The 72089-nt window shown below is 29.5% G+C and overlaps 6 protein-coding genes across 6 annotated transcripts; all 6 read right to left on the bottom strand.

The window, feature by feature from the left end:
* Window positions 1-6645: 6645 nt before the first annotated feature.
* On the bottom strand, window positions 6646-7218 carry LOC124943726 (agamous-like MADS-box protein AGL62). Its single transcript, XM_047484201.1, has one exon. The coding sequence runs from the start codon at window positions 7216-7218 to the stop codon at window positions 6646-6648; it is 573 nt and encodes a 190-aa protein (XP_047340157.1).
* Window positions 7219-16838: 9620 nt separating this feature from the next.
* LOC124943725 (putative UPF0481 protein At3g02645) lies at window positions 16839-18420 on the bottom strand. The gene is made up of 2 exons (XM_047484200.1): window positions 16984-18420; window positions 16839-16871 (listed from the first exon to the last, which is right to left on the bottom strand). The coding sequence occupies exons 1-2, from the start codon at window positions 18418-18420 to the stop codon at window positions 16839-16841; spliced, it is 1470 nt and encodes a 489-aa protein (XP_047340156.1).
* Window positions 18421-21396: 2976 nt separating this feature from the next.
* LOC124943724 (agamous-like MADS-box protein AGL62) lies at window positions 21397-21969 on the bottom strand. Its single transcript, XM_047484199.1, has one exon. The coding sequence runs from the start codon at window positions 21967-21969 to the stop codon at window positions 21397-21399; it is 573 nt and encodes a 190-aa protein (XP_047340155.1).
* Window positions 21970-32926: 10957 nt separating this feature from the next.
* LOC124943723 (putative UPF0481 protein At3g02645) lies at window positions 32927-43887 on the bottom strand. Its single transcript, XM_047484198.1, has 3 exons — window positions 42451-43887; window positions 42310-42338; window positions 32927-33143 (listed from the first exon to the last, which is right to left on the bottom strand). The coding sequence occupies exons 1-3, from the start codon at window positions 43885-43887 to the stop codon at window positions 32927-32929; spliced, it is 1683 nt and encodes a 560-aa protein (XP_047340154.1).
* A 7905-nt stretch (window positions 43888-51792) lies between these two features.
* LOC124942612 lies at window positions 51793-55613 on the bottom strand. Its single transcript, XM_047483144.1, has 5 exons — window positions 55265-55613; window positions 53468-53524; window positions 52980-53042; window positions 52379-52447; window positions 51793-52291 (listed from the first exon to the last, which is right to left on the bottom strand). The coding sequence occupies exons 1-5, from the start codon at window positions 55568-55570 to the stop codon at window positions 52043-52045; spliced, it is 744 nt and encodes a 247-aa protein (XP_047339100.1). The 5' UTR covers window positions 55571-55613; the 3' UTR covers window positions 51793-52042.
* Window positions 55614-58462: 2849 nt separating this feature from the next.
* LOC124941490 lies at window positions 58463-61625 on the bottom strand. Its single transcript, XM_047481827.1, has 6 exons — window positions 60868-61625; window positions 60332-60434; window positions 59457-59512; window positions 59059-59223; window positions 58819-58932; window positions 58463-58752 (listed from the first exon to the last, which is right to left on the bottom strand). Exons 1-6 carry the CDS (start codon window positions 61483-61485, stop codon window positions 58660-58662), a joined length of 1149 nt encoding a protein of 382 aa, XP_047337783.1. The 5' UTR covers window positions 61486-61625; the 3' UTR covers window positions 58463-58659.
* Between the last annotated feature and the right edge of the window lie 10464 nt (window positions 61626-72089).

Below are 72089 nucleotides of genomic sequence, written 5' to 3'. Positions count from 1 at the left end.
TCAATATAAAACAACATCAACCATGAGTAAAACATCATCGTCGATCGACTTAGTGTCGAACAATGCATCTAGGCCCAAAGACGCAATAGGTTGTTTGGATAGTGAAGATTCAACCCTATGTGGTTGCTCAAATTGTTTTTTCAACTCACCACTAAAATACAACCTTAAAATCTTGCAAGTCAAAAGAGGAAAGAAGTTTATTTTAAATGGTGTAGCAAAGAAACTAAAAAAAGTCCACAAGGGATTTGCACATTGCCCGCAAATACACTTAATCATTTAACAAGGCGTAGAACTTACCGCCTAACGGGCTTGAACCTAGGACCTCTCAAAGATACTATGGATATCCACCTCTTGTTGGCGTTAGGCTAGAAGAGGGGATAAAAGTGTTTTGAAACTAATGGTGATCATGGGTGAATAACTAGTAAATTTATCATCGTCCACCTCCGGAGGATCTTGGTGTTCGACACCTAAATTTTTTAAGCCGAGCGCGATGCTGCCTTCCAGAAATAGATAAACTACTAGATGAACACACCTTTGTCACAACGATTCGCCTTCTCAATCGTTCTCATTCTCTCCTATTCATTTTCAACTCCGATGACCATGGTGGTAAGAATTAAGAGAAGTGTTGAGAAAAGAAATAAATTTGTCGTTTCTAAGAAGGAAACAATGTCTAAAGGTGGAAGGATGAATTAAGATTTGGAGATTGAAAATCTCTTCAGATATCAGCCCTTTCATCTTGCGTCGATAGATCAGTTGTCGTAACGACAACACAATCGGAATAAGTGATTGGAAATATTATTTTAGGGTTGGAAACATGTCAAAATACCATATTTGACTACCAAATATATTTATATATAATTATGGTTCTGTGTTAGGGCTTAGGTGGGTTAAGCCCACTCCAAAAAAAATAATTTTTTTTTTTACAATAAAAATGTGATATTAACTATAAGCACTAAAATCACATTTACCCAATTTATAAATTATTTTGATTAAATAAAATCAAAATAATAATTAAAATCAAGTTCAAAAGCATGATTAAATAATTAAGTGAGATTAATTATGGTAATAATTAAATCCCAGATAATTAAAACAATGGACAATAAAAAAAATTAGATAGATGTTGTACCTATTTTACCTCAAATTAATTTTAGAAAAATTAAAAGGATTAAAATAAATAATTTAGAATAAATGGTGTATCCATTTTATCTCAAATAAATTATTTATTAAACTCAATATTAAACAAACATAAAATAAATTGATAAAATAAATGTCATATTTATTTTAAATATTTTTTATATTTTAAAAGATTTAAAAACAAAACCAAAATGGTGAAAGAATAAATAATTTGAAATAACCAACAAGGTTAAAATAAAATAAAAAAATTTGTAATCGAGTGTAGCCAAAACTCGGGAGCAATCATTTAGATTAATATTTCTTTAGTCAATTGTTTTGGGTATTGATATTATTGAGTATAATGAGTTATAAAATTTAGACTATTTTAAAATATTAAAAAAAATAATTAATTAAAAAGGAGAACAAAATTTAAAATTAAGGTCTACCTACAAATGATATATTTTAGTTTAATAATTATTATTATTATTGAAAATTATTATTTTAATTTTATAATCAATAGGAGAGAACAAATTGTTAAGGAGTTATAAAAAATAATTATAATTTCTATTTTTTTCACCTGCTTTATATATTTTTTAAATTAATATATATATATATATATATATATATATATATATATATATATATAACACTTAATATATAAAATAATAATAATAATAAATATATAAGGTGACAAAATAAATAAAATAAAAAAACAAAAAATTTATTTTCTTCTTTATCCTATATTTTTTTTAGCATATTATACGATGACATTCACTCTATTTCCACTGCAACCTCTCTCTATTATTCCTCAAAATATTAAACATAATAAAAAATATAAATTATTAATTATTTTTTCCTCGAACTAATTGTTTCACTTTCTTACATTTTTTCCCTTTTAAAATTTTTATTCTTTTTCATATTTTTTATTTTATTTGAATGTATTACTCATGAAATATTAAGAGTTTTATCTAGACCTATATCTTTTAAAAAAAGAAATTGGTTCATTCAACTTATAATTATTAATAATTTTCATGGTATTAATTTATTTTTTTCTATCACCTCACTATTATATTTTGTTAAAATATATTTATAATATATATATATATATATATATTAATATTAACAAACTTTTATCTTTTAATTAAAAATATATGTAATTATATGTTTTATCAATATTTAAATTTAAATCAATTTAAATTTAAAATATCATTTAATTTAATATTATATAATATTTTAATAACTTATTATCACTTATTTCTTATTTAAATAAAATCAAAAAATTGTTACATTAATTATTAGATTTAAATTTATTTTATTAGTTATTTTGTAATTATTATTTTATTAATTTACTTTTTAACTTATTTTTATTACTAAAATATATAAATAATTTAAAATTATTATTATTATTATTATATATATATATATATATATATATATATATATATATATTTGTGCATAATTTATATAATTTTAAAATATATTTCATTAATAATTTATAAAATTTAATAATTAATAAAAATTAATATATGTAAATTATACAATTTTAAAATAAATTTTTTATTTATATAATTTTTTATTTCAAATATATATATATATAAAGATAATACATTAATAAATGTGTATAATTTTTAATAGTTTGGACTACTTTGATATGATTTTAGTTTATTTATTCTTTAATATTGAGTAAGTTTGATTTAACTTATAAATCCAGTTTATTTATTTTTTATGTTTATAATATTATATATATATATTTTAAATATTAATAAATATTAATAAATAATTTATATTTAAAAATAGTATATTTGAAAATAAATTATATTAATATATTAATTTTTATAAATTTTTGTTAATATATAATTTTAGATATTAATAAATTATTTAAAATAAAAAATAATATATTTAAAAAAATGATATGAATATATTAATTTTATAAATATATAATTTTAAATACATCTAATATAAATATGATATAAAAAATATATATATATATATTTAATAATATTAAGATCAACTAAAAATTAATTTATTTTAAAATAAATATATTATTTTATAAGTTTTTATTAATATATATTTTTTAAATTTAATTAAACGTGGAGATTTCTAACTAAGTGTTCATAAACCCATTACATAAATTTAAATTTTTTCTCTATTTCTATTTCTAATTTTTTTTTAAAATATTTCAATGATTCATTTATGTACATGTTATTTGACCATATAAGTTGATAATAGTTAATTAAAAAAAGTAATTTATTATTATTAAATATTTTTTCATATTTCCAAACCCTTTTCTCTAACATAATCTTTTAATCGTGAATTCATTTGAAGATACTCTTACCTTATTTCTATCATCATTCATTTCTTTCCTGATTCATCTTAATTGTAATAATTATTTTAGATAATTAAATAAGTCTAGTTTAATTTTTAAAATTAAAATTATAAATTATAGAGTATATTTATATTTTAATTATTTTATATATTAGAATATATATTATAAATAATAAATAAATATATATTTAAATGTATGTTTTTGTTTATAATTTTATAAAAATATATAAAAGTTTTAGGAATAGATAGAATATATGAGAGATAATAAATAAAATAATTAAAAAAGATATTAAATAGATAAAAAAGAATAAATAAAATAAATAAAAAATTAATGAAATAGATGAGAGAGAATGAATAAAAAAATATTTAAAAGTGATGAGAAAGAAAAACACTGAGATTATAAGCTTAAACGACGAGTAGGGAGGTAGAGAGAAAATTGAGATTTAAATGTAAAAATGTGTTTGATTATAATTTTTGTGTGAGTTTATTACGCAGAGTTACTGTAGCAGTTTATTACGCAAATGTCCAAATGCGACTTATAAACGCCGAATCAAACTAGGCCTTTATATATATTTTTTATATAGTGGTACATTTAAATGAAACAGTTAATACAAGTATACAGGTCTAATATTTATTCCTTAAAAATATGTCTTATAATGGTTCAATTTCAAACAAGGTGAATGATAACAAAATAAAAAAAAATGATTAATATTATAGTTTTTAATTAAACTAGCATGTATTTCGCACGACAAATAATAAAAAAATTGTGAAAAAATTATTACGGTAAAAATGTGATAGTATTTTTAATTTTATTTTTTACCATTTTATGTTTATGGGCGGGTCAACCCAAAATCCGATCCAAGTATCCATTACTCTCACATATATATTCAAATTAACCACAGCTCTCGACCATATATATTAATTAGTTAAAAAGTTGAACCTATATGGTTAAAATTTTCCGCGTTCATCAAATTTGGTGTCGAATTTAAAATATAAAGTGTTATTAGTTTAGTTGCTTAAAGAGTTGTACTTGTTTTTGTTAGGTCACAAGTTCGAACCTTATTTATAGATTTTTTAAGCTCTCGACCCCCCGACAATTTCGAATATTTTAAAAATTAATCATCATTTTATATATATATATATATATATATATATTATATATTATAAATTATATATTATATATTATATATTATATCAAACTCATTTTCATAGGATTCAAAAGATTATTATAGTTTTTAATTAAATACAATACAACTAACAATTATATATTTTATTTGAATAATTATTATTATTGATAGTCATATTTTTTTTAATTTTATAATAAATTGTGAAGGAGAGTTAAAGAAAAATAATTTAAAAAATTATAATTTTATTTATTTTTTCATTTTCTTTATATATATTATATTAAATTATATATATATATATATATATATATATATATATATATATATATATATATATATAATAGGAATACTACATTTATTAATGAAGGTGTTAATTTCTCAAATTTGTCTGGACATAATTGTCGTTTCCATCCACGTTTTTGTAAATTGTGTCGTATTTATCCAAACGGAATAAAAACATTAACGATGTTAAATTTTACCATCTAATCTAGACACGTAGGTTAATTTAATTTTTATTAACATAAATCATTTAATAGGTAGAGTCTACTTGTTGAACTAACTTAAATAATAACAAAATCATTATTAATGTTAAATTAATGACTATTAAAATATATTAAAATATTTTGATTAGCTAAATCCTACTAAATTATTTCCTCTCAGGCATCATTTTTCATTTCGCCACATCAAACGAAGATATCAAGCCAACGTCAACTCATATCTTATAATTAATCATAACTAAAGCCCATCATTCTTCATTCCATGTTGTTTAAGGGAGTAAATCTTTTATCTTACTCTCAACATTTATTGTGTAATTTTTCTTTATTACCTTCAAAACCAAAAGTCATCGCGTGCCGACGCGATGAAGGGAGAAAGAAATCATCGGAAATCAAGCAATAATCAATTAGCTTATATATGCATCTATTCAAACGAGGAATTACACGCCCAATATTAGTGTATTTCATTCATGAGCTATCTCCAAATTATTTCTATCTAAAGACCGACATTATAAACTTCAATCTAACCGAACTCGTTTGATTTCCTTAAAAGTTTTACTCTCTCTCCTCTATAAAAATAGTTTCAAACACAGTTCGTCTCATTTTTAAATCCTTATTTGAAATCTCTCCTCAAGCAATTCTCGAATCATTAGAAGAAATCTCCAACTCGATTTCGATATAGGCTTGACAATTAATGTTCTTCCTTAATAACTTGTTTTGAAAAACAATGACAGTCTCTTTAAAAATTATCCACGAAATAAACTATATTTTAAATTAAAGATGATGTTTGTAAAGGTTATTTGATGTTTTTTAATATATTTTAAATTGTGTTTATTTGTTTTTATATTTAAATAATATTTTATAATGAATAATTAACTAGTTAAATTAGTTATTTATTATTTAGTGTAAAAATATTTTTAAATCACACTTTGTTCGATTCTTGTCAGCTACCTATTATTTTATTTATTTATTCTTTCAAGTCAAATTAACTTTAATTATTGGATCCTTAAATGAATGTTTGCTCCTCAGATTTTCACAACCAAAGGTAAAGAGATTTCTTAGTTCAAAATATTCTTCTGAATAAAATAGGTTTCTATTCAGATTGGGCTATATGAGACTTTGTTTGAACGCAACAAGATGCATAAATACATCCATGTTTTGTAGTTATTATTATTTGCATTATTTAATTAAAAATTGTGTATGATATTTTTGAGGGGATATATTCCTTTGTTACAGAATTCATGTTCCCTCACATACAGGGACAAAACAAATCATTTAAATATATATATATATATATATATATATATTATTTCTATAACAATCATTTAATTAATTTAGTTTCTCTTCTTAAAAAAAAATTGTGTTGGCTATACAAAATAATATATACTATTAAAAGTGAGTGAGAACATCTAATAATAACTAGATATATTATTAAAAAGTTTAATTAAATATAAATAAAACAAGCCATTCAAACTAATATTATAATATAAGGCATGTGCCACCAACATTCAAAGATAGAAATGCAATCTAGAAAAACATGTTGTAATGAAATTCCTAGAGCATATTGATAAAAACAAATTCAAGAAAATTTAAAAATAAATTGGGTTTTGACTAGTCATAGCCAACAAAAACAAAGGATTTTCTGTCGCCATCTTCAACTCCTTCTCTTGTTCAAAGACCATCTTTAGTTCCTCCATCTTATCCTTCCTCCTTTTTAACTGCAATGAGTTCATCTCCTTAACTGGTTGCTCCCACCACTTTCCCTTAGCATGTTCGGTCATCTCTAGTGACAATGTTTTTCCCACATGTTGCTCTTGAGCGAGTGTCTTTTCAGCCTCCATTATTTGAGCTTCCATATATGGAACATGCGGAGCCTTTTGAGCCTCGAGGAGTTCATGGAATGTTGAATCAAACACCCTTTCGGGAACAACACCCATAAATCGATCAAATATCACATTTGTATTAGGATTACCAAAAGAGTATGCTCTTCCGCTTTCACTAAACAAGATTAGTGCCATGTTTGATCCGCATAAAGTAGAAAGCTCACTTGATTTCTTTAAAATTCCATATTTACGTTTCGAAAAAGTTACAGAACGCTTACCATTATCCTCGATCTTGTAAAGAGGAATCCTCTGACGACCTCTGCTTGTTTTTGACACCATTGCTCTATTTCTATTTTCTACATCTATTACTATTCTTGATATGCTCCATTATATAGGGTTTTAAAACATAAAAAAATTTATAATATGATCTTACTTCCCAAAAACAAAATTAATCATTAATTATATTTATTAAATAGATATTTTTCTTAAATTGTATGGTAAAATTAGTTTTTAATATTAGATTGCTAAATTGAGATAATATCATATTTAATTAGGACGATTATGGTAATATGATGGAGAAAATTTTTGGTAAAAAAGTTATTATATATTTAGTGTGGATTTGTTTAAAGTAAATTCTTTACCTTTCAAATCTTTTTTATTTCTATTTTGAAAAAGTAAAACAACTGTCATTGTTTCACAAAAAATACAACCAAATTGAAAATCCTGTCCAAAAACTATGTACAGTACAAGATATAATATGAGTAATCATAAGTTCTTAAAATAAATAAAAACTCAAAATAACATACATTTACATCTTTGACCAAAAAAAATGAAATATCACATCTAAAAAAATAAAAATAAAATGAAACATCACATCTTAGGATAATATTTGGCCATTGTCTCAAGTTTTACTGTTAACCAAACGGATTCCTATTACGGATTCAAAATGGTTAAATATTTTTTATTTTTTATTATTTTTTAAATTTGATCATTTTATTTTTCACTATGAAAGGAAACATAAAGAATCTCGTAACATGAATCCTTTCTATCATGTTAGAGGTGCGCGACTCATAACTCTTTGGGCCTCATCAACAATGAGATCTATTGTTTTAGATACATCAATGTACCTTACCATGTGTTTAAATTGTCTAAAACATCTTTTGAGGTCAAATTATCACTTATGAGCAAAGATGTGCAATAAATGAGGAAGTGAGAATTAAGATTCTACAAATCGCGTACGTGGATGCGGACGTGTGGCTCTTTTTTGATTGATAGCATGGAAGGGATGAGCTGAAGGCGGCGATGAGATTAAGTGTGATGATCGAAAGAGATTGACTCATGGAGTATGATTTTAAAAAAGTGGTTATAGACAAAGATGGCGAAAGACATTAGAGTTTTGGAATTATTTTAAAATGTGATTGATTTTTCTAGTGATATCATTATTATTATGGCATTATGGTTATGGCATGATTTATTTTAAGTTTAGGTTTTTAATTTTGACATTAAAATTATTATAAATAAATAAAAATAATATATTATATATTGTATGGATCGGAATAATTTATCAAAACATCGAGCTAGAATTATATGAGCTCGACTAACAGGAATATTAAATGAGTCGACTTAAGTTCGTCTTTATATCGATCAAAATCAAGCTCAAGTTGAGTTTTGACTAGGCGGCTCGCGAACGGTTTACTTCATTTGCAGCCCTAAAATCGATAACTTATGTGTATCTCGTTTTCCATGTTTATGTCATCCTGACTCCGTTTTCTCAATATAAAACAACCTCAACCATGAGTAAAACATCATCGTCGATCGACTTAGTATCGAACAATGCATCTAGGCTCAAAGACGCAATAAGTTGTTTGGATAGTGGAGATTCAACCCCATGTGGTTGCTCAAATTGTTTTTTTAACCAATAAAATACGACCTTAAAATCTTGCAAGTCAAAAGAGGAAGGAGGTTTATCATTTAAGTGTAGCATTTAAAACTAAAATAAGGCCACAAGGGGTTTGCATATCGCCCGCAAATACACTTAATTATTTGACAAGGCGTAGAACTTACCGCCTAACGGGCTTGAACCTAGGACCTCTTAAAGATAATGTGGATATCCATCTCTTGTTGGCGTTAGGCTAGAAGAGGGGATAAAAGTGTTTTGAAACTAATGGTGACCATGGGTGAGTAACTAGTAATTTTATCATTGTCCACCTCCGGGAGGATCTTGGTGTTCGACGCCTAAATTTTTTAAGTCGGGCGCAATGCTGCCTTCCAGAAATAGATAAACTACTAGATGAACACACCTTTGTCACAACGATTTGCCTTCTCAATCGTTCTCATTCTCTCCTATTTATCTTCAACTCTGATGACCATTGTGGTAAGAATTAAGAGAAGTGTTGAGAAGAGAAATAAATTTGTCGTTTCTAAGAAGGAAATAATGTCTAGAGGTGGAAGGATGAATTAAGATTTGGAGACTGAAAATCTCTTCGGATATCAGCCCTTTCATCTTGCGTCGATAGATCTGTTGTCGTAACGGCAGCACAATCGGAATAAGTGATTGAAAATATTTTTTTAGGGTTGGAAACATGTCAAAATACCATATTTGACTACTAACTTATTAAGTTGGCCAAATATATTTATATACAATTATGGTTCTGTGTTAGGGATTAGGTGGGTTCAGTCCACTCCAAAAAAACAATTTTTTTTTTACCATAAAAATGTGATATTAACTGTAAGCACTAAAATCTCATTTACCCAATTTATAAATTATTTTGATTAAATAAAATCAAAATAATAATTAAAATCAAGTTCAAAAACATGATTAAATAATTAAGTGGGATTAATTATGGTAATAATTAAATCCCAGATAATTAAAACAATGGACAATAAAAAAAAATTGGATAAATGTTGTACCCATTTTATCTTAAATTAATTTTAGAAAAATCAAAAAGATTAAAATAAATAATTTAAAATAAATGGAATATCCATTTTATCTCAAATAAATTATTTATTAAACAAAAATAAAATAAATTGATAAAATAAATGTCATATTTATTTTAAATATTTTGTATATTTTAAAAGATTTAAAAACAAAACTAAAATGGTAAAAGAATAAATAATTTCAAATAACCATCAAGGTTAAAATAAAATAAAAAAATTGTAATCGAGTGTAGCCAAAACTCGGGAGCAGGCCTTCGGATTGATGCTGGATTCTCATCTAACGCCCAGGAATCGCCTACGTCTCCCGCTGAAACATAGCGAGAGTGCATCTGCAAAGCAAAGGATCAGCTAACGCACGCTCCAACGCCATAAGTTGAAACACGATAGAACACTCAGCCACAAGCGAAACACCATATCGGCTGATTTAAAAGCTGAAATGATCATTTCGCCTCTAATCATAAGCCTCATCATGGTCTGATTGGGTAAGTTGGATCAAGAACAACCAAAACACCATTGATGACTTTTGACTAAATCCGATCAACTTGTTTCCTGAACCGACTTTGTAAGACTATAAATAGCGCCTCTTGATGAATCTGAAGACAAGTAACATCTTTAGCCACAATAAAAAAAATCACAGAAATCTTTCATTGAAGCTCCAAGCTTCTAGATTTTTTGATATTTTGCATCAAGCCTTAAAGCTCGGATCCAGACATCCTAAAAGTATTCATGAGGTCTAAGGAGTGTTCTCCAATCCTTGATAAACTTCCAATTACCCTCTAATTCAATCTTTCAATTTGAAATTGAAAATTTTATATTTTAGTTTCCCTAAGTTTGTATATTACCTAGTTCTTGAATTTTGTTATTGGAAAACGATCGTAGGATTATTTGCAAGCTTTCGGTTGAAGCTAAAACAGATCAACCGATCTAAAACAGAAACCCCCAATTTGAATTTAGAAAAATTCAAAATCGGGTTTTCTATTCTTGAGTTAATCCTCAAGAAAAGCAATCCAGAAATCTTCCCAACATGTTTCTAATGATGTTGGGAACTTATTTGGATGATGTTTGATTCATCCCGATCAGGTTTCATTAGAATCAAAATTTCCAACATAAATAAAAATTTTAAGTTCTTAATTGGTAAAAATAAACAGGTAGTGTTCATATTTTGATACCAATCAATCATATGAATTATAAGGAATCTATTTTCAAGCTCCTTACACTTCATTAATAACTAAAACCAAAAACCCGACTTTTTATCTCAAAACTGTTTTGATGAAATCGAACATCATCCAAGTTGAATGATACTTTGGGATGATGTTCATAATATTACTAGGAGCTTTGTGAAGGTAATAAAACCATGTGATCAAAGGACCCATGCCTTAATCAAAACTGTAAAACATACAATTTTGATGTTCTTGAGGACTAGGAGGTTCGAATAGTACCGAGAGATCCGACCGAGGATCTTCAGTTAAGACCGAGAGGTCTGACCGAAAAATTTTAGTCAGAACCGAGAGGTGCAACCGAGAAAATTTCAGTTAGGACCGAGAGGTCCGACCGTAAAATTTCGACCGGGACCGAGGGTCCGACCGAAAATTTTGACATCCAACCGAGAATTCAAACATGGGACTGTAGAGTCTTACATCCGATAGAGAACTCACAAACCTAGGACCAATGAAGTTAACCCTAGGCTAACCCAAGAACGGTGATCTGCACACTTGACCAAGGGTTTCAACACTCCGACCGAGGATCTCCAAACCCCCTCGTTCCTTAAGAATTCATTATAAAAAAAATAATGTTAAAATTAATAAAAGGAATTTAATTTAGTTGTTTTTAGTTATCTTCTATATAAATTTAATTCATATAAGTGAAATGTTCAAAGTTTTGAAAAAACTTAATTTTACATTATTATTTTTTACTATAGTAGATAATAGATTGTGAAAAGTTCTATGTTCAAGAATAAATCGATAGATTCATCATTTGTGTCAAAAGAATTGTTTTTATACATTGTGTTTCCAATGATTTTATCCAACAATTTTGAAATATGTTAATCCAAATTAATGCATCACGTGTCTTTCTCTTCTTTGATGTTTTAAATTGTCTTATCATTAACACTCAAACCCACATGTCCTCAAATATATTTAGATAGAAAAATTAATTACTCAATATCGTTTTATAATTCTAGAATTAAGAATGAATGATTGAGACCATGTATTTCTTTAACAATGATTTTATTTATTTAGCTTTCCATCTAAAAATTTAGCCGTACCACAGAATTTTTTGTACAAAATTAGATTAGAATTATTTAATCCCTTTTCATATAAAAAGAGAATCTTTTATTACAATAAAATGGGAAGTGATAAGAATTATTCAATATTCGAAATGCTTTGTAAAATAGAATATTTCAATTAACTTCTACGAAGTGATTTCACGCGATTCAGCAAATTGTCTTGATCATGGAATATCATTAAGATATAAGTATGTGTTATCAAAAGGACTTTCGACAATTATTTTTAGTATGAAATGAGTCAATTATCTACTTTATATCTTATTGAAAAAAATTGATGATATTGTTCCCTATTGATCCAGAATGATTTTTAGGAAGTATCATGATCATTCAATAAGAAGAAGAACTATTGATTCTAACAACTTATTGCACTTTTTTTAATGTTAAATTAAAAGTTTTAATAAATCATCTTTAAAATTAATCAGATACTACTCTTACACAAATTTGGATCATTGTTCTTTCTATAATTTTAGTTTGGTTTAGTAACACTAAAAAAACGTTTAATTAGCGACGACTAATTATCGACACTTAAATAACATCGGACATATGCGACAGTTTAATCCACGAAAAATATAAATCGTCGCAAATATAAGTGAACGAATAAAACTTGGTTGCAAAAAAGTAAGATATTTACCTATAGTCCGTGGTAAAATAAAGGTAAATTTCCGTGATAAAATCTGTAAATTAATTCATACAATATTTTGTATGAAATTTCCGATGAAAAAATATATAGCGTTAAAGTTTTAGTCAGTCGGAAAAATCGTAAAAAAATATTTAACATGGAATATACGTCACAAATTTTCGACGTTTCCTTTATCATAACTTCTATCGCAAATATTAAAAATAGAAAATTATAACCATAGTAAATTTCGTAGAAAATTATATATATATATATATATATATATATATATATATATATATATATATCACATTAGTGTATTTATTAGTTACTTAACTTATTTATATCATAGGATATCACTAGTGCTTTCATAATTTTATTTTATCGATCTTCTAGAATAGACTAATAATAATTGGGTTATCAATTTCTCACTACTTTAAATTGATTTAGCAAACTGAAATGTGCGGGAGGAGATGACTTCAATTTCACATTTTTATGAGATTCTTCAACTAGAATTTCATGCTTTTATCAATTCATTTCTTAGGGTTCTGTAGTCTTCTAATTCATGTGGTAAGCATTGATATATAAATTTGAGATAGAATTTGTAATGTTTGATGAATAGTGAGACAATACTTTTATGCAATTAACCTTGATAAACTCTTAATGTTGACATATTGTGTATGATTGCTCGTTACACTCTTAACTTTACTTGTTTATAATTACATTCTATGTATTTTTTTAATGATTACATTGTCTTTTGTTTTTATCATTCAGGAAATTGTTAACCAACTTTGCGTGGACAATATAATTAATATTCACAAAAATAGTCTATAACATATATAATGTAGTTTCATCCCGTAATAATCATTATTTTAACCCTAGTTTATTATTTTTGCAGGCATGATTTGATGAAAACTCGTAGTTCATGATAGCCATGTTAAGGTGAATCCTTGTACCGTTTGTATAGTCATGTTCAAAATTCCATCTGAAATCAACTTTGTCTTGTTTTTCTCTTTGTTTGCATATTCTTATCTATATATCGGTAATAGGGAATAGTCATTTTTATACTAGATAAGTTTGACTTGTTTGCACAAGTATAATACTCTTATATTATTATTTCTAATATTTCACATGTTAATATTCCTTACTTCTTTAAGGTGAACAAAATTTGATTTATAGCTGGTTAGACGTGTTGCAATATATATCTTCACAAGATGTAATTATCGGTCTAAGTTGTCTTATTGGTATATGATGCTATAATGTTTCTTTTTTCAGTTTCAAATGATTTCTTGTGCCAATTTGGTTAAGTAATTTTATTGAAATTTCTCTTTAAATGAATTGTTTTTACTGGCAACAACATAAACTTTTATATAGTATAGTTGATCAATCTGAAATTTATTTGTATAATATTGATTAGCTCTTTGAGAAGATGGTAAGATCTTGGTTTTCACATCATAAGTTGTTATTCGTTCCCCTTGAAAGAAGACTCTTTAAGGTAGACTTTATCATTGCATTTGCATGTTCAATTCTAGTTAGGCAAACTCTATCTCGTGTTGTTCTTCTTGCTTCATGTTGGTGATAGTGGTTGTGCAAATTAGTGGACGATGTTCTTCTACTTTCCAATGACTCAATTTTGCCTTTCCGCGATGTGGAAATAATTAATCTCAAGCTTCAAGTTCTGATGACTGTGCTTAGAGTGGAGGTGCATCATTTTGAAATATGTTCATCTAATTGTTGAATAAATGAAGTGATGCTCATTACCAAATTTTGTCTTGTCTTGTTTTATTATGTTTTGGAGGTAGAGTGGGACAACAGAGAAATATTGTAGCTTCGAGTTTTATGAATAATTAAGTTTTGTTGAGTCGCGTTGATATATTTGATGCTAAAAGAATTAATGCGTTTATTGATTGTGTTAGTATTATAATTAATAATTTTAAAATTATGTTTTGATATATAAAATTACTTATTATAAAATATGTTTTAGTTTTAATGACTTTGGGTTTAAAGTTTAATTTGAATGTATTTTGTGATAATGGATGACTAATTATGTTATGTTATTTTGTTTTATATTTAATTTTACTCTAATTTATTTGCGAATAATATAAAAATCTTTTGATAAAAAAAAAGTAAAATTATAAATATTTAAAAAATTACAATTTTGCTAAAAAATAATAAAAATTAATTATTCGGTATAAAGTTCGGTTAAATTATTTTTCAGAAATACCGTCATAAAGACTGTCGTCAATATTTACTGACTAAACAAAATTAAATGGAAAAATGTTGAAAAATGTAATCGGAAATAGTGTCGCAAAAATATATATTGAAAAAATCATCACAAAAACTTTTCGATTAAATTCTTATCCATTGGAGTATTAGAGACACATATTTGCGAAATAATTATTTAGAGGGAAAAAACGTCGCAAATTATATATTCATTAGAAATTACGTTGATAAATTACGTCGCAAATACACTATTTCCTTGTAGGGTAAGGAATCCATAAATTTAATTGGACTAAAATTTTTCTTAAAAGAATAAAATTCATTTCATTGATTCGTATAGTTAAAAAAAATCTTAATCGAATAGTTAAAAAAATATAATAATGTTGTTGAAGTTATTACATAAAATGTCATACATTATCCATAAACATTAATAAAAAAAAATATCACCAACTTGTATGATCACATATAAAAAAAATACCACCCACAACTACAAAAAAAGACTTGTGAACCTTAAGAGTCGAAGTTCTAACATCTGTCAGAGAATGGATATTTCCTCTATTAGGACTACTCCTCCAAGCTAAGTTAACATCATACACTCTATGTTTCATTGTTGTGATTGTTATTTTTAAATTTAGCAAAATTTATGAAAACACTTGTATGTTTCACTTTTCCTATATTATTAGTAGATTGACGAGTTACAATAACTATGTCATTTGAATCTCAACAACTATGTCATAATAACTATGCCATCATTAATATCATGACTATATTAATAATGTACTATCTGTGATTGGGAAATTTGATGAAATATCACTAAAGATGTCCCTAATTGCTAAAAGTGTCCGCGCATAAAAAAAAAAGCATTGGTGACACATTTAATTTTTTCCGGACAATTTTGCCTATGTCGCGAGACGTCCACAATCGCGAGACGATACCAGCATTCGCGAGACGAAATTTTTAAAAAAAAATCGTCACGCGAATGTCGGTTGCGTCTCGCAATGGGGGCATTTTCTTCCAAAAAAATAAAAGTGTCACCAACGTTTTTTTATGCGCTGACACTTTTAGCAATTATAGGCATCTTTATATCATTTCATCAAATTTCCCCTGTGATTACTATTTATGATGACCTATTTAATCTTTAGCTTTGACATTTATTTTTCTCATGAGTCTATTTTTACTTTTATTCTTTTTAAATAATAATCTAAAAGTCAAAGGATTTATTAGGTTGCAAGACGCAAATGAAAAAAGTAATTGCAACGGTAATATTAACTTATTTATTATAATAATAAGCCTATTGGACTAGACAGGTCTCCCGGAGTTCCAACATACAAGTCTTGTTCAAGGATGTAGTTTAGTGAATCAATTGTTACTACTTTCAATTCGCTTTTTATTCTTTTCAAAAAAAATATAAAATCCAAATAAAGTATCTGGTTGTAGCTTCCACCGACATTACATACGACAAGTTGTAATGTTCTCAAATATCTCCTTAATGCGAAAAAACAATCTTATTTCTACAAGCAAAAATATATTAATTGATAGGAAAACATTATCAAAGAATGAATAACATCTTTATCCACCACACAATTTCATCTGCCACTAACATTTGTTTCAATGAAAACGGAACAACATTGATACAAAGTTTTGGGCCAGAAATTTTTGGAGCGCTTTCTAAATTATAATTTGTTAGAATTTTCAAACAAGTGTTTTTTATGCAAAGAGTTTCCAAATTCTAAGGTTAATCTTATTCTTGAATTTCTTTCAATCAAAGTAACCAACATCATTTTATTAATTATTTTTAGAGTAAACTATTATTATTTGTTACATTAATAGTCATGCAAAAAATTGAATTATTTTATTAATTAATATCATTAAATATTAACAAAACAAAAAAAAATTATTTTATTACATCTTGTGACTTGTGAGACATATTGATACCTATAAATATTGCAATAGCTTGTAAACTCATTATAAACAATAACAAGATAATCGCAAGTAATACGAAGACATGCCAAGACTCCAAGATATAAAAATTGACAAATTTTCTCACCTTAACCTTCCAACTACGTTGATAATACTTGTTCACATCTTCAATCGTTTTATCAAGAAACAACACTTTCGTCAATTTGATGGATTTGCTCATCCCATTCCATAAATCAGCCGCCTCCTCATCGCTCTTCAAATGGTTCATTATGATCCCTTTTTCCCTCAACAATCGAGCGTCCTCTTCTGTGTCGATGATCCCATTCATCATCTCGGTATAACGTGTGAAAATCAACGGTCCGGATGATGTGCAAGTCTCGTATGCCACTAAATTCCTCAAAACCGATCTCGTGTTTACCTCTAGGACGACAGTTGGAAGGTAAAATGTTGACGTGGATTCATCGAAGTTGATTGTCATTATATTGTTTTGTGGAGTAGGCACGAATTTCACTCCCGCTAAAATGAGTTCCGAAACTGATGGAATTGAAATTTCTTCCATTAAAGGAGGTTTGTTTACGTTGTTACTATTTTCATCGTCTTTTTTTTCAAGCCCTTTGTTAAATAACATATCTTCTAAAGGTTGTTTAAAAAGATTAATAATGGGTAAGTTAAGGATAATCGATAGAGGTAATTTAATCGCTAATGTAACCAGTTTAGACGAAATTATGGTTTTGAATAAACCTCTTTCCGTGTTAAATTTCATCCGCATTTTGTCGAACACTTGGCGGGCATAACTCAAATGTCCAGCAAATTCAGTTGAAATCTGATCATCAACAAATGTCGCATCTTCATCAGGATAATGTATAGATTTAGGCACGAGTAAATTATAAAGGAAATCAACAAAGTGTGCTGATTCATGAACTGAAATATTCTCCGGCGGCGGTTCTCCGATCATCTTCAACGGCGAAATCTCTTCAGACATACCCATTATCATGCAAAGTAACAGTTCATCAGCCGATTCCTTCGTTTCTCCGCGGAATTCTAACGCAATTCTAAGAAGAAACAAAGGAATCTGATTCTCCATCATCATAACATCTCTTAGAATTGAATTATGAATTCTTGGCCGGAGATTTCCTTCTTTATCAACATAAACTCGGAGAAACTCAAGAAGGAAACAAACATCAACAACCATCATCCAGGCCAACGTTTCGCCATTGAAATCGAGGAATTTGTTGTAAGAAGAACGAATTTTGGATTCGAATTTCGAGAAATGATCGACGACGTGATGAATCTTAATGGGTTGGAAGGATTTTTGGGTTCTTTTGGCGGCGGCAAGTTTGTAACGCTCCATTTCGTAAAGCTCTGGACGGGAATGATGGTAAGGTCCTATGGCGATTTGATGAGGGATGTAGGAATCTGGATCGGAAACCATTAGGGTTTTGGGGATGGTGAAGATGGTGACGGAGAAATCGTTGTTATCTTCTTGATCTTCGTTTAGGGTTTTTTGAATGTAAATTACCCATCTGTGTTCGTTGAAGTTTGAGGAATTTGAAGAAGATGACATTTAGGAAAAGCTTATGGATGAACTGAAAATGGAGTTTGTTTTCTACACGATATTACAGATTTTTTGTTTTTTTTTTTCATTTTTGGGGGTTTTAAATTGAAAGAGGAGTTATGGGTATTAAATGAAATTAAAAGGTTTTTTTCATCTTAAACCCTCTTAGTTTTGTTTGAAAAATAAAATAAAATTGAAATTCTCAATTTCTCAATATAATTCTTGTTTTCTAAAATTTAATTAACTTATAAATATATCAATCATTTTATTTTATTATTTATATTTTATGTTAAATGATTTTCGATTTTCGGTGCATAGCGGGGAAATCCCCGATTGATTGAGCGGGAATGGTTCTTATTTAAAATCTCCGTCAGAGATTGAGGCAGGTTGATAAATTTGGTACGGGAATGGTAATGACTTTTCAAACAGACATCCCTAGTAATAATAACTTATTATATTAATGAGTTTTAGATAATCAGACCTAAATGGTACCAACAGTTTTTTTAGGAATTAAATCTTCTAACTAAAAGAAATCATATTACAAATGTTTTAAAATTCTAAATAATACTAGTAAACATAATCACTTAGTTAATAGATATAAAATAAAATATAAATAAACCTTTTTAGTATATGAACAACATCAAATTAAATATTTTTCCCATCTAAATTTTCATTTATAAATTAATTTAATTATGATTGGCATATGGTTCAATGTTGGACTCACGAATATTAACTTTTAATGAATTATTTATTAAGAATGATATGAAAATAGTTAAGAAATTTTAATGTTACAATTAGGTATGCTAATGGCCAATGGGATCATTTTTTGTTGAAGAGAATAATAGTAGGCTTTTGAGATGATGGGCCGATCGATCGTAGAATTACTTTATAAAACTATATCTGTATCTGGGCTTAAATTTGAATTAAACATCATCATTAAATTTATGAATATATTTTTTTATTGGGTCAACTAATTAAACATATTAACGAAATATTTGCACCCAAAATATATATTTTAAAAAATGTATTGAATTAAATTTATGAATATATTTTTTATTGGGTCAACTAATTAAACATATTAACGAAATATTTGCACCCAAAATATATATTTTAAAAAATGTATTGACATATTTTTAGTCAGAATTGAACTATACCTCAATAAAAATAAATATTTTTCAAAATGTTAAATGATTAAAAACTTTAGAATAAGAATGATAAGGTGTTAATTTCTCAAATTTGTCCAGACATAATTGTCGTTTCTATCCATATTTTTGTAAATTGTGTCGTATTTAACTAAACGGAATAAAAACATTAACGATGTTAAATTTTAACATCTAATCTAGACACGTAGGTTAATTTAATTTGTATTAACATAAATTATTTAATAGGTGGAGTCTACTTGTTGAGCAAACTTAAATAATAACAAAATCATCATTAATGTTAAATTAATGACTATTAAAATATATTATAATATTTTGATTAGCTAAATCCTACCAAATTATTATGAAATGTAGATATCAAGCCAACATCAACTCATATCTTATAATTAATCATAACTAGCAAGCCCATCCTTCTTCATTCCATGTTGTTTAAGGGAGTAAATCTTCTATCTTACAAGCAGTCTTTTATGGGTCTCACACTTCAAAACTTAATTCATTTTAAAATTATTGTGAGTCTCACCTCAACATTTATTGTGTAATTTTTCCTTATTACCTTCAAAACCAAAAGTCATCGCCGACACGAAGAGGGGAGAAAGAAATCATCGGAAATCAAGCAATAATATATTAGCTTATATATGCATTTGATTCAAACGAGGAATTACACGCCCAATATTAGTGTAGTTCATTCACGATCTATCTCCAAATTATTTCTAACTAAAGGCCGACATTAAAAACTTCAATCTAACCGAACACGTTTGATCTCCTTAAAAATTTTACTCTCTCTCCTCTATAAAAATAGTTTCAAACACAGTTCGTCTCATTTTTAAATTCTTATCTGAAATCTCCCCTCAAGCAATTCTCGAATCATTAGAAGAAATCTCCAACTCGATTTCGATATAGGCTTGACAATTAATGTTCTTCCTTAATAACTTGTTTTGAAAAACAATGACAGCCTCTTTAAAAATTATCCACCGAAATAAATTATATTTTAAATTAAAGATGATGTTTGTAAAGGTTATTTGATGTTTTTTAATATATTTTAAATTGTGTTTATTTGTTTTTATATTTAAATAATATTTTGTAACGAATAATTAACTAGTTAAATTAGTTATTTATTATTTAGTGTAAAAACATTTTTAAATCACACTTTGTTCGATTCTTGTCAGCTACCTATTATTTTATTTATTTATTCTTTCAAGTCAAATTAACTTTAATTATTGGATCCTTAAATGAATGTTTGCTCCTCAGATTTTCACAACCAAAGGTAAAGAGATTTCTTAGTTCAAAATATTCTACTGAATAAAATAGGTTTCTATTCAGATTGGGCTATATGAGACTTTGTTTGAACGCAACAAGATGCATAAATACATCCATGTTTTGTAGTTATTATTATTTGCATTATTTAATTAAAAATTGTGTATGATATTTTTGAGGGGATATATTCCTTTGTTACAGAATTCATGTTCCCTCACATACAGGGACAAAACAAATCATTTAAATATATATATATATATATATATATATATATATATATATATATATATTATTTCTATAACAATCATTTAATTAATTTAGTTTCTCTTCTTAAAAAAAATTGTGTTGGCTATACAAAATAATATATACTATTAAAAGTGAGTGAGAACATCTAATAATAACTAGATATATTATTAAAAAGTTTAATTAAATATAAATAAAACAAACCATTCAAACTACTATTATAATATAAGGCATGTGCCACCAACATTCAAAGATAGAAATGCAATCTAGAAAAGCATGTTGTAATGAAATTCCTAGAGCATATTGATAAAAACAAATTCAAGAAAATTTAAAAATAAATTGGGTTTTGACTAGTCATAGCCAACAAAAACAAAGGATTTTCTGTCGCCATCTTCAACTCCTTCTCTTGTTCAAAGACTATCTTTAGTTCCTCCATCTTATCCTTCCTCCTTTTTAACTGCAATGAGTCCATCTCCTTAACTGGTTGCTCCCACCACTTCCCCTTAGCATGTTCGGTCATCTCTAGTGACAATGTTTTTCCCACATGTTGCTCTTGAGCGAGTGTCTTTTCAGCCTCCATTATTTGAGCTTCCATATATGGAACATGCGGAGCCTTTTGAGACTCGAGGAGTTTATGGAATGTTGAATCAAACACTCTTTCGGGAACCACACCCATAAATCGATCAAATATCACATTTGTATTAGGATTACCAAAAGAGTATGCTCTTCCGCTTTCACTAAACAAGATTAGTGCCATGTTTGATCCGCATAAAGTAGAAAGCTCACTTGATTTCTTTAAAATTCCATATTTACGTTTCGAAAAAGTTACGGAACGCTTACCATTATCCTCGATCTTGTAAAGAGGAATCCTCTGACGACCTCTGCTTGTTTTTGACACCATTGCTCTATTTCTATTTTCTACATCTATTACTATTCTTGATATGCTCCATTATATAGGGTTTTAAAACATAAAAAAAATTATAATATGATCTTACTTCCCAAAAACAAAATTAATCATTAATTATATTTATTAAATAGATATTTTTCTTAAATTGTATGGTAAAATTAGTTTTTAATATTAGATTGCTAAATTGATATAATATCATATTTAATTAGAACGATTATGGTAATATGATGGAGAAAATTTTTGGTAAAAAAGTTATTAGATATTTAGTGTGGATTTGTTTAAAGTAAATTCTTTACATTTCAAATATTTTTTATTTCTATTTTGAAAAAGTAAAACAACTGTCATTGTGAAAATTTAATCACAAAAAATACAACCAAATTGAAAATCCTGTCCAAAAACTATGTACAGTACAAGATATAATATGAGTAATCATAAGTTCTTAAAATAAATAAAAACTCAAAATAACATACATTTACATCTTTGAAAAAAAAATGAAACATCACATCTAAAAAAATAAAAATAAAATGAAACATCACATCTTAGGATAATATTTGGCCATTGTCTCAAGGTTTACTGTTAACCAAACCGATTCTTACAGATTCAAAATGGTTAAATATTTTTTTATTTTTTATTATTTTTTAAATTTGATCATTTTATCTTTCATTATGAAATAATGAAACATAAAGAATCTCGTAACAGGAATCCTTTCTATCATGTTAGAGGTGCGCGACTCATAACTATTTGGGCCTCATCAACAACGAGATCTATTGTTTTAAATACATCAATGTACCTTACCATGTGTTTAAATTGTCTAAAACATCTTTTGAGGTCAAATTATCACTTATGAGCAAAGATGTGCAATAAATGAAGTGGGAATTAAGGTTCTACAAATCACGTACGTGGATGCGGACGTGTGGCTCTTTTTTGATTGATAGCATGGAAGGGATGAGCTGAAGGCGACAATGAGATTAAGTGTGATGATTGAAAGAGATTGACTCATGGAGTATGATTTAAAAAAAGTGGTTATAGACAAAGATGGCGAAAGACATTAGAGTTTTGGAATTAGTTTTGATGATGCATCAGATGTGTGTGATGATTATTGAATAAAATGTGATTGATTTTTCTTGTGATATCATTATTATCATGGCATTATGGTTATGGCATGATTTATTTTAAGTTTAGGTTTTTAAGTTTGACATTAAAATTATTATAAATAAATAAAAATAATATATTATATATTGTATGGATCGAAACAATTTGACAAAACATCGAGCTAGAATTATATGAGCTCGACAGGAATATTAAATGAGTCGACTTAAGTTCGTCTTTATATCGATCAAAATCAAGCTCAAGTTGAGTTTTGACTAGGTGGCTCGCGAACGGTTTAATTTATTTGCAGCCCTAAAATCGATAACTTATGTGTATCTTGTTTGCCATGTTTATGTCATCCTGACTCCGTTTTCTCAATATAAAACAACCTCAACCATGAGTAAAACATCATCGTCGATCGACTTAGTATCGAACAATGCATCTAGGCTCAAAGACGCAATAGGTTGTTTGGATAGTGGAGATTCAATCCCATGTGGTTGCTCAAATTGTTTTTTTAACCAATAAAATACAACCTTAAAATCTTGCAAGTCAAAAGAGGAAGGAGGTTTATCTTAAATGGTGTAGCATTTAAAACTAAAATAAGGCCACAAGGGGTTTGCATATCGCCCGCAAATACACTTAATTATTTGACAAGGCGTAGAACTTACCGCCTAACGGGCTTGAACCTAGGACCTCTTAAAGATACTGTGGATATCCACCTCTTGTTGGCGTTAGGCTAGAAGAGGCGATAAAAGTGTTTTGAAACTAATGGTGACCATGGGTGAGTAACTAGTAATTTTATCATTGTCCACCTCCGGGAGGATCTTGGTGTTCGACGCCTAAATTTTTTAACTCGGGCGCAATGCTGCCTTCCAGAAATAGATAAACTACTAGATGAACACACCTTTGTCACAACGATTTGCCTTCTCAATCGTTCTCATTCTCTCCTATTTATCTTCAACTCTGATGACCATGGTGATAAGAATTAAGAGAAGTGTTGAGAAGAGAAATAAATTTTTCGTTTCTAAGAAGGAAACAATGTCTAAAGGTGGAAGGATGATTTAAGATTTGGAGACTGAAAATCTCTTCGGATATCAGCCCTTTCATCTTGCGTCGATAGATCTGTTGTCGTAACGGCAGCACAATCGGAATAAGTGATTGAAAATATTTTTTAGAGTTGGAAACATGTCAAAATACCATATTTGACTACTAACTTATTAAGTTGGCAAAATATATTTATATACAATTATGGTTCTGTGTTAGGACTTAGGTGGGTTCAGCTCACTCAAAAAAAACAATTTTTTTTTACCATAAAAATGTGATATTAACTGTAAGCACTAAAATCTCATTTACCCAATTTATAAATTATTTTGATTAAATAAAATCAAAATAATAATTAAAATCAAGTTCAAAAACATGATTAAATAATTAAGTGGGATTAATTATGGTAATAATTAAATCCCAGATAATTAAAACAATGGACAATAAAAAAAATTGGATAAATGTTGTACCCATTTTATCACAAATTAATTTTAGAAAAATCAAAAAGATTAAAATAAATAATTTAAAATAAATGCCGTATCCATTTTATCTCAAATAAATTATTTATTAAACCCAATATTAAACAAAAATAAAATAAATTGATAAAATAAATGTCATATTTATTTTAAATATTTTGTATATTTTAAAAGATTTAAAAACAAAACTAAAATGGTAAAAGAATAAATAATTTCAAATAACCATCAAGGTTAAAATAAAATAAAAAAAATTTGTAATCGAGTGTAGCCAAAACTCGGGAGCAGTCCTTCGGATTGATGCTGGATTCTCATCCAACGCCCAGGAATCGCCTACGTCTCCCGCTGAAACAAAGCGAGAGTGCATCTGCAAAGAAAAGGATCAGCTAACGCACGCTCCAACGCCATAAGTTGAAACACGATAGAACACTCAGCCACAAGCGAAACACCATATCGGCTGATTTAAAAGCTGAAATGATCATTTCGACTCTAATCATAGGCCTCATCATGGTCTGATTGGGTAAGTTGGATCAAGAACAACCAAAACACCATTGATGACTTTTGACTAAATCCGATCAACTTGTTTCCTGAACCGACTTTGTAAGACTATAAATAGCGCCTCTTGATGAATCTGAAGACAAGTAACATCTCTAGCCACAATAAAAAAAATCACAGAAATCTTTCATTGAAGCTCCAAGCTTCTAGATTTTTTGAGATTTTGCATCAAGCCTTAAAGCTCGGATCCAGGCATCCTAAAAGTATTCATGAGGTCTAAGGAGTGTTCTCCAATCCTTGATAAACTTCCAATTACCCTCTAATTCAATCTTTCAATTTGAAATTGAAAATTTTATATTTTAGTTTCCCTAAGTTTGTATATTACCTAGTTCTTGAATTTTGTTATTGGAAAACGATCGTAGGATTATTTTCAAGCTTTCGGTTGAAGCTAAAACAGATCAACCGATCTAAAACAAAAACCCCCCAATTTGAATTTAGAAAAATTCAAAATCGGGTTTTCTATTCTTGAGTTAATCCTCAAGAAAAGCAATCCATAAATCTTCCCAACATGTTTCTAATGATGTTGGGAACTTATTTGGATGATGTTTGATTTATCCCAATCAGGTTTCATTAAAATCAAAATTTCAACATAAATGAAAATTTTAAGTTCTTTAATTGGTAAAAATAAACAGGTAGTGTTCATATTTTGGTACCAATCAATCATATGAATTATAAAGAATCTATTTTCAAGCTCCTTACACTTCATTAATAACTAAAACCAAAAACCCGACTTTTTATCTCAAAACTGTTTTGATGAAATCGAACATCATTCAAGTTGAATGATACTTTGGGATGATGTTCATAATATTACTAGAAGCTTTGTGAAGGTAATAAAACCATGTGATCAAAGGACCCAGGACTTAATCAAAACTGTAAAACATACAATTTTGATGTTCTTGAGGACTAGGAGGTCCGACTAGTACCGAGAGATCCGACCGAGGATCTTCAGTTAAGACCGAGAGGTCTGACCGAAAAATTTTAGTCAGAACCGAGAGGTGCAACCGAGAAAATTTCAGTTAGGACCGAGAGGTCCGACCGTAAAATTTCGACCGGGACCGAGGGTCCGACCGAAAATTTTGACATCCAACCGAGAATTCAAACATGGGACTGTAGAGTCTTACATCCGATAGAGAACTCACAAACCTAGGACCAATGAAGTTAACCCTAGGATAACCCAAGAACGGTGATCTGCACACTTGACCAAGGGTTTCAGCACTCCGACCGAGGATCTCCAAACCCCCTCGTTCCTTAAGAATTCATTATAAAAAAAATAATGTTAAAATTAATAAAAGGAATTTAATTTAGTTGTTTTTAGTTATCTTCTATATAAATTTAATTCATATAAGTGAAATGTTCAAAGTTTTGAAAAAACTTAATTTTACATTGTTATTTTTTACTATAGTAGATAATAGATTGTGAAAAGTTCTATGTTCATGAATAAATCGATAAATTCCTCATTTGTGTCAAAATAATTGTTTTTTTACATGTGTTTCCAATGATTTTATCCAACAATTTTGAAATATGTTAATCCAAATTAATGCATCACGTGTCTTTCTCTTCTTTGATGTTTTAAATTGTCTTATCATTAACACTCAAATCCACATGTCCTCAAATATATTTAGATAGAAAAATTAATTACTCAATATCCTTTTATAATTCTAGAATTAAGAATGAATGATTGAGACCATGTATTTCTTTAACAATGATTTTATTTATTTAGCTTTCCATCTAAAAATTTAGCCGTATCACGGAATTTGTGTTTTTATAAAATTAGATTAGAATTATTTAATCCCTTTTCATATAAAAAGAGAATCTTTTATTACAATAAAATGGGAAGTGATAAGAATTATTCAATATTCGAAATGCTTTGTAAAATAGAATATTTCAATTAACTTCTACGAAATGATTTCACGCGATTCAGCAAATTGTGTTGATCATGGAATATCATTAAGATATAAGTATGTGTTATCAAAAGGACTTTCGACAATTATTTTTAGTATGAAATGAGTCAATTATCTACTTTATATCTTATTGAAAGAAATTGATGATATTGTTCCCTATTGATCCATAATGATTTTTAGAAAGTATCATGATCATTCAATAAGAAGAAGAACTATTGATTCTAACAACTTATTACACTTTTTTTAATGTTAAATTAAAAGTTTTAATAAATCATCTTTAAAATTAATCAGATACTACTCTTACACAAATTTGGATCATTGTTCTTTCTATAATTTTGGTTTGGTTTAGTAACACTAAAAAACGTTTAATTAGCGACGACTAATTACCGACACTTAAATAACATCAGACATATGCGACAGTTTAATCCACGAAAAATATAAATCGTCGCAAATATAAGTGAACGAATAAAACTTCGTTGCAAAAAAGTAAGATATTTACCTATAGTCTGTGGTAAAATAAAGGTAAATTTCCGTGGTAAAATCTGTATATTAATTCATACAATATTTTGTATGAAATTTCCGATGAAAAAATATATAGCGTTAAAGTTTTATAGTCAGTCAGAAAAATTGTAAAAAAATATTTAACATGGAATATACGTCACAAATTTTCGACGTTTCCTTTATCATAACTTCTATCGCAAATATTAAAAATAGAAAATCATAACCATAGTAAATTTCGTAGAAAATTATATATATATATATATATATATATATATATATATATATATATATATATATATATATATCACATTAGTGTATTTATTAGTTACTTAACTTATTTATATCATAGGATATCACTAGTGCTTTCATAATTTTATTTTATCGATCTTCTAGAATAGACTAATAATAATTGGGTTATCAATTTCTCACTACTTTAAATTGATTTAACAAACTGAAATGGGCGGGAGGAGATGACTTCAATTTCACATTTTTATGAGATTCTTCAACTAGAATTTCATGCTTTTATCAATTCGTTTCTTAGGGTTCTATAGTCTTCTAATTCATGTGATAAGCATTGATATATAAATTTGAGATATAATTTGTAATGTTTGATGAATAGTGAGACAATACTTTTATGCAATTAACCTTGATAAACTCTTAATGTTGACATATTATGTATGATTGCTCGTTACACTCTTAACTTTACTTGTTTATAATTACATTCTATGTAGTTTTTTAATGATTACATTGTCTTTTGTTTTTATCATTCAGGAAATTGTTAACCAACTTTGCGTGGACAATATAATTAATATTCACAAAAATAGTCTATAACATATATAATGTAGTTTCATCCCGTAATAATCATTATTTTAACCCTAGTTTATTATTTTTGCAGGCATGATTTGATGAAAACTCGTAGTTCATGATAGCCATGTTAAGGTGAATCCTTGTACCGTTTGTATAGTCATGTTCAAAATTCCATCTGAAATCAACTTTGTCTTGTTTTTCTCTTTGTTTGCATATTCTTATCTATATATCGGTAATAGTGAATACGAATTAGAAGTCATTTTTATACTAGATGAGTTTGACTTGTTTGCACAAGTACAGTACTCTTATATTACTATTTCTAATATTTCACATGTTAATATTCCTTACTTCTTTAAGGTGAACAAAATTTAATTTATAGCTGGTTAGACGTATTGCAATATATATCTTCACAAGATGTAATTATTGGTCTAAGTTGTCTTATTGGTATATGATGCTATAATGTTTCTTTTTTTCAGTTTCAAATGATTTCTTGTGCCTTTTTTCAGTTTCAAATGATTTCTTGTGCCAATTTGGTTAAGTAATTTTATTGAAATTTCTCTTTAAATGAATTGTTTTTACTGGCAACAACATAAACTTTTATATAGTATAGTTGATCAATCTGAAATTTATTTGCATAATGTTGATTAGCTCTTTGAGAAGATGGTAAGATCTTGGTTTTCACATCATAAGTTGTTATTCGTTCCCCTCGAAAGAAGACTCTTTAAGGTAGACTTTATCATTGCATTTGCATGTTCAATTCTAGTTAGGCAAACTCTATCTCGTGTTGTTCTTCTTGCTTCATGTTGGTGATGGTGGTTGTGCAGATTAGTGGACGATGTTCTTCTACTTTCCAAGGACTCAATTTTGCCTTTCCACGATGTAGAAATAATTAATCTCAAGCTTCAAGTTCTGATGACTGTGCTTAGAGTGGAGGTGCATCATTTTGAAATATGCTCATCTAATTGTTGAATAAATGAAGTGATGCTCATTACCAAATTTTGTCTTGTCTTGTTTTATTTTGTTTTGGAGGTAGGGTGGGACAACAGAGAAATATTGTAGCTTCGAATTTTATGAATAATTAAGTTTTGTTGAGTCGCGTTGATATATTTGATGTTAAAAGAATTAATGCGTTTATTGATTGTGTTAGTATTATAATTAATAATTTTAAAAATATGTTTTGATATATAAAATTACTTATTATAAAATATGTTTTAGTTTTAATGACTTTGGGTTTAAAGTTTAATTTGAATGTATTTTGTGATAATGGATGACTAATTATGTTATGTTATTTTGTTTTATATTTAATTTTACTCTAATTTATTTGCGAATAATATAAAAATCTTTTGATAAAAAAAAAGTAAAATTATAAATATTTAAAAAATTAAAATTTTGCTAAAAAATAATAAAAATTAATTATTCGGTATAAAATTCGGTTAAATTTTTTTTCAGAAATACCGTCATCACTGGTAAAAAAAAGGGCCTTTACCGACGGTTTTTACCGAAGGTTTTGTAAACCTCTCCTAAATACTCCCGAGAGGAACAAATCCTTCGGGATTAAAAATAGATTCCGAGTGGGGTGTAAAACCTTCAGGTTTATTAACTATTACCGAAAGTTCTACAAAGAACTTTCGGTTCTTACCTTCCCAAAAAACCAAAAAAAATTCTAAGTGTTGGATGTTGGTTATTTGCGAAGGTTTTTTTAAAAACCTTCGGTTTTGAAATCCCTGGATTTTTAATTGCGAGGGTTTTACAAATAACCTTCGGTTTTTCTCAATTAAAAAAAAAATCTAAATTTAGTAATGGTTATTTCCGAAGGGTCTTTTATAAACTCTCGTTTTGACTAATATCAAAACCGAAAGTTTTATAAAAACCTTCGGCATCAACCTCTATAAATACAAACCCTAACCCTTCTCTTTTTCATTCCACTCTTCTCTCCTTTCTCTCTCTTCCGCGCCGCCGCCGCCGCCTGCCTCCTCCACGCCGGTTCTTCTCCTCTCTCGTTCAGGTAATTTGTCTCATTTGGTTTTTTTTTGTTTATTATGAGATTTAGATTTGTTAAGTTTATATATATATATATTATAGATCTAGATTTATGCTAGTTTACGTTATTTTGTTTGATTAATATATATATACATATATCTGAAATGCATTTAGGATATGGGTGATTCGACATGTAAGAGACTTCGGCGTACACCGGAGAAACTGCATCCGTGTTACCAGAATCTGATAGCACAATCAGAAATTGCGGCACGTGAGGAAGAGGTAAGACAGATGACGCTGGAAATGGAACAAATCCGATTAAGGGATGCGGAAAGAGGTCGTTTGCTCAGTGAAATTAAAGCGGACCGGGCCGAAATGTCCCAGAGATTAGAGAATCTCGAACAGGAACTTGTATTGTTGAGGAGTCGAGTGAATCAACCACCCCCTCCTTCCACCCCATCTAATAATTAATTTCTAGATTTATTATGGGTTTATTAGTTTTTCCGTACGAACGATGCAGACAATTAATATTTTTATGTGTTATGTTTTAATATTTATGAATTATTATTATTATGTTTGGTTTGGTTTACTATGTTGTTAAATAATTATGTTTTGTTTACTTTTCACATTTTTTTTAAAAAAAAACGCATGGCCAAAACCGAAGGTTTATTTGAAAACCTTCGGTTTTGACCCATATTTTAAAAATATTAGGGTATAAACTGAAGGTTTTCAAATAAACCTTCGATTTTGACCCCCTGTTAAAAAAAATATGAATATTTTCTAAGTATGGGGAATGGTAAAAACCGAAGGTTTTCAAATAAACCTTCGGTTTTTACCCATATTTAAAAAAATCAAAATAATTTCTAAGTATGGGGAAGGGTAAAAACCGAAGGTTTTCAAATAAACCTTCGGTTTTTACCCATGTTTAAAAAAATCAAAAAAAATTCTAAGTATGGGGAAGGGTAAAAACCGAAGGTTTTCAAATAAACCTTCGGTTTTTACCCATGTTTAAAAAAATCAAAAAAATTTCTAAGTATGGGGAAGGGTAAAAACCGAAGGTTTTCAAATAAACCTTCGGTTTTTACCCCTACTTTAAAAAATCAGAAAATTTTCTAAGTATGGGGAAGGGTAAAAACCGAAGGTTTTCAAATAAACCTTCGGTTTTTACCCATGTTTAAAAAAATCAAAAAAATTTCTAAGTATGGGGAAGGGTAAAAACCGAAGGTTTTCAAATAAACCTTCGGTTTTGACCCCTACTTTAAAAAATCAGAAAATTTTCAAAGTATGGGGAAGGGTAAAAACCAAAGGTTTTCAAATAAACCTTCGGTTTTGACCCTCGTTCAAAAAAACCCGAAAATTTTCTAAGTATGGGGAAGGGTAAAAACTGAAGGTTTATTTGAAAACCTTCGGTTTTGACGCTTGTTCAAAAAATGGGGAAGGGTAAAAATCGAAGGTTTATTTAAAAACCTTCGGTTTTGACCCTTCCTAAAAAATTCTGTTTAAGGTCAGGACCGAGAGGTTTTCTTAAAACTTTCGGTGAAACCCATAAAAACCGAAGGTTCTACTATTAACTTTCGGTGTTACCAAATCATAATTTGTAAAATTAATTGGTTTGATACATTCCAATCTAGAATCTTAACTAATCTAATCAAGTGTGTGTTGTTTTTTAAAAATTAAGATTGTGTTTAATGTTAAAATGTTTATGATTGTGTTTGATTATATAAAGAAGTGTGTTTATATGTTTGTGTTTATGATGACATGAATGTGTATAAAGTTTGATCATATGGCTTATGTAATGTGTTAAGGTTATTAAATGTGTTAAATTAATAATGTTCGAAGTCATTAGAAGATTAAAAACCAATTAATTTAACAATTTTTGAAATGGTAATTCCGAGAGTTTAGAGTAAAACTTTCGGAAATACCCATAAAAACCGAGAGTTTTATGATTAACTCTCGGAATTACTATGTCACAAATTGTAAAATTAATTGGTTTTTTTGGTATAATCAAGGTACTCCTAACTAATATTATCAAGTGTGTGTTTTATTTGAAAATTTTAGATTGTGTTTAATGTTAAAGTGTTCAAGAATGTGTTTGATCATATAAAGAAGTGTATATGAATGTTTATGTAGGATTATCCTATGTATTTGTGTAATGTTTGATCATATGGATTGGGAAATGTTTTAAGGATATCAAATGTGTTAAATTAATGTTGTTCAAGGTTATTAGAAAGTGAGAAACCAATAAGTTTAACAATTTGCCAAGTTGTAAAACCGAAAGTTAATTACCTTACTTTCGGAAATATTGATCAAAAACCGAGATTTTTATGATTAACCCTCGGAATTAATCAATTGATCAAAACCGAAAGTTAATCATAAAACTTTCGGTAATGAAACATCAAAACCGAGAGTTTTGTGATTAACTCTCGGAAATAATTAATTGATCAAAACCGAAAGTTAATCATAAAACTTTCGGTAATGACCAATTAAAAAAACAAAACCCGCGACTTTCTTTCTTTTTCTTTCTTTCTTTCTTTCTTTCTTTCTTCTCTCCCCGATTCATCTTCCGCGCCGCCCCGATTCCTCTCTGCGCCGCCCCGCTTATCTCTACCCGACGCTCGATTGAAGACGACGCCGGATTGAAGACGACGCCGGATTGAAGACGACGCCGCCAACAGCCCACTGCTTGAAGACCTCGACGACGATTGAAGAACTGCTGAGCCGCCGCGCCGCTTGAAGAATCGCACTGTCGCCGCGCCCGACTGGATTTCTGCCGCCGCCGCCGATTGGAGAATCGCCCAGCCGCCGCCCCACCGCCCACCACCTGCATCAAAGGTCAGTTTGAGTTATATGTTTAGATTAAAGTTATATGTTGGTTAAATTTAGGATTTGATTTAGGTTAGTTAATATAATTTTAGGTTAGTTGATTTATATAGTTTGATTTATCTAATTTGTTAGATATGATGATTTTTTGGTTTGATTTGAGTTTGATTTAGGTTAGTTTTAGGTTTGATTTAGGTTCGATTTTGGTTTGATGAATTTGATTTTAGGTTTGATTTGATTTGAGTTTAGTTTGATTTGAGTTTGATTTAGGTTTGATTTCAGTTTTATATATGTTTGATTTGAGTTTTATTTAGGTTTGATTTGAGTTTGGTATGAATGAATTTAATTTTAGGTTTGATTTGAATTTGGTATGAATGAAATTGATTTTAGGTTTGATTTGAGATTGGATTGGTTTGAGTTTGATTTATGTTTGATTTGAGTTTGGTATGAATGAAATTGATTTTAGGTTTCATTTGAGATTGGATTGGTTTGGTTTGGGTTTGATTTATGTTTTATTTGATATTGTTTTAATTTGAGTTTTATTTAGGTTTGATTTGGATTTTAGGTTAATTTTGATTAGTTAAAGTTCTTGTCATTAGGTTTGGATTAGGACCTTCATCCGCCCGCTGCCCGCCCGTCGATCTACATCCGCCGCTCTTCCTCGTCGCTCTTTTCTTTCAAGGTTAGTTTAATTTTTTATTTATGTTAAATTTATGTTTATGTATGTTAGATTTAGGTTAGATTTTGTCAAATTATGTTAGATTTTCATGTTAGATTTAGGTTAGATTTAATTTTGATTTATGTTAGGTTTGATTTATGTTATATTTTGTTAGATTTAGGTTTGTGAATGAATTGATTATTGTTGATTTAGGTTTGAGTCAATTATTGAATTAATTGATTATTATTGTTTTTTAGGTGGAATTTTAGTTAGAAAATGTTAGATTTAGTTTAGATTTATGTTAGGTTTGTGAATGAATTGATTACTGTTGATTCAGGTTAGAGTCATTATTTGAATGAATTGATTATTATTGTTTGTATAGGTGGAATTTTAGTTAGAAAATGTTAGATTTATGTTGAATTTGAGTTGGAAAATGTTAGATTATGTTGAATTTTTTTGGAATAATGATAGATTAGGTAGCGATTATGTTACAATAATGTAAGCCTAATTAATTTAGACAAATTTAAGTAAATAATAATGCGGGTTGTTTTCCATTTTATTAGAAATATGGAAGTACCCGATAAAAGCTGGATGACCTTACGTCGAGATCATCCAGATTACGAAGAAGGCGTTGACAAATTCCTCGAGTATGCTCTTAGGAATACATCCCGACAAACCGTGAAATGTCCCTGCGTGAAATGCTTGAACACGCCGTTTATGGAAATAGACGAAGTGAAGACTCACCTCATCATTTATGGAATAAATGTTCATTATGAGTATTGGTATTTTCATGGAGAAAAGAGACGTACTACTCAAGTGGTTAATGACGATGTCGATGAAGATGCCGATTACTTAGATGATGATGATGATGACGACGATGATCAGTCGGAGGATGCCGTGTCGGAATTCAACGATGCGAGACAGGAGATGAATAATACAGTTAATGAAGAGGTCAACGAAGAACGTTATATGCACGAATTTATAAACGATATGTTCCCCAATGTTAATGACGTCCCGAGCAACGATGAACCAGTCGAAGATGCGCATAGATTTTATAAATTGCTTGATGATTGTAAACGGCCATTGTATGAAGGTGCTCGAATAACGAAATCATCGGCACTACTGAAACTACTTCACATATAAAATGTATGTCAATGGACGAATTCTTCGTTCGATATGTTATTGCGTCTGCTTAAAGACTACATATTACCGATTGACGCTCAATTGCCAAACTCATACTACGAAAGTAAAAAATTCATTACTGATATCGGGCTAAAATATGACAAGATAGACGCATGTAAGAACAACTGTATGCTATTTTGGAAGGACGACGTAAATGAAGATTCTTGTAGAGTTTGCGGTCTTTCAAGATGGAAAGTCGACCAAACAAGTGGGACAGTTCGGGAGAAGCAAAACGGGAAATTCATTCCAAAAAAGGTGTTGAGATATTTCCCTTTAATACCAAGACTGCAAAGACTATACATGTCCTCAAAAACGGCTCCAATGATGAGATGACATAAAGAAGGAAGAGTTGATAGTGATACGTTGAGACATCCCGCTGATTCCTTAACTTGGAAGACGTTTGATGAAAATTATACAGATTTTGCTTCAGAATCTCGAAACGTAAGACTGGGTTTATCAAGCGATGGGTTTCAGCCATTTGCAAATGGGAAAAAATTATACAGTGTTTGGCCGGTTATTCTCGTTCCTTATAATGTGTCACCCACGACTTGTATGGATTCTAGCAATTTCATCTTATTTATGTTAATTCCGGGTCCAAAGAGTCCGGGAGATGCAATTGACATATTTCTTCAGCCATTGATCGAAGAGTTGCATGAACTGTGGCAAACAGGTGTGAAAACGTTTGATGCACACACCTCGCAATACTTTAACATGCGAGCGGCGTTGTTGTGGACCATTAACGACTTTCCCGCATACGCGAATTTATCAGGCTGGAGTACGAAAGGTAAATTCGCTTGTCCTTGTTGTAACAACGACACGGTATCCCTTCGATTGGTTCATGGTTCCAAACAATGTTACTTGGGTCATAGACGTTTCCTTCCACCGAAGCACAAATACAGAAGGGATAAAGAGTCGTTTGATGGTCAAACTGATTATAGAGATCCCCCTAGATTGTTAACGGGGCAAGAATGTTACGAGCAAGCACGAGACCTAGAAGACATAATTCTTAGTGCGGATCTGAGCAAGAGAACCAAGATATATCATGAAACGCGAGAAGACAATTGGAATAAACTTAGCATTTTCTTCCGTCTGCCTTATTGGAAATCGCTATTATTGAGACATAATTTGGATATGATGCATATTGAGAAAAATATCTGTGATAGCGTGTTGGGAACAATAATAAATGTGAAAGAGAAGACTAAGGATGGTCCTAAAGCCCGTAAAGACTTAGAACTCTTAGGCATAAAATCATGGTTACATCCTATAAATGATGAAGGAGTTGTTCATTATCCAGAAGCGCCTTTCACTTTGACATCCGAAAATAAAATACGTCTTTGTAACTTCTTGATAGATCTCAAGTTGCCTGATGAGTTTTGCTCAAATATCGGCGGTTGTGTAAATTTGGAAGAGAAAAAGCTTTCGGGATTAAAGAGTCATGATTGTCACATTTTATTGGAATATCTAATTCCTTTAGCAACTCGTGGATTGCTTCCAGAGTATGTGTATGATGCGTTAGTAAATTTGTCTCGTTTCTTTCGGTTGTTGTGCTTCAAAGAGTTGATTCAAGAGGACCTGGAACAATTGTACATGGATATTACATTGACACTTTGCAAATTTGAAATGATTTTTCCGCCGTCAATCTTCGACATCATGATGCATCTCCCGGTTCACTTGTCATTTGAGGCTTTGCTTGGAGGACCTGTTCAGTATCGATGGATGTATCCGTTTGAACATTACATGGGTACAATGAAAAGATATTTGCGGAATAATAACCACCCCGAAGCCTCTATAAGCGAGAGCTATCTTGTTAACGAAAGTATTAGTTTATGTGCCAGGTATATGGAGGAACAAGATCAAGAAAATGCACAACCTGAAATCTCGGGCATTTCAATATTTGCATCATTGGAAGACTTATCTAACGGAAAAGTATACAACTTGGATTATATCGATCGAGTGACAGCTCATTCTTACATTTTAAAAAATTGTCCCGAAGCAGAATCTTTTTACATGTAAGATTCAATGTTATTGTTACTAATTAGCATTAAAGAGTGTGCTATTTAATATTCGATCTATTTGCAGAGATTATAACAACGAGTCTAGTGGAGAAACGTTTGCCGCATATTTCAAGCATCGAGTGAGTAAATTACAAACCATATATCCTAACTCTTTTTATTCATATTAACAACTTCATTTCGGATACATATATAGGTCGTCCATTTAGCAGAAATTGACGACATGTCAAGAGACCTCAAGATCTTAGGAGAAGGTCCAAGTATGTACTCGTCTATGTATGTTTGGTGTAAAGTAAACGGATTCAAATTCTGTACAGAAAACACGACGAAGGTTTGACAACTAAAAATAGTGGGGTGGTTGTTGAGGGGTACAACGGATCTGAAACTATGTCATACTACGGAGTTTTGACGGATATAATCGAAGTACAATACTATTCTCACAAACGAGTTGTTTTATTCAAGTGTAAGTGGTTTGATACACACTCGGGGGAACTAGGAGTGAAAGTGGATAAATATGGCTTCGTAAGTGTAAATGTAAACCGAATTTTGAAAACCCAAAGTCAAGACCCGTATATATTGGCGAGTCAAGCAAAACAAGTATTCTACGCCCCTGATATGTCAGCCCAACCCGGTTGGAAGATTGTGACAAAAATAAAACCGCGGTTTACAAACATATAGTTCAGATTAATTAATTAGGTAGATTTATGTTTTTAACTTTATATTCATTTTTATTACTACTTTATTTCAATTATTCACTCAATTTTATTAATGGTGTGAATTAAGAATGTCTGAAGGTCCTAAAACAACTTGGAAGAATATGAGGAAGACACCCAAGAAATTGGATAAAAGCTACCAAAACCTACTTGCCCAATCCGAGTCGTTAAAGCTTCGAAGATCGTCTTCTAGAGACCAACCACCGATTGTTGTGGTCCCGATAGCTACTGCGCCTCCCCCAACAGACGAGGATGTTGAGGCTAGTGAGCTCCAAGAGTTTATAGAGAGCACATTCGCTGATATGGTGCCTAGCGATGAGGCTGAAGACGAGGGTCTTGAGGAGCCTATCGAGGAGCAGGATGACGAGGAGGAGCACGGGACCACTCCCGACCCATCATCGACAGGTATTTCGTTTACAAATTAGTTAGTGTTTCAATTGATTGACATATTTAATTATGATTTTGATAATTTTGAAGAATCTTCTGCCCGCAAGAGACGGGGGAAGAACAAGAATATTGCGTTGTCTAAGAGGGTAGCGGGGACGAGGATCCCTCTAACGTTTAGAGAGAAGGATGGGAGGCCAGGCGGTACAGACGTGGGAAGAACACGGTGGTCTAGACATGTGGGGTCGATTATTCGGGACCCCGCAGCCGTCTCACACCGTCTTCTCAAGTGGAAGGCTTTAAGTGCAGACCAATTGGATTCACTGTGGACTGCTATCAAGGTAATACTTATTACTTGATTATACATTACGTCATTAAATAATTATTTTTAACATTTGGATGTTATTTTTTTCAGGATCCGTTCGAAGCGACTAATGGTGACATTGAGTCTTTTCGAAAGACCGGGTTGGGACACGCCAATCAGATATGGGATAGATGGCGGTCGGATTTGAACAAGACAAATATCCGCGTCCACAAAGGAGACGAGGCGGCGGTACTGGATAATCCTCCACCAGACTACGATCGAGATGATTGGGAGTTTGTGTGTCGCAACCATTTCTTCACAGAAACGTTTAAGGTACGGTTTTATAATTCAAATAAAAGTTGATATTAATTAATCTAACTTCATTTGTTATTTCAAATACAGAGACACAGTTCTACAAATATTAAGAACCGGAAGAATCTGAAATTCCCGCATCGAACGGGAAGTAGACCGTTTGCACAAATTGAAGACGAGTTGGTAAGTACATTATTTGTAATAACTTAATCTAAAGATTGTTATTAATTATATAAATCATTTATTTCAACAGGCGATTGAAATGGGACGGGCACCGTCTGTAATTGAAGTATTCAAGAGGACCCGTACACCAAAACCGACACAAGAAAACCCAACACCCGTCCCGGACGAACACGTGCAAGAGAAAATTGTAAGTGAATTGAATATGCCTAGTTTTTTATTATAGAAATGATATTTTATTTGAATTGTGCAGGCTGAGATGGAGGAGGTTGTTAGTAACGAACCGGGAATATCGGATTTTGAATTGACGGAGAGGGTGTTCGGACAACAAAAACACGGGATAGTGTTCGGAATGGGATCAGGCGTCCGGCCCACACACTTTCGTGAGGATCGTCGTAGTGGAAACAGTTCACAGCGAAACAATGAGCGATTGTTAAAAGAGAATCAAATAATGAAGCTCAAGCTGGAGGAACTGGAGAAGAGGGATGAAGAAAGAAGGCGTAGAATGGAAGAAATGCAAGCGGAAAAGGAAGAAATTGTGACAAGAATGGAGAGGGAGAAGTTAGAGATGAACGCAAGAATGGAGAGAATCGAATTGTATATGAGGCAACAACCACCTCCTCCCCCCACAAGCTAAGGTTGTTTCGATTCAAAACATGTTTTCATTAGTGGTTGAATTTAGAACAGATTGTTCGGAATATTAGTTTGGTTTCGAATTTTGTAATGTTCATGATCAATTAATGTGATCGTTTAATGTATGTTGCATTTCTTTTATCATTAATATATTGGTTTGGCTGAACAGGTTTTGGTTGCGAGCAAAATAATCCGCACATTTTTAAAAATTTACGGGAAAAAACCGAAAGTAATATTAAAAACCTTCGGTTTTCTCTTTGTGGAAAAACCGAGAGATATTAGAAAACTCTCGGTTTTTAGCCAAAGAGAAAACCGAGAGTTATATGACAAACCCTCGGTTTTTACCCAAAAGAGGAAAACCGAGAGTTTTGATTGAACTTTCGGTTTTCCTCTTCGGGTAAAAACCGAGAGTTTTCATATAACTTTCGGTTTTTCTCTTTGTAGAAAAACCGATAGTTATTACAAAACTCTCGGTTTTCTTGAAAAGGAGAAAACCGAGAGTTATTAGAAAACTCTCGGTTTTTACCCGAAGAGGAAAACCGAAAGTTCAATCAAAACTCTCGGTTTTCCCACAAAGAGAAAAACCGAAAGTTGTTTGCAAAACCCTCGGTTTTTCCACAAAGAGAAAAACCGAAAGTTATTTGTAAAACCCTCGGTTTTTCAACAAAGAGAAAAACCGAAAGGTCTTTATAAAACCCTCGGTTTTTCCACAAAGAGAAAAACCCGAAAGTTTTCATATAACTCTCGGTTTTTCTCTTTGTGGAAAACCCGAGAGAGTCAATACCGAGGGATGGCGAGAGTAACTAAAACCTTCGGTAAGGTGTCTTCAACGAAAGTTATAGGGTCAAAACCGAGAGTTTTAACTCTCGGTTTTGACCCCTTTTTCGGTGTTATGCATAAAGACTGTCGTCAATATTTACTGACTAAACAAAATTAAATGGAAAAAATGTTGAAAAATGTAATCGGAAATAGTGTCGCAAAAATATATATTGAAAAAATCATCACAAAAACTTTTCGATTAAATTCTTATCCGTTGGAGTATTACAGACACATATTTGCGAAATAATTATTTAGAGGAAAAAAAACGTCGCAAATTATATATTCATTAGAAATTACATTGATAAATTACGTCGCAAATACACTATTTCCTTGTAGGGTAAGGAATCCATAAATTTAATTGGACTAAAATTTTTCTTAAAAGAATAAAATTCATTTCATTGATTCGTATAGTTAAAAAAATCTTAATCGAATAGTTAAAAAAATATAATAATGTTGTTGAAGTTATTACATAAAATGTCATACATTATCCATAAACATTAATAAAAAAAAATATCACCAACTTGTATGATCACATATAAAAAAAATACCACCCACAACTAAAAAAGTCTTCTAACCTTAAGAGTCGAAGTTCTAACATCTGTCAGAGAATGGATATTTCCTCTATTAGGACTACTCCTCCAAGCTAAGTTAACATCATACACTCTATGTTTCATTGTTGTGATTGTTATTTTTAAATTTAGCAAAATTCATGAAAACACTTGTATGTTTCACTTTTCCTATATTATTAGTAGATTGACTAGTTACAATAACTATGTCATTTGAATCTCAATAACTATGTCATAATAACTATGCCATCATTAATATCATGACTATATTAATAATGTACTATATGTGATTGGGAAATTTGATGAAATATCACTAAAGATGTCCCTAATTGCTAAAAGTGTCCGCGCATAAAAAAAACGTTGGTGACACATTTAATTTTTTCCGGACAATTTTGCCTATGTCGCGGACGTCCACAGTCGCGAGACGATACCAGCATTCGCGAGACGAAATTTTTAAAAAAAAATCGTCACGCGAATGTTGGTTGCGTCTCGCAATGGGGCATTTTCGTCCAAAAAAATAAATGTGTCACCAACGTTTTTTTTATGCGCTGACACTTTTAGCAATTATAGGCATCTTTATATCATTTCATCAAATTTCCCCTATGATTACTATTTATGATGACCTATTTAATCTTTAGCTTTGACATTTATTTTTCTCATGAGTCTATTTTTACTTTTATTCTTTGTAAAAATAATCTAAAAGTCAAAGGATTTATTAGGTTGCAAGACGCAAATGAAAAAAGTAATTGCAACGGTAATATTAACTTATTTATTATTATAATAAGCCTATTGGACTAGACAGGTGTCCCGGAGTTCCAACATACAAGTCTTGTTCAAGGATGTAGTTTAGTGAATCAATTGTTACTACTTTCAATTCGCTTTTTATTCTTTTCAAAAAAAAATATAAAATCCAAATAAAGTATCTGGTTGTAGCTTCCACCGACATTACATACGACAAGTTGTAATGTTCTCAAATATCTCCTTAATGCGAAAAAACAATCTTATTTCTACAAGCAAAAATATGTTAATTGATAGGAAAACATTATCAAAGAATGAATAACATCTTTATCCACCACACAATTTCATCTAACACTAGCATTTGTTTCAATGAAAACGGAACAACATTGATACAAAGTTTTGGGCCAGAAATTTTTGAAGCGCTTTCTAAATTATAATTTGTTAAAATTTTCAAACAAGTGTTTTTTATGCAAAGAGTTTCCAAATTCTAATTAGGTTAATCTTATTCTTGAATTTCTTTCAATCAAAGGAACCAACATCATTTTATTAATTATTTTTAGAGTAAACTATTATTATTTGTTACATTAATAGTCATGCAAAAAATTGAATTATTTTATTAATTAATATCATTAAATATTAACAAAACAAAAAAAATTATTTTATTACATCTTTTGACTTGTGAGACATATTGATACCTATAAATATTGCAATAGCTTGTAAACTCATTATAAACAATAACAAGATAATCGCAAGTAATACGAAGACATGCCAAGACTCCAAGATATAAAAATTGACAAATTTTCTCACCTTAACCTTCCAACTACTTTGATAATACTTGTTCACATCTTCAATCGTTTTATCAAGAAACAACACTTTCGTCAATTTGATAGATTTGCTCATCCCATTCCATAAATCAGCCGCCTCCTCATCGCTCTTCAAATGGTTCACTATGATCCCTTTTTCCCTCAACAATCGAGCGTCCTCTTCTGTGTCGATGATCCCATTCATCATCTCGGTATAACGTGTGAAAATCAACGGTCCGGATGATGTGCAAGTCTCGTATGCCACTAAATTCCTCAAAACCGATCTCGTGTTTACCTCTAGGACGACAGTTGGAAGGTAAAATGTTGACGTGGATTCATCGAAGTTGATTGTCATTATATTGTTTTGTGTAGTAGGCACGAATTTCACTCCCGCTAAAATGAGTTCCGAAACTGATGGAATTGAAATTTCTTCCATTAAAGGAGGTTTGTTTAGGTTGTTACTATTTTCATCGTCTTTTTTTTCAAGCCCTTTGTTAAATGACATATGTTCTAAAGGTTGTTTAAAAAGATTAATAATGGGTAAGTTAAGGATAATCGATAGAGGTAATTTAATCGCTAATCTAACCGGTTTAGACGAAATTATGTTTTTGAATAAACCTCTTTCCGTGTTAAATTTCATCCGCATTTTGTCGAACACTTGGCGGGCATAACTCAAATGTCCAGCAAATTCAGTTGAATTCTGATCATCAACAAATGTCGCATCTTCATCAGGATAATCTATAGATTTAGGCACGAGTAAATTATAAAGGAAATCAACAAAGTGTGCTGATTCATGAACTGAAATATTCTCCGGCGGCAGTTCTCCGATCATCTTCAACGGCGAAATCTCTTCAGACATACCCATTATCATGCAAAGTAACAGTTCATCAGCCGATTCCTTCGTTTCTCCGCGGAATTCTAACGCAATTCTAAGAAGAAACAAAGGAATCTGATTCTCCATCATCATAACATCTCTTAGAATTGAATTATGAATTCGTGGCCGGAGATTTCCTTCTTTATCAACATAAACTCGGAGAAACTCAAGAAGGAAACAAACATCAACAACCATCATCCAGGCCAACGTTTCGCCATTGAAATCGAGAAATTTGTTGTAAGAAGAACGAATTTTGGATTCGAATTTTGAGAAATGATCGACGATGTGATGAATTTTAATGGGTTGGAAGGATTTTTGGGTTCTTTTGGCGGCAGCAAGTTTGTAACGCTCCATTTCGTATAGCTCTGGACGGGAATGATGGTAAGGTCCTATGGCGATTTGATGAGGGATGTAAGAATCTGGATCGGAAACCATTAGGGTTTTGGGGATGGTGAAGATGGTGATGGAGAAATCGTTGGTATCTTCTTGATCTTCATTTAGGGTTTTTTGAATGTAAATTACCCATCTGTGTTCGTTGAAGTTTGAGGAATTTGAAGAAGATGACATTTAGGAAAAGCTAATGGATGAACTGAAAATGGAGTTTGTTTTCTACATGAAATTACAATTTTTTTTTTGTTTTTTTGGGGGGTTTTAAATTGAAAGAGGAGTTACGGGTATTAAATGAATTTTTTTTTTCCATCTTAAACCCTCTTAGTTTGAAAAAAAAAATTAAAATTGGAATTATCAATCTATATATATATAAATATAATGATGCTTAATTTTTAAAGTGTCCGGATTGCCGGGTCGAGAGCTGTGGTTAATTTGGATACTTGGGTCGGATTGTGGGTTGATCCGTTTTTAAATGGTTAAAAATAAAATTAAAAATGCTAGAGGTATGTTTCGAACTTGCAACCTAACAAAACAAGTACAACTCTTTAACCAACTAGGCTACAAAGACTTTATATTTTAAATTCAACACCAAATTTGATAAACGCGGGACGTTTTAATATTAATATAAGTTTAATTTTTTAACTAATTAATATATAATGATATTGAGTAAATAGATACTTGGGTCGGATTGTGGGTTGACCCACCCATAAACTTAAAACGGTTAAAAATAAAATTAAAAATGTTATCCGTAATTTTTTTCACGGTTTTTTATATTATTATTCGTGCAAATGCACGGGCTAAATGCTAGTTTCTCATTATAATTCTTGTTTTCTAAAATGGTCCAAGAAAAAAAAAATGTATTTCAAATTTAAAAAAGGAACTACACTTTTCAAGAGAGAAAATTACAATAGTAGTAGCTTAAGAAAGGTGATGACTACAAATCTATTTTTATTTTATGAGTGGTATTAAAATAAAATAAATAAAAATAAATAAAAAAGACCAATTTAAATAAATAAAAATAAATAAAATTATTATCAATAATAATAATAATAATATTAGTTGTTTAGTGTGTTAATTTTCTTAAGTCAATGTTCATTTATTTATATATATTATTTTATTCAAACAGTTCACCTCTAAATATTTTCTTCATTTTTATCAAGTTTACCTTAATTATAATTTCTGAATTCGTCCTTCATAACCGCGTTATAAATGTGAATATAGATGTTTACATCGATTAAATACAATCATTAAACCGGACTATCAAAAAATAATAGGGATAGTAAAATTTATATCGATCCAAGACTCCTAACAACTACTTAGGCACACCCCCACATTAATCACCTTCTGTTTTAATTCAAAATGCTTCCAATGAGAATCGAATCCATGATATTTTAATTTTTTTTTTTATGTAGACTCATTGATGGAGTAACGTTGTTCAATTTCCAAGTTTGAAAATTTTATAAAATTATAATTTAATTCTATATTATTAAGATAACCACATGGTAATTGGATCAACTAATAAGATGTTTTGTTTGAAAAAAATATATAAAAATAATAAATATTAAAATTGTAATTCCAATATAAGAAAAATGAAATTGAGAATTACAAGTTGATTTGAATTGGATTGGAATCTATATATATATATATAATTATGCTTAATTTTGAAAGTGTTCAAATTACCGGGTTGAGAGTTGTGTGCTTAATTTGGATATATATGTGAGAGTAATGGATATTTGAATCGGATTCTGGGTTTACCTGCCCATAAACTTAAAACTGTTAAAAATAAAATTAAAAATGTTATAGGTATGTTTCGAACTCGCATCTAACAAAAACAAGTATAACTCTTTAACTAAATAGGCTAATAATACTTTATATTTTAAATTCAACACCAAATTTGATGAACGTGAGACTTTTTAACAATATATTTTTATTCGTGTGCATTGCACGAGGATCTTCCTAGTTATAATCATAAATCTTAATGTAAAATGGTATAACCTACATTCAAATTGAAATTAATCCCTTAAATTCCAATTTCAAAAATATACCAAACATTCATGGACATATTGTCTTGTATTACTTCTTTTTAACCATTTAATTTGTTATAACTCTAATATCAACTTAATGATCATACTTTAATTATAATTGAGTGTATTTGATTAAGGGTTAACTATTATACAATACATTATAATAGAGTTTAAATGTTAAACAACTAAGTGCATATTTTATTTAGTTTAAACTTACTTATTTATTATAAAGGATGATAATTTAAAATCGTTACGCGGTAATCGATCTGAACCTTTTTCTCCCGCTTTGATTGGGGATCGGGGCGGATCGAGAAAAACCTTAAATATGTTGATCGGACGGGGATAGTATTTATATGTTCCTCACCGATTCTCGAACCGAACTGAGCCCAAATTTTATTTTTAATGATAATTATTTAAAATAATTAACATATACTTATTTAATAAATTTATTACCCTTTTTTAAATTTTTTTCATCTTCTCTCATTCAAATTTATTCAACTTATAAATATATCAATCATTTTATTTTATTATTTATATTTTATGTTAAATGATTTTCGGTTTTCGGTGCATAGCGGGAAACCACGTCCCCGATTGGGCGAGAATGGTTCTTATTTAATATCTCCGTCGGAGATTGAGGCATGTTGGTAAATTTGGGGTGGGAATGGTCATGATTTCTCAAACCGAATCACTCTATTAACATCCATAACATCCATAGTAGTTATAAGCTATCTAGACCTAAATGGTACCTACAGTTTTTGTAGGAATTAAATCTTCTACTAAAAGAAATCATATTACAATTGTTTTAAAATTCTAAATAATAGTAGTAAACGTAATCACTTTGTTAATAGATATAAAATAAAATATAAATAAACCTTTTTAGTATATGAACAACATCAAATTAAACATTTTTCCCATCTAAATTTTCATTTATAAATTAATTTAATTATGATTCGCATATGCTCAATGTTGGAGTCGCGAATATTAACTTTTAATGAAATCTATATATATAATGATGTTTAATTTTTAAAGTGTTCAGATTGTCGGGTCGAGAGTTGTTAGGATCTAGGTCGCGGCTGGAAGACCGGGGTTGGGCCGGTTAGCGCGTCTCACTCAAAGGTGGTGATTAATCCGGTTAAAGATTAATACCGGGGTTTCAATACTACACAAACTGTCACAAACCCTTGAACCAGATTCAAGCGTGGAAGAGGTTTGTTTCAGGTTGAAGCAGCACACTCACAAGATAGGCAGAACCGGTTTTGAATAAGACAGGTTTGGAAGTTGCTGGGTCGGTCTTGTAACTCAGTAAGTCGGTTTCAATGCTGTTGAATCGCCTATAGCGGTATAAATAAGTTGGTACAGATCGATAATAAAGTAAGGTAAGCAGAAAGTAAATAACAAGACAGGTTTTATGGATGTTCGGAGATAAAACTCCTACGTCACCCCTTCCTCTCGAAACCGCGAGAAAGATATTCACTAAGGAATACAAACAATCCGATCGAGACTTATTTCCTGCTCGATAGCACCCGTACAATTTTAACCGAAATTGTAAATACACACTTCAACTTAGCACTTAAGCTTTCTAGAGATAGAACACAATCTTATCACTTGTAAATTAATTGTCCATTGTGTCCCCCCTTTACTCCTCTTCAGCTGCTCCTTTTATAGGTGAAATATGCCAACGGTCATATTTCTTTTCCTTGAATTTGATTGGTTGAGCAAAGGTTTAGTGATTCAGACCTGGCGGTCAACTTTTCAGACATGGCGGTCTGTTCTTCCAGTATGTAGGTCAAACCGACTAGGTTTGTGATAGGATAAAATTAGACCGGTTCACAGAACTTAACATAAATAAACCTTTTATGCAGGAACAAGGAACCGAACCGGTCAAACAAAAGAACCGGCTAAGAAAACTAGCCGGTCAAGCTACTAAACCGACCAAGAACACTTGGAGCATGACCGCACAAAGAAAATGATCGGTCAAAGCTAAAAACCGGAAACCTTAGACAGCCGATCAGCCACAAAGGAATAACCGGAATGTGTCCGGTTAAACCAATCACACCGGAAGCCATTCGGCTAAGTTAAATGACCGACCAAGTACAAGAAGACAATTCGGGTATCTGTTGAGGATGATACCAAAGGAACAGACTGAACATTTCGATATCTATATAAGTCTGAGGAAAGTCTGCACACTGCAGAAGACAGTCCTACAGGATCTTTCCACTTCGGGATAAGTCAGAAAGGAGATCTTCCAAGTACAGACAACTGTCTAACAGACAGTGTCCACATTGAGTAAAAGACAAACCTAGCAGGTTTGCCTTACATACCGGAAGAACAGACTGTCAAGTCTGAGATTGACCGTCAGGTCTGAAAAGACGACCGCAAGGTCTGAATCACTGAACCTCTGCACTTCTGCTCAGCCAATCAGATTCAAGGAAATGAAATATGACCGTTGGCATATTTCATCTATAAAAGGGGCAGTTGAAGAAGAGTAAATGTGGGACACAATGAACTTTTAATTTACAAGTGATAAGAGTGTGTTCTCTCTCTAGAAGAGCCTAAGTGCTAAAGTTGAAGTGTTTGTTTTGCAATTTCGGTGTGAATTGTAAGAGTGTTATCGAGTAGGAAATAAGTCTCGATCGGATTGTACTTGTATTCCTTAGTGAATATCCTTCTCGCGGTTTCGAGAGGAAGGGGTGACGTAGGAGTTTCATCTCCGAACATCCATAAAACTTGTCTTGTCATTTACTTTCTGTCGGTTCCATTATCTAACCGATCCGTACCGCTCCAACTGACTTAACTTTATCTAAGCCGAATCACCAGGTTACCGAAACCGACCCACCATTTTCTTTAACCTTCATCATCCGAAACTGGTTCTGCCTATCATACAAGTGTGCTGCTTCAACCTGAAATAAACCTCTTCCGCACTTGAACCTAGTTCAAGGGTTTGTGACAGTTTGTGTAGTATTGAAACCCCGGTGTTAATCTCTATCCGGATTAACCACCACCCTTTGAATGAGAACCGTTAACCGGTCCAACCCCGGTCCTCCAGCGGCTACCTAGATCCTAACAGTTTGTCTTTTACTCAATGTGGTAACTATCGGTCAGACAGTTGTCTGTACTTGGAAGATTGTCTTTCTGATTTGCTCTGAAGTGGAAAGATCTTGTAGGACGGTTTTCTGCAGCCTGCAGACTTGTATAGATATGGCAATGTTCAGTCTGTTCCTTTGGTATCATTCTCAACAGATACCCGAAGTATCTTCTTATGCTGGTCGGTTATTTGTGTTAACCGGATGGCTTCTGGTTATTCCTTGGCTTCTAAATGACCAACTGTCTAGTGTTTCCGGCCTTCTTGTTTTGACCGATCTTGCCTTCTTTGTGCGGTCATGTTTCTGGTCAGTTTAGGTGTTTGACCGGTTGAGTTTCTTAACCGGTTCAGTGATTTGACCAGTCCGGTTCTTTGTCTGTTCCTGCATAGGAAGTTTATTTATGTTAAGTTCTATTAACCGGTCTAATTTTATCTAACAAGAGTTGTGGTTAATTTGGATATATGTGAGAGTAAATGGATACTTGGGTCGGATTGTGGGTTGACCCGCCCATAAACTTAAAATGGTTAAAAATAAACTTAAAAATGTTATAGGTAATGTTCGAACTTGCAACCTAACAAAATAAGTACAACTTTTTAACCAATTAGGCTAATAACACTTTATATTTTAAATTCAACACAAAATTTGATAAACGCGTGACATTTTAACAATATAAGTTCAACTTTTTAACTAACTAATCTATATATATAATGATGCTTAATTTTTAAAGTGTCCGAATTGCCGGGTCGAGAGCTGTGATTAATTTGGATATATGTGAGAATAAATGAATACTTGGGTCGGATTTTGGGTTGACCCGCCCATAAAATTTTTACCATAATATTTTTTTTATTATTTTTTATATTATTACGAAATACATGCTAGTATTTATTAAGAATGATATGAAATAGTTAAGAAATTTTAATGTTACAATTAGGTATGCTAATGGCCAATGGATATTTTTGTTGAAGAGAATAATAGTATGCTTTTGAGATGATGGGCCGACGTAGAATTACTTTATAAATCTATATCTGTATTTGGGCTTAAATTTGAATTAAACATCATCATTAAATTATGAATATATTTTTTAAACATCTAATTAAACATATTAACGAAATATTTTCACCCAAAATATATATTTTAAAAAATGTATTGACATATTTTTAAGTCAAAATTGAGCTATAGCTCAATAAAAATAAATATTTTTTAAAATGAAAAATGATTAAAAAATTTAAAATAAGAATGAGAAAGGGAATAATGTGTCACAATATTTTTATTAGCTAAAAAAATAAAATTATATTATTTTCTTATGCTTACACTTTTTCATTTTCAAAAGAATGACATGATTTAATCTCATTTTCTCTCCTATTCTCTCACTAATTTTCTTATGCTAGCCTTCATAGTTTCCAAATATCCTTGTTTTATTAGTTTATAAGATACCAAAATTTATGTATTTTAATTTCTAATTGATATTGTTATTTTGTTTTTAATTTAAAAATCAAGAAGTATTGTAATTTAATCAATCAATAAGAATCCACCCATATATCAGAAAGTACCTAGCTTTTGGTAACAATTCCTCAAATTCTTTATTGATAATGAAAACTCAAGGGCATTTTCTAAATTCTCAATAACAAAAAAATGAGATAAATTTAATGTTTTTTGTTTTGGAAATAATAAGTCATTCTTTGAAAATGTAACACATTGTTGGATAAATTCTTTTTTTCTTTGAAATTTGAGAGTAAAGAAGTATTGAGATTTCGTTGATGCTAAGTCATATTTGATCTCTTTAAAATAAATTTAATTAGTTGATACTAAGACAAATTCGTTAAAAATGGGTCATAAATATATTGAATAAATTATATTATATTAAACAGTTCATAAATATTTTGAAATTGTTAAAAAAAAATGATCTAGACGAATTGGGTTGGTGAAAAGATTGAGTTGAGTTAAATCCAAACCTATCCGACAACCAAAATATATTCGGGATCATATCCAGATCAGATACCCAAAAACCTAAAATCTTGCCATTCCTACAATGTATTTTAATATCAAGTTGTCCTAGTTACTATCTTGACTTTGATAATGTAACCCATAATTCTTGTGTTTGGCCGTCATCATGGGGACTATTGATAGGAGGTCCTATTTTTTTGTTTCTTTTCATACTTATCGATAATCAAATGATGTTAAATTATGGTGTATGTTAATTGTATCTTAAATGATAAATGGATGAGTCTTCTGATCATTTGATACAATGTTCATTTGTGGGTGAGATTTTGAGGCTTTGTGTAATATTTTAATCTCAATTGGTAATAGGAGAACCTTTTTTATAATAAAATTCTAGCTATCAAATTTCTTAAGATCTAGATAATAATAACCACACTAATTAGTGTTCTTTCAATCCTTCAATAGTTTGTCATAGACTTTCTTCATCAATTCATTATGAATTACCTTCAATTTTTGCTTTGTTTATATTATTGATCATAATTTGTTTAAATAGTGTTATTTCAACTCCATGTAGAAATTAATTATTGTTTGTCTAATAAAAAATTATTAGTTTGGGATTATTATTATAAAAACATTTTCTTCCTGACAAGATCTGGGAACTGGACTGAGATCATCATCAAAGGCAACTTCCTATTTTGTTTCCTTGGCACAAACAATTGACAACATGTCATTTTTAAATTTTTAATTAACAATTTGTTGTTTTTAAATGAGCTAATTATAAGCTCCTTACAACAATTAATAAATATTTCTAGTGTAAATTAACATATTAGCATTCAAACAAAAAAAAGGTACATGTGAGATGTGACAAGGTAGATTATTCTATTTAACCCTTCTTCATGAGAATTAGTCATGTTAACATAAATATCTTAGTTAAAAGAAAATGAAAAATTATGTAAGATCTCTAAATAATAAAAAGCCTCAACTTTACAAGATTCATAACAATTATTTGATCTCATAGGAAATAAAATAAAATAAAATAAAAAGGAACAATCATCAACAATTTACTATGAACTGATTCTCAATAAAAAAAAATACCAGCTTCAAATGATTTCAAACCAATTGTTTTCATAATCTCTACTAACATAAAAGTTAGAATCTCAAATCTATTCCTTAGCATTTCCTTATGAAGAAAAATGTTCAAAAATAAAATAAACTTTTCTAGTCAATTTAGGAAAGTTCTCAAGGAAATATGTTATCTATAGTTACAATTTCGCGGCCTATTCTTTGTTAGCTCGCAGCTCCAGCTTGAACCTCGCATGCGAAACCATCTTCAAATGGCATATTCAAATCGGGTATGAGAAAGCCTACATCCTTGAATTCTTGTTGTCTGCAAGTTGTGGTTGGCACTGAAAATTGTTCACCAATTCTAGAGCATGTAGAGAAGATTGATGAAACCGGATCATTAGATGCTTCGATTTTAAGGGGGCTGATTGAAACAGATGTATTTTCCTTGGCTTGGGTTTCTTGTGTTTCCATCTGTAGGTTAAAATTGAAAAATGTTTTTTAGTTAACTAAATAATGTTGAATCTTATAGAAAAAAGGAAACATTCAGATTATTGTTACCTTTAGTCTCTTAAGCCTTTCATTATTGACTCTTTCTTTCTCCAAATTGATGTGCAATGCTGCCAATTCCTGATTATGATTCAAGGAAAGTTAGATCTAAGAGTTTTAAAAAATAGGATACTAGTTTGATATTGTGCTTTTAGGATTTTTATGGGTTTTTGTAAGAATTTTTTTTAATAAAAACAAAATATTTGGTATTTTAGTTAATGAATTAAGTGATGTGATAATTAGAATGATATTGATGCAATTGAACGAAAGTTTTCAAGAAAACCCAAAAAAGAAACTTTGGAAAACTAATAAAATCCAAGATCAAAACAAGCTCTTAGCCATATTTCAATTCCAAAACTTAAAAGTTGTTTCTCATGAATTTGGATCTAAAATAACAAAAATATAGCAACATCTAGAGCTCTTTTGAGAATTGGTTTGTTTTTTAAATTTTATTAAAAAAACTCTTATTCACATCTTATTTGTTTTCATCTATCTCATTAAAACCTACTTTTTCATTGAACAATATATTTTTTTTAAATCTCAAATAACCCAACATCAAGCAAGGTCTAATGATAAAACTTTAAAATTCCAAAAAAACAAAACAGTGACATACCCTTTTCAAATTCCTTCTTTCCTTGAGAAGCAAGTCTTCATCTTCTTTAAGCTCTGCTAAAGTCTGCAAACAAATATGACTTTTTGAGCTCTAAGATAAGATAGATAGCTTATTGGACACTCAAAATGCATGCCAACATGATAATAAAGAATATGAACAAATAAAAATCATTTGTCAGATTTCTCATTCATGTTTGATTCTAGCTTATATTGCAAAAATAAGCTATAGTACCTTGAGTGAATAAGTTGTTGGTAAAAAGCTGAATCAAACAGGTTTAACCTTTTTTTCTTTTCACTCTTTTTTCTCTCTCTCTCTATATATATATGGAGAGATTATCTATCAAATTACACATGTAATTAACAATAGATAATTGAAAGAATCCAAATAAAGTTTTAAATTACTAAAATATATTTATTATACACTTTCTCTGCAAAATCCAGATTGGAATTCAAATTTAGAAAGAAAAAGTGTTTAAAATAGTCAATTACCTTTTTCTTTCTGGGTTTCTTTGACAAGGTTATAGTTGTTCCACCTGGACCACTAACCTGCAAATATCAGTGTTAGATTTAATTAAAAAAATAATGATAATATATGTATTAGACTATTATTTGAAAATTTTAAACTGTGAAAAGTGTTTTTAAGTGAAAATAAACTTACAATTTTGACACTTTTTAAGTTGAATTTTTTGTAATTTTTTTTTGTAAATATAGATAAGTAGATTAACCCATGTTTTAAATAAGAATCAAATCGTGAATTTTAATCAGAACCATCTTGTCACTTAATCTATGCAAATTTTTTTCTAGAATTAGTTGGGTTAATTAATTTATAAGTAAAATAATGCTCATCCTAGATAAAATCAAATTAAGATAAAAGTCAAACTAATAAGATATATAACATTGAATTCCTCAAAATGATATAAAAGAAAAGGGTATGAAAAAAAACACAATAACAGATGTGGATAAAAAATAAAAAGATCAATGGTCAAAAGTAAAGTGGCACAGGTAAAAGAAAAAAACATTGCGACACATGGAATCATTTCCCACTTCTGTTGTCTAACATAAAAGCATTCAACCACTAACTACACTAACACCAAACTAAACTCACACGCCACCGGTTTATACGGATCCCAGAAGATATTTCTAAATGTACCAAATTACCCTCCATCCAATACATTAAATTCAACGTGGACAAAAAGAAAGGAAACCTGTTTTTTTGTCTTTTCAATACAAAAATAAATATATGCCACATCATTTGTAATCATGTGAAACTACCCTAATGCAATAAGGGCATTTTCATCCTTTCATATGCCACTCGGACAGGTAATTATGGTTAAAGTCCATCTTTTTTTTCTCTTAAGTCTCGTTTGATAAAAAGGTCTTTGGGATAAAATTCAGTTTTTATCTCAAAACTTAAACATCTTATCAACCATAAAATTAAATAATTTTATTATTTAAATACCAAAATTATCCTCTAATTTTATCCTCTTTCTCTAAACTATCATTCTCTCATCTACACTATATTCTCTGAAATCAAAGGGCAAGAGCGGAGCTCTACCAACTGAGCTATATCCCCCCGAGCCAAGTGAGCATGCATGAAGGAGTCAGATGTTTCTTCTATTCTCAAACTTTAAAAATCAATTTTTTCCTAATTTTTATCGAAAAATATTTTTAGGATAAAACCCAAAAAACCATTTCCTCAAACACCATATGTTTTTTTAGTTGTTTATTTAACAAATTAATAACCCAAATCACATATTTTACATACAAGACCACTTCAAAAAAAAAAAATCCTTAAAAACTCAAAGACTTATTTTGTTTAAGTTATTTCAATAACACAAATAAAAAAAAAACAACATTCTTCTATATAATAATTCATTAATCAAAATACTAAAACATCATTTATTTTAAATTATTATTTTTTATTTTATCATTATATAAAATAATTTACTCAAAATTAACCTCAAATAATTCAAGTTTTTTTTTTATTAAAACTCTTGTCCAAATAAGGCCCAATATGAAACAAGCCTTTGGAAATTTGTTAACTTACAGTTGGACTAATTAAATTGATTTAGTCTCCAAATTAAATTTAAACAAAATCAGACCTAAACATTTTAAAAAACACCGTAAATACATTACCTAACAAAAGGGTATAAAAGTAAAAACACAAATAAAGAGTAAAACCACATAGGAATGATAACCAAAACAACATGGCATGACTAACACGGATATCGCCTGCGCCGCGGCGATAAAGCAAAAAGAGAACCCAAATGAAATACGATTACGAACCTTAGATCTCGATGATTCACTGCGTTTAGGAAGTGAATGACGACTGGATTCTTCTAATCCGTCACCAGATCCTCCGCCGCCGCAGCTCTCTGTAGCGGTGGCGTAGCTCCAAGAGAGCGGTGTGGTAGGACTTGACCTAAGAGGCGGCGGCGGTTTCTTCGTACGGAGCTGTCTTACGGTCCAATCGAGTGGAAGAACGGTCGGCGTGTCGATCTTGTTTGATTGTTTAAGATTCAAGAGGAATTGGACTACTATATCATCGTTAGCCAGGGCTGCCTTTACCCAATCGTCTTCGTTCTTCTCCATTAGGTTAAGAGAGATAGGTTAAGAGAGAGGGGGAGAATGGTGACGAAGAAAATCTGAATGGAAAGAGTGCATTATAAATATATATAAATAATAAAAGGAAGTGGGTAAATAATAATAATAATAATTAATATTATTATTATTAACAGCCCTTCTTGTTGGTGTTGCAGCTGCACCTGCACTTGTGGGCGGACTCATCCATCTTCTCTGTTAGTGGGGTCCACTTTGATGATGTGTCAACCAACTCACATTTTACTTGTCATGTGAAGGTCTTTGATTGTTCTTTATTTAGAGATTGTTTGTTCTTGATTTTGTTTTATTTGGTTATTTTGAGATTTTTTATTATTTTTTTTTATGGAAAATTGTCTCTACATTTTGAGTTTGTTCGGATTTGAATTAACGTAATAATTTGGTTATTGAAAAAAATAATTGTTGAGAATAATTTTGAGTGAGGAGTTTGTTTTCAAACCCCGGTTCGACCCGGTTCGAACAGGAAGAGTACGCCATGCTAATGTGCTTTAGATGATCCACATGGCGCTGATAAGCACATTGAACTATGCTGAGAGCCCTCACAGCCCAGGCACAACGACACAATTATCTTTTTTTTTATAAGTAGACTTACAAATTTATAAATATATAATATTAAATAAAAAATAATAATTTAAAATAAAATATATTTTAATATTTTGGTTAATAAATTAAAAAAATATTAGAGAGAATGAAAAGGAAGATGATAATTTGAAATCGTTCTACGATAATCAAATCGAATTGTCCTGTTTGAGATAATTTTTCTCTAGTTTGATCGGTAATTGACCGAGAATAGAGTGGGGATGGTATTTTTGTCCCGTCCCGATCTCACCTTGATTTTGGTCAAACACTATAGACACAATTAAATATATAAAATCACTAATATATTTATTTATTATATTTTATAAAAATTTTAATTTTTTTTTATAATAATCTAAATTTTTACTATATTATAATATATATATATATATATGCTTACATAATTTTACTTTTAAATATTAAAAAAATATTTTAATAATTTAACTTTAAAAATATTCAAAAATCATAAAACACAATATCAAAAGAGCCCTTAGTTCTTATGTGTCACTTTATATATGCCATTTTAGGTGTTACATTGTTGTTTTGAGTGTTGACATGGTCTTATTTCAATAAGAAGAAGAATGAGGAATGAGTGAGTTGGGATTATCTTAAACTTTTGATTGGATTATTAGAATAATTTTAAATAAATTATTATTTATTTATTTTCATTAATTAAAATGTTATATATATAGTTAAAAAAGTATTAATCCATAAATAATTCATACTAACCAATAATTATGATATTATAATTATTTTTTAATATACAATTATATATTTTAATTTAAATAACTCACTTTTTAATAATACATCAAACAAAATTATTTTTAAATAAGTTATTCAAATAATAAAAAATATCCATAAAGGCCTTGTTACATTTGGGCTTTGATACATCATACATCCAATAATAAGGCCCAAAATATTCAAAGTTTTGTCAAATAATCGACTGATACGTGGTTATTTAATTAATAGCTCATTTTCAAAATATAATTTTAATTGAGTGATTTATTTAGGTAATTTTTATAAGATTATCAAAATATTTTATTATTAATATTTATTTTATTTTAAAATAATATAAGAAAATTTATTTTAATTAAAATTTTGAATAAATAGAGTTATTTAAAAATAATCATAAATGTTTTCCAAAAAAAGTGTAATCATAAATAACCTGCTATTAGAACAAAAAAACAAGTGTACAAATAAACTATTTATATAATAGGATTCTTATTATTTAGTATATTTGAAAATATATATTAGTATTTAATTAATTAATAATTTAAATCATATTATTAAAAAATAATAAATAATTTCAAAATAATGCACAACATATAATCTCTTAAAACTTGTTCTATATTTGATATTATTTTTAACAATTTTTTTTTATCATATTTTATTAAAAAAATCATTATTCAATCATTCAATTTATCAATCAATTTTCTTAATCCTAAACTATTTCATGATCTATAATAGGTGATTAGCATCAAATTGGGGATATATAATGATTTGTTTTGGTAAGTGAATTTATTATATTATTGTAAATATATGTTTGACTAAAAACAAGTGAATATATTTTTATTGAAAATAATCGCTTGAGGATTTTATAATAGAAGACTCCGAGAAGTTGGAGGAAAATCAAATACCGAAAACAACTTCGACATTGAGTTTGGGTTTTGCCAAAATAATGATGGATATAGTCTCTCGAAAGAGGAAGTTAAGATATGAATTGTACAAATGTCGGGGATCATGGAGAAACTTATTATTGTAAGATGAATTTGGTCAAGTTATACAATTTATGTGCTCATTTAGAAACTTGTTATTGTAAGATGACTTTGGTCAAGTCATACAATTTATGTGCTCATTTAGAAACTTGTTATTGTAAGATGACTTTGGTCAAGTCATACAATTTATGTGCTTCAATGAAGTATGTGAATAATTGAATAAAGCATATTGAGAAGGAGGAGAGTATTAGAAAAAATGTATGTTAAAAAGAAAGCTTACAAAATTTGCAACGATATTAATTACGCTCGTAAAGGAACAAAAGGACTATTATACGCTCGTAAAAGAACAACAAGACTACCTTATAAAGAAAACGAGGCAGAATATCGCGAGTTTTTGAGGTTTAAGTATTGAAAGCTTGTGATTGGATATGGTATTTCATTTCTATTTTCATATCTCATTAGAGTGTCATGATTCTTTTGTTTGTTTATTGAATTTTAATTTATTTTGGTTGGAGTGTAACGTTACTAATTAAATAGAACTATGAAAATAAATTTATCATTTTAAAAAATTTACTCTTAGTAATAAGCTGAATCAAACTGACCATTTAACAAATTAATTGATGACAACAGAATTTTAGATACCATCAACCATGATTCTATTTCATTCAAGTCATGTTTAGCTTGATAAAACTTTCCAAAATTCATATGAACATCAAAGCTAATATCTATATTCAATATCCACCAACCATTTTGATTTATCTCTTTCGATTCTCATAGAGGACGCAAGAGCGGGTAATCTTCGATCAATTCCCTCTCTGAAAGTGTGTCGTTCTCATTCTGAGGTGTCCATAGAACTTCAACAGCCTATAAAACATGCACAAGTTCAGTTAAACCACGAATCCAGTGTTATTTTTCTGGTTAGTATAGTACCTGTATTCTATTTGCAGGTATAGAAGCAAGCTTTTGCAAAGCTTCCTTCAAGTCTCCACTGCCATTGATGGTTGGCAGTTTATGTACTCCTTCCGCAGCCACCAATATCGTTATCTGCAATTTCAAATAACCCAAATCCGAACAAGGGCAAGGGTAATTTGGTAGTTTAGTTGATGAAGTGATTGGTGATTTGATATTCAAGTAACCCTTAAACAAGGTCTTTTTATGGTTTGTACTTACAACAATGTACTCGTTTCTGAATCCAGTTGATCTCTGGCTGCTAGTGCTTTGTCTTCTAATGTTGTTAACATTGATTAAGGTTTCTTCGTCAAATTTACCTCTTTCCTCAATTGAAAGTTGGTTAAATCGCTTCTCACCTTCGTCAACACCTCGCTTAACATCCACCTGGAATTAAATTTTAAGTAAAATGAAGATTTGTTCATTAAAACTTGGTCTAGCCTTCCCAAATGAGATTGTTCTGATCATCTATCTTATCATGTAGTGGACATGGACACTTTGGAAGGAGCACAATAAACAATCTTTGAAGGAAAACGGTTTAGGAGCAAAATGATAAACAGTTGTTTCCTTCATTATTTCGCCTGAATAAAGATAATGGAAGAGACAGGAATTCGAATTACCAATGAATAGCCGGATATGCAAACATCAGGGTTTCGGAGCAAGGCGAGCGTTGTTTCTGCATTAAAGCCAAAAGAAAATTAATCAATTACAGAACCTATACATAGAAAAATAGAAATAATTCTAGGACCATTTATCTATTAAATTTGCTTGATGAGAGTCTTCTGGCTGAAATTCAGACTTTCCAAGTCCTTACTCAAAACATAAGAAGAAAACATTGAATCTCATCTAAAGACAGATATTTATTATTGAAAGAATACAATGGGCTTATTCTAAATCAGGTAATATTTTTATTTAAGAAACTCAAAAAGATTGCCGAAAGTGATACCACTGTTAGAGGAGGTTGGAATGGCTTTTCAGAAGAAAACACTGAATATTGCTATAAGGTTTAACCTACCTGTTATCTACCTTTACCAAAACCATAGTAAAACAATTGAAAAATACCAAACAGGACCAGTAGTTTTTGAAGAACATGCAAGAAAAGTGCTTTGAATTGTTGATTAATCACCTGATATGGCTTAAAACCAATAGTTCATTATCTAATGGATCTTTCTGTTCTAATACTCTATCCGAGAATTATAAGTATTTATCAAATCACGGCTATTGAATCAAATGACAAGACATAATTGAGAAAAATACCCAATTTGTACCATTTTAAGTAATATCCTACCAATCGAATGATAGGTTTACTAAAGCAACTGTTTATATGATCCCTCAGAGATTCTCTGAAGCCTAAAACACGAGGTTTTGCAATTGTTTTTCTTTTCTAATAGCATGGAATTCCTTAACCCATAAATCGCCTTTAAGTCCAAATTCATGCCTTAACACAAAAAAACCGCAACCAAAACATTAGCAGATGTGTTTTTAAGAAATTTACCAGTCAATACAAAGGTCAGACCCTGTGGCGTAGATGTATCTGCAGTTTCAGCTATCCTGTTAAGTTTTCTTTGAAGGTCTCGCCCCAATCCAAGCAAGCCAACCTAATGAAATTGAAACCAAGAACCCTATATGCATTATGAGAATGGAATATCAAACTACAAATGAGTCAAAACCCTTTCATCTCAAACTTTATTAGTATATCAATCTAAAGTAAAATTGGAAAATTCCTAATAAAAAAATTGAGGATCAAAATCCAGCAGAAATGAACTGTGAATGATTCAACACAAATAATCTAATATCTAAATTGGATAATATCAGTCCCAACAATATAAGCTAATATCAACAAATGTGCCTTTAGCAATTAGTAATAAACATTCTAACTTTGATTCTGCATCAAATCAACCAAGAAAACAAGCAATTGATGGATATTGTCTATGTCAACCAACAACTGAAAACAGATAACTTCCATCATATTCTATAACTTGGTTTTGGAAAACCAAACTCTCTTCACAAATGAAGTAACCAAGTAAGTACCTGAAGCTTCAAAACACTGGTTTTCTCAGTAGCCGAAAGAAGACCATCATCAGAACGATCCGATAAAAATCCAGAGACCAACATAAAAGCTGCAAATCCCATCAAAATGAAGAAGAAACTCGAACCAGCTCCAAACCCAACAGCCGGCCCAACATAAAACCCACCTCCCCCAAATGGAGTGGGAGCATAATAAGGCGTTGAATAGGAAAAACTAGGCGCAGCAGAACGTGATGAATAACTTCTCGATGAAGAAGACGAATTCGAGGAGAAAGACCTCCCACCCATCCTCCCTCCGGAAGCTGCAAGTGCTGAATTCGGATCATACATCAGAAGTAATCCCATCAAAACTGCAGCAATAGCGGGTTTTCTTAATTCTTTGATGGCATTCATGACGGTTCTAGCGAGAATCTCAAATGGGTTCGAATTAGGTTCTCGCTCGCTGATATTAGATGTGTTGTTGTTGTTGTTCATGCAACAGCAGCTAAGGGAGAGTTTGGGAGACCTGGTTAACCTGGGAAGTACTCTGATGGAATTGGAGCGGATCAATCGAATTGAATTGGGATGTAAAAGGGGATTCCATTTGAGGTTTGATTCGAGTAAGAAAGGAGCCGCCGCCATGAATTCCAAATTAATGAAAATTGTCAATAGATTCAGCGTAAGCAAAGGTGTGTTCTTGCTGGGTTTGAAGGGTAAAAGATAGATATTTTGAGAGGATTGAGGTTCAGGTTGACGAAGAGGGAGAGCCAGAAAATGGAAATCCTTTGAAAATAATTGGACTTATTTGCTATATAAAAAAAAAATCAAAATCAATTATGGTTTATTTAAAAATAATTTCTAACTTGATCTAAATATTTATAAAAAATAAATTATTTATTTTTATCTAATTTAATCACAACTTTAATACAAAAAAATAAAATAAATTTTATTTTATAGTTTTTAAAAATAATTATAATTGTTGTTGTGATTAGGGGTGAGTCGGTACGGTATACCTTAATATTTTATCCATACCTTATATCTTACCTAAAATTTCGGTATGCAAAAAATGCATACATTTACCTTACCTTGATTTCGGTATACCTTGTTTCGATATACCTTAAATTCGGCATACAAAAAATTCATACTCTTACGTTACCTTAATTTCGGTATACCCTATTTTCGGTACGGTATCAGTATTATATATTTGATACCTAAAAAATATATTAATTTTTAAAAAAATCAATCCCATTGATAAGGTAAAGATTGCATATATGAAATAATATTTCAGTATAATTATATTTTGATATTATTCAAAAAATTATATTTTTATAATTAAATTAATTTTAAATCTATTTAATTATTTCCTTTTATAAGTATTATATATATATATATATATATATATATATATATTAACTTATAAATACTATTTCGATATTTCGGTATATCTCGATATACCAAAATTTTAAAAATCTCATACCTTTACCGTACCAATAATTACGGTATCGGTATCATACCATACCTTTTTTCGGTATACCTTAAAAGTCGATATTTTTGATATATTATGGTACGGTATTTTCGATATACCTTTAATATCGGTAATTTTCCACCCCTGGTTGATCCTAATAAATTAGGAATTTTAAAATAAATAAAAATTACACAAGAGGAAGAAAAAGAATGATTGAATTTTTTTATTATTTATTTTTAAAGGATAACAAATTTAATTTATCTATTTTTGCAAAGATTATAACATTTAACTGCGGGAAGTTTCATCGCAGTTTAGCACATGTTTGGTGGACACGTGGCAATACGGGGAATCGTCGGGTGCCTAGAAGTTCGATGCGTTTTAACCTTAGTTTGGGTGTCAGACATCTTTTTAAAATGAAATATTATTTTAAAAGATTTTGAAAAAAATAACTGATAGTTTTTAAAATTAATCATATAAAAATAATTAATTTTATTCAAATTTTAATAATTCGGGAATCAAATAAAAATTTAATTAAAACCCGATTTAAATTAATCAAACATATTTAATTTAAAAGATTATTTATTTGAAAATGACAAATGATGTGTAGGAAGTTTTCCCGATCCCTGGATTGAAGCTTAGCTCGCTGAAAAAGTTTTTACAAAAATTAGTCGCAGGAGTTTTTCACGATTCTTCGATTTAGGCGGTAATGTTTGATGATTGTTTGATGGATTGAAAGAAGAATGCCTAGAAAGTATTTACACTCAACTAAGTCAGTTATCATAATTGAATTCAACTTCGATTTTGCTTTGGAAGTTATTTTACAAAGTTTTATGTTTTGTCCTTAACAGCCTAGGTCTAGCGTAGGATTTGACTTCTAAACCTAGGGGAAATTCTTCATCTACCGATCTAGAAAATGCTCAAGTTTTCCATTCTCATATGAGGCTGGAAAGTTGATTGGCAAGAGGTCGGCACAAAGTAATTCTCCATGCTAAATATGATGGCGAGGAGAAGACGTGCACATGAGTGAAAGAACGGAGAGATAAGGTTGAGAAACGGGAGAGACAGGCCTTCTAGAAAAATTGTCGGTGTCGATTGCGGCCTCCGGCGTTCGCGAAGAAGAAGAACAAAACAACGTCGTTTTGTTTAAATAAAACGCGTTGTTACGTTCCTTTGGCGTTCCGTTGGTGTTGAAACGTCTGGGCTAACGGGGGTTAGCGTCCCCGTTAGTTATTCTGGTGTGAATTCGGGCGCGCTACTTCCGCTACAACCGAATGCATGACATGTTTCTGGGTGCTGAATGAGAATTCAACGCTGGATGAAAATTCAGCGCTGATTCGATGATCTTGAATCCTATTACAAAATTTAAATATAATTTCTTACACACAAGATTAATAGTTTATATTTTTAATAAAAAAATTATTTGAAATCGAATTTTTATCCATTTATTGTGTTTTTCTTCACCAAATACAAAAAAAAAATTGACAACATAATAAAAATTATGTTCATTTATTTTATTTTTGGGTATTTTAGGGTATTTATTTAATTGTTTTAAGTTATAAATTATACCTAATTTGTGTTTAAAATTATAATTAAATAATTTCAACCCTTTTAGGTTTAATTTGGATAAAATAAATACAATATTTTAACTTCAAATTATTTTTAAATTTTTAGTTAATTTTTCTATTTAAAATTTAATTATCACAATAATTAACTCTTTTGATTTTTAAGTTTTTTTTTAATTATTTTAAATTAAAATATTTAAAATATTATTTTAGTATTATTATAAATTAATAATATTATCTTAATTTGGTAATCATATTTTCATACTTACACAACCAAACCAAATGATAAAATTCATAAAAGAGATAGTTTAATATGAAATATTATATTTTATTATAAATTAGTAAAATATACAAACACACAAAAATATAAAGAGATTATATATATATATATATATATATATATATATATATATATATATATATATATATATATATATATATATATATATATATATATATATATATATATTAATGACACAGTAAATAAAATATGTGTCGTGACCTATTAATAATACAAAACTTAATTTTGTTATCATATCATTTTTTAAATAAAATTTTAAAAACTAACTATGTAATTCATTTGTGTCTCTAATATGTATAAAATAATTTTTACTCTTTATAAAAAATATTTTAATAGAACTAGATATTTACCAAAATTAATAAACAAATAATAATTTAATATAATTAATTTTCAAAAACATATCAACCAAAACTAAAATTATTACACTAAGAAAATTAGTCAAATGTTAAAGTAAGAGTTAAAATTAATATTTATATATACATCACTAATTAAATATAAAAAATGAGGAGCGATAGAGAAATGAAATTTGGTGAGGGAATGACTTGGCATTACTTAGTTGGAAAATGTAAAAATGGGAGGAAAGAGAGAAAAGAGAGAAATTATTTAATTTTTTTAGCGAATAATTATGCCAAGTCATTCCCTCACCAAATTCCATCACCTAATCATTTCTATAAAAAATAGTATCTATTTCTTTAATCTTTTCTATTAGTCTTAGAACATTTTTTTACGCATTCAAAAAAATTAAAAATACATTAAGAATGTTTGATTTTAGACACAATATGAATTAACCTAGTATTAATAAACAAATTATATTATATATTTTAAATTATAAAACAAAATTAATATATTTATACCAATCTAACTTAAAATATATCAAATGAAATAAAAAATAAAAACAATTTTTTTTACTTAAAGTTACCTCATTTTTTTAGACTTTTGACTTATTAGGTGATGTTGCTTTTTAATTATATATATATATATATGAGGAGTGATATAGAGAGGGAATTTGGTGAAGAATTTAGTGAAAGAATTTGGTGAAGGAATGACTTGGCATCACCTTGTAAAATGTAAAAGTGAGAGGAAAGAGAGAAAAGAGAAAAATTATTTGATTTTTTCAGCGAATAAGATTATGCCAAGTCATTCCTTCACAAAATTCACTCACAAAATTCCATCACCTAATCATTTCTTATATATATATATTATAGCAAAAACTACACAAACTCTCTCCTCCTCTAGCATTTGTTTGTTTTCAAATTATTTTTATAATTATTAATTTATGAATTGAATTTGTCTGAATGACCATTCATATAATTCATATATTTAAGTAATATAAATTAAACTTAAAAGATTTTAATATACATCAATAAAAATATAAACAAAATAAATTTAATAAAAAAAATTATAATAATTTTAAAATATGTATTCAATATTAATTTTTTTTTAACAAATTACGAATAATATATTAAAATAAAAGATAAAACGCTTTCCTTCCACATTTTATTCAATTCGGTAAAATAACTCATCTTCTTACATATCTCATCACATATTTTTTCTCAATGAACTTCTCATCTCGTGACTTTAAAATTTCACTTTGGTCAAATCAAAAATCTCAATTATCAATCTTTTTTTTACCCTCACTTTAGTCTATCAATGCTCAATCGACCTCTCATCTCGTGACTTTAAAACACTTTGATTGATCAACCATCTCATTCCACATTTATCTATCAATTCAAATCGGACTTCTCATCTCGTGACCTTAACTTTCACTTCGATCAAACAATTAATCTTCTTATATATTTTAATCACCAATATCAATTTATTTCTCAATCGACCTCTATCTATTTACCTTACTTTCACTTCAACTAAAAGATCATCTCATTCCACATTTATCCACCAATCACAGTCGATTTGTATTCTCTCGAAGACCTTACTTTTACTTCATCAAACAACTCATCTTCTCACATATTTTATAATATACAACCCGATATTCTGATCCTCACTTCGACTAACCATACATCTCATTCCATATTTATCCACCCCAATTGACCTCTCATCTCGTTACCTTACTTTTACTTAGACTAATTAACCATCTCATTCCACATTTATCCACCGATTCACAATCAACCTCTTATCTCGACACCTTACTTTTACTTCATCAAACATCTCATCTCCTAACATATTCTAAAATATACAACCTGACATTCTTTATCCTCAATTCGGTTAACCATCTCATTTCACATTTATCCACCCTAATAATCAATCTCTCATATGTGATCTTACACTTTCACTTCAGTCAAATCAATCACCATCTCCAACATCACATAATCTCTTTTACTCTTCACTTTGGTCACCAATCCCAACCGACCTCTTATCTTGTGATCCATCTCCTCACATATTTTACAATATACAACCTAACTTTTTTATTCACACTTTGGATAATTAACCATCTCATTCCACATTTATCCACACCTTAATCAACCTTTCATATTGTGTGACCTTACACCAACAACCTACGTTTCCTTTAATACTCATATTATTAATGATGAGAACATGTGTCTTACTTAAGGGTGAGCAAACGGGTAAACCCAACCCATATTCAACTCAAATTAAATTTACCCAACCCATATTATTTACTAATATGGGTTGGTTATGGGTATGGGTTGGGTAACCAAAATTATTTTTTTTTATTTTTCATTTGACATGTATTTGACTCATTTATCACATTTTAATCCATTTAACACGTTTTGACATTTTAACACGTTTTCCACATTTTCACGTTTTGGCACGTTTAATACATTTTTGACACGTTTAATACGTTTAACACATTTTTGACACGTTTAACACATTTTTCATGTTTTTGGTATGTTTAACACGATTAACACGTTTTGACACATTTTCACGATGATGATACATTTAACATATTTTGACATTTTTTTCACATTTTTAGCACGTTTAATACGTTTAACATATTTTTCACGTTTTTCATGTTTTTCACGTTTTTCACATTCTTGACATGTTTAACACATTTTTAATATTTTTAACACATTTTTACACGTTTTTTTACGCTTTCCCATTTTTGGCACGTTTAACAAAATTTGACATGTTTTTTACGTTTTTAGCACGTTTAACATGTTTTTTCACGTTTTTTATATTCTTGACACATTTAACACGTTTTTAACTTTTTAATATATTTTCACACGTTTTTCACGTTTTGGCACGTTTAACAAGTTTTAACACGTTTAACACGTTTTCCATATTTTTGGCACGTTTTGACACGTTTAACATGTTTTTGACACGTTTAACATGTTTTTCACATTTTTAACACGTTTAATACATTTTTTACACAAAACTATGTTTAACACGTTTTCATGTTTTTAGCACATGTAAAAAACGTGTTAAACGTTCCAAAATGTGTTAAAACTTGTCAAAACGTGTTAACATGCAAAAACTATGTTAAACATGTCAAAATTATGTTTAATGTGCAAACATGTGTTAAACGTGTTAAAATGTCAAAAACGTGTTAAACGTGCCAAAAACGTATTAAACGTGCAAAAAAACGTGAAAATGTGCAAAAACATGAAAATTGTGTTAAATGTACTAAAACATGTTAAATGTACTAAAACATGTTAAATGTGCTAAAAATATGTTAAATGAGCCAAAAACGTGTTAAACGTGCCAAAAATGGGAAAACGTGTTAACATGTGAAAAAGTGTCAAATATGTTAAAAACGTGTTAATAATGCCAAAAACGTGAAAAACATGTTAAACGTGTGAAAAACATGTTAAAATGTCAAAAACATGTTAAATGTTCCAAAACCGTGAAAATCGTGTTAACGTGCCAAAAACGTAAAAACCGTGTTAAATGTGCCAAAACGTGAAAAACGTGTTAAACTTGTCAAAAACGTGTTAAACGTATTAAATATGTCAAAAACATGTTAAACATGACAAAAACGTGAAAAATGTGTTATTAGTGTGAAAACGTATTAAACATGTTGAAAACGTGTTAAACGTGCCAAAAACGTGAAAACGTGCCAAAATCGTGAAATGTGTTAAACAAGTGAAAAACGGGTAATAAGTGTGAAAACGTGTTAAAAATATTAAAAACGTGTGACAAACGTGTTAAACGTGTTCGACTTAAAGTTGGAATATGATTAGTTTATATTGGATTAATAATAAATAATTAAATTAAATTTATATAATTTGGGTAATTTGGGTAACCCTAACCCAACCCAAATTAAATTCAATTCATACTCAACCCAACCCAAATTAACCAACCCAAATTAATATTTTGGGTTTGAGTTAGGGTTGGATTTAGGTAAACCCAAATTATGCTCACCCCTATTCTTACTAAATGGACCAAAACTGCGAAGCAAACGGAATGTAGTTGTAACCCAAAAAAAAAAGTGTCAAAATGACAAGAAAGAAACAATGAAATGTTTGTATGGAAGTCATTGCATATACTAAGATTTTATCCTTGGTTGAGAATATATATATATATATATATATATATATATATAAAAGATAGGAGTACTGTAATAATGAAAATAATATTTGAATTAATTGTAGTATGTTATATCATATCCTAATGAATTAATAATTTAAGATTCAAAGATTGAGTAAATCCACAAAGCAATTTAGTGATTTTAGCAATAATAGTTATTGAATATGGGAATAAAGTCTATTTAAGGTCATGAACTTGTAAAAGGTGTTCATTTTTGAACTTTTACAATTAAAACGATTTGCATGTCATTAAACTTACACAAAATTAATATTTTAAGTTTGAGTTAGGATTTGATCAATTATATGTTTCACCCTAACTGAGTGTAATATTTGTCTTGTTAGCTTTAGGAACTATACTCCCTAAAACATAAATTATTATTTTTTTATTTGAGGATTAATTATCTCCAAAGTTATTCATCTACCTACAAGGTCTATGTAGTTATTATCTTTACTAATTTGTGGAAATTATCAATATTTTATTGAAAAAAAATACTCTTTCCAATTCATTTTAAATAATGAAGACAATAACAAAAATTCTATTACATTCTTTCAAATTGTTATGAGGTTCATCCATGGCCAAAATTAGAGAATAAGTTTTTACTTGGATTTTGATTTTATATTTAGTTTCATAAGTTATCCTTGAATTTTTAGAATTGGATCAGTTTAATAAAAAGATGATAACCCTACACATGTTAACCAATTTGTAATGTTAATATTCATTGTATTCACTTTAGAATTTAGATATTTGTCTAGAATTAGTTGGATAAATTATTGTAATGATCAAATAGGCATTTTGATTCCCTTTTAGCTTGTGGTTAATGAATTCTGAAATATGTGACTTTAACAAGTCTCTATTTTTTTACTTACAATCAAATCTTGAGCTTAGTTGTTAAACATTCATGTTCTAATTATGAGTAGGCCTCCTAAATGATGAATATTTAAAAGGTTTTACATGAACATGAGAAATATGTTTATGAGATTGTATTATATTACTTATATTTTCATCATTGAAATTACACTTCATGATTCGTAAATTGGCCGCTCATCAATGTTTATGATTCAAGATATTATTTTAGTTTTGTTGTATGATATTTTTGTTCTTCTAATGTTATTATTATCGATATGTATTGTGACAGATTCCAAGGAAAATTGAGGTATATAGTATAACTCCATAGTTTATGATACTATATCACATTATTTAACAAATATATTTAGAGAGAAAGTAGTTCACTTTGATAATATAGTACAGGTTAGTACCATGGTCCTTATTTTTATTTATTTTTTAATTTGTTTGGTAGATTGTTATAGTTGAATTGAATATATAGACTTTTGAGACATTTTATTTTACACCCTTAATGACTCGGTTGTATTTGGATTTCATCTCCTACAACCTACAATTTGATGTTGACAATTGTTTTGTTGAGTTCATTATAAATGAAAAATAAAGTTTCATCTAATAATAAATTTGTGTATTGGAGTCATAAATTGATAATAATACTCAATGAACACCTTTTTAGGTTGATGCACAAAAATATAACTTTGCATCAAAAGTGTATAAGCTAAGGTTGATATTTAACAAGATCTTTTGAATCAATTTAATGTTCTATTTCATTCTTTTTCTAATCGTGTTTAATATTGTAATTCAAATTGTGCAACGGACATGTAACATTCTAGTATATATAAATAAATATGTGTCATCTATTTAACTTTCTTATACTTAAAAACTTTGAATTTTAAAAAGTTTGTTATTATATATGTACGTTTATACATAAAAAAAAAATTAATAAAAAAATTAAAAACAAACTAACTAAATTCATTTGCGTCTTTAATATAATAAACTTTACTTTTTATACAAACTTTTTTTAACAAGATATGATATTTATCATAAATAAATAAATAAAAAAGTATAATATACTTAATTTTCAAAAAAATATAAAATCAATATACTAAGAAAATTAGTCAAATTTTATTAACATATGAATTGAATGTGTTACACATATCAAATTAAATCAATGAGAATATGCCTACAAAATTCAAATCAAATGAGAATAAGCTATGAATGATCATTCTTAATTATATATAAGAAATATAAGTTAAACTGTTTATATAATTTATTCTAATATTGTTGTCGTGCATAACTAACAAAATAATAATTCATCCCTTTCTATAATAGTATGATTAAATTTTAAATAATTTAGAAATTAAGTTTCAAAATACATGTAATAATTAATACATTTAAAATAAGTTCAATTAAAATATATGAATGCATTTTAGTACACTTGTGTTAAAAAGACTAACCACTATATTATTATTACAAAAAAAAAAAAAGAATTATAAATTTTATCGAAACTAAAAGGAAAAAAGTATATTAAAATAACAAAATGAAAATCATTTATTTATAATTTAACACATCATGACTTTTATAAATTATTAAAACATTACGACCAACCATATACCTTCACTCCTACATAATCATTAAAATGAACGTAAAATCCATCATCTCTAATACTCCAAATACAATCATCATATTCACGACCAAGATATTTATCGTTAATACTCTCGTTCCAAACATCACGAGTTGCACTTAAATTATTAATACTAAAATGACAAAAAAATAGTGTTGTACCCCATATATTGGGTGCGAAGCCCCATTGAAATGATTGACCATGACCTAATGAATGGAAACCGACATCATTGTTCTTAGATTTGCACGAACATCCTACGTTTCCTTTAATAGTCATATTGTTAACGATGGTAACATGCGTTTGAGCAATCAGACCACCCATTGCAGTAGTTACATAAAGAGTCAAAATGACAAGAAAGAAACAATGATTTTTTTGTATGGAAGTCATTGTATATTCTAAGATTTTATCCTTTGTTGAGAATATATATATATATATATAAGATAGGAGTGTAATATTGAAAATAATATTTAAATTAATTATAGTATGGTATAATTATAGTATGGTATATCATTTATTAATTATGAAGTAATAATATAAGACTTTTAGGTAAGAAAAGTAAATTAGAAAGATTGACTAAATCCAAAAAGCAATTTAGTGATTTTAGCAATAATAGTTATTGAAAGATTGACTAAATCCACAAAGCAATTTAGTGAATTTAGCAATAATAGTGTTATTGAATATGGGAATAAAGTTCATTTAAGGTCATGGACTTGCAAAAGGTGTTCACTTTCGAACTTTTACTATCAAAATGATTTCCATGCCATTAAACTTACACAAGTTGCTCATTGTTGCAATGACCCTTGACTATTAAAATAATGTAACTATAATATTTAATAACAACTCTATAATAACCAAAATTAAAACAAACATAAACCAAAATAAGTTGCTTAAGCCCAACAAGCCCTCGAGTTAGGGCAATCCATTCGGATAAGCCCAACAAGCCCTCGAGCTAGG

This window comes from Impatiens glandulifera, chromosome 6 (genome assembly GCF_907164915.1).
Source record: "Impatiens glandulifera chromosome 6, dImpGla2.1, whole genome shotgun sequence".
Taxonomy (NCBI): Eukaryota; Viridiplantae; Streptophyta; class Magnoliopsida; order Ericales; family Balsaminaceae; genus Impatiens; species Impatiens glandulifera.
The sequence above is the reverse complement of the archived record's forward strand: the minus strand, read 5'-3'. Positions and strand labels throughout refer to the sequence as shown.

Excerpts from the sequence above, each read along its gene's own strand:
- LOC124943726 (XM_047484201.1), bottom strand. The coding sequence starts at position 7,218 with ATGGTGTCAAAAACAAGCAGAGGTCGTCAGAGGATTCCTCTTTACAAG.
- LOC124943725 (XM_047484200.1), bottom strand. The coding sequence starts at position 18,420 with ATGTCATCTTCTTCAAATTCCTCAAACTTCAACGAACACAGATGGGTA. Across the intron at positions 16,872-16,983 it reads AACGTAGTTGGAAGGTTAAG|GTATCAATATGTCTCACAAG; the intron begins GTGAGAAAATTT and ends CAATATTTATAG.
- LOC124943724 (XM_047484199.1), bottom strand. The coding sequence starts at position 21,969 with ATGGTGTCAAAAACAAGCAGAGGTCGTCAGAGGATTCCTCTTTACAAG.
- LOC124943723 (XM_047484198.1), bottom strand. The coding sequence starts at position 43,887 with ATGTCATCTTCTTCAAATTCCTCAAACTTCAACGAACACAGATGGGTA. Across the intron at positions 42,339-42,450 it reads AAAGTAGTTGGAAGGTTAAG|GTATCAATATGTCTCACAAG; the intron begins GTGAGAAAATTT and ends CAATATTTATAG. Across the intron at positions 33,144-42,309 it reads TGTCTCACAAGTCAAAAGAT|GTGGTGGGCGGTGGGGCGGC; the intron begins GTAATAAAATAA and ends CCTTTGATGCAG.
- LOC124942612 (XM_047483144.1), bottom strand. The coding sequence starts at position 55,570 with ATGGAGAAGAACGAAGACGATTGGGTAAAGGCAGCCCTGGCTAACGAT. Across the intron at positions 53,043-53,467 it reads AGAAACCCAGAAAGAAAAAG|ACTTTAGCAGAGCTTAAAGA; the intron begins GTAATTGACTAT and ends ATTTGTTTGCAG. Across the intron at positions 52,448-52,979 it reads AAAGAAGGAATTTGAAAAGG|GAATTGGCAGCATTGCACAT; the intron begins GTATGTCACTGT and ends AATCATAATCAG.
- LOC124941490 (XM_047481827.1), bottom strand. The coding sequence starts at position 61,485 with ATGGCGGCGGCTCCTTTCTTACTCGAATCAAACCTCAAATGGAATCCC. Across the intron at positions 59,513-60,331 it reads TCTGACCTTTGTATTGACTG|AAACAACGCTCGCCTTGCTC; the intron begins GTAAATTTCTTA and ends GCTTTAATGCAG. Across the intron at positions 59,224-59,456 it reads GCATATCCGGCTATTCATTG|GTGGATGTTAAGCGAGGTGT; the intron begins GTAATTCGAATT and ends ATTTAATTCCAG.